Genomic DNA, 72,089 nt, shown 5'->3' with positions numbered 1-72,089 from the left:
ACCACAAGCCTACTGCAACTCTATCTCTATCGGTGGGAGGTAGATACTTTATACTTCCTGTGATCAAAGGCTCCAACGCCAAGCATACGAGAGGACCACAATCCCCTCTGGCTCATTCTGTTTGTTGTGGTGCGGTCTCGTCTCTGCTAACTGTAATATTGAGCTTCTTTGGCTTCTTGTTTCCAGAACGAGTCCAATAATTTATCGCATCCAAGAATTTAGCCAAATGAGAGCTCCATCCCTTAATAATATCTCTTAAATCAGCCAATGATATGTAATTTATCATGTTGTCATATACTATTGCCTTAAGGGATGGGAGCTGAAGCTCGACGACAAGCCAATGTTTACGTTCTAAAACAGGTATGCAATCATAAGTAATAATTCATTCATTTGCGCACTTATTTATGAATACCTTTAAACTCAATCTAAAATAAATACTAACCTTATCGACCTCCCACCATGCAGGATAAAGTTTAGCTTGTCCATTGCCCAACGCAAATGATTCATCTCGTTGATTCTTCAAGTGAACGGCGTTAAAAGACGTCGGCATAATTGTATATCGTGTATTTCTTTTATTTTTCTTAAGTTTCCTAATTATTAGAAGACGTGACACCCACGCATCGATATGTTGTTTTACAAAAAAAGACATATATTAGTGACTTACATAAATTTAAAAAAAATAATCAAATTGAAATATAAGAAAAATATAAGACTTACCCCTCCATCGAAATAGCCATTGTCTTTGACCCCTAATAATACGCCCCACCAAGACCGATCAAGCAACAAATAGATATCATCGTTGAGCTTGCATATGTCAGTGAAACACCCTTGGCTCCGCTCATGTAGATAAAAATCAACTGCGGTCTTAGCCCAAAGGGTGTTATCCAGAATTGTGTCCGGTAGTTGTCTCCTCTCCACTTCAGATACCGGAATGGTACTGGCCGGTAACTTATACGAGAGCCAACTCTCATCCATCATGTCCGTCACGTCAGAGGGTTTCTCAAGAATCTTACATATGACGCCATGTGAATCAGGCTCTTGAATGGTGGGAGGGACCTCTTCAACGATGACAGTGGCCTCTTGAACGGTGGGAGAGGACTCTCGAGGAATGATAGGGGCTCTTCAACGATAGGAGTGGACTCTTGAGGGATGACAGGCGAGTCGGGCTTCTTCTTGCGGTGTCTTCGCACTATTGGGGTGTACGAAGACTTAATAGTACGTGCACGCCGTCTGATGCATGAACTCCGTCGTGCAAGAAAAACCCGATGTAAAGCATCCACCTTATCAGGCCGCTAAATAATTAAATACAAAAATAAGTAAATAAACAGACATGATATTTAAACATCGAAAACAAAGACAAATATGTTTCAAACTTGCATTGTTTTCACCCAAGTCATTATTCTATCATAGTTCACAAAATGCATCAGATAACAAAGACAAATATATTTCAAACTTGCAACACTGTCAAGTTAGTATTTGTCTTTGTCTATTGGTTGAAGTAATGCAATTCATTCAAGTTTCAATTTGCAGAAGAAGAATAGTTTATGGAACTTAAAATCGCAACGTGAAAAATGACTATCGCAACGCGAAATGAATCGCAACGAGAGAATCGCAACGTGAAATGAAAATCGCAACGCGAAATGAAAATCGCAACGAGAGAATCACAACGAGAAATGAAAATCGCAACGCGATTATAGTTTCGCTTTGCGATTTTGTCGTTGCGATTTTCATTTCGCGTTGCGATTCTCTCGTTGTGATTTTCATTTCGCGTTGCGATTCATTTCGCGTTGCGATAGTCATTTTTCACGTTGCGATTTTAAGTTTCGTGTTGCGAAAGTAAACTATTTCTTCTTCTGCAAATTGAAACTTGAATGGATTGCATTACTTCAACCAAAAGATAAAACAAAGACAAATACTAACTTCAGAGTATTAAAGAATACACAGTTTAGCAGAATTGGCAGCAACCGAACAAATTTACTTTCAACCAAAAGACAAAACAAAGACAAATACTAACTTCACAGTGTTAAAGAATACACAGTTTAGCAGAATTGGCAGCAACCGAACAAATTTACTTTCAACCAAAAGACAAAAAAAAGACAAATACTAACTTCACAGTGTTAAAGAATACATAGTTTAGCAGAATTGGCAGCAACCGAACAAATTTACTTTCAACCAAAAGACAAAACAAAGACAAATACTAACTTCACAGTGTTAAAGAATACACAGTTTAGCAGAATTGGCAGCAACCGAATAAATTTACTTCAACCAAAAGACAAAACAAAAGACAAATACTAACTTCACAGTGTTAAAGAATAAACAGTTTAGCAGTATTGGCAGCAACCGAATAAATTTACTAAGCAATCTAATTGAAATGGTTAATCTAAGTGAAATTACGAGTAAATTTATCATCAAGTTAAATATGGAAAATCTTAAACTTACCTCGTTACGTAGAGTATGAACCTCATTCTGTAACGATACTACCATCTCACGTAGAGCGGCAACCTCACCACGTAAAGTAGACACCTCCACACGCCATGCACCATCGTTATCGCGTAGAGTACCGATCTCTCACGCAAGGCATTGACCTCATCACGTAACTCCCTTGACTCATCCCGTGGAGGTGGAGAACAGGAGATAGAAGTCGTGGCATCTTTGTCGGTCGCCTATCATGAGGTGATGGTGGAGAAGAGGCTCGATGATGTGATGGGATAGGTGATGGCTCTCGTTGTAGAGGTGTATAGTCGGGTAGATCAGGTGATGGCTCTGGGTGAGGTGATGGCTCTCGAAGTGGAGGAAGTGGAGGCTGCTCATCATTCGTTCCATCAAACAAACGCTGACTAGCTTGCCACCAATCAGTGGCAAGCTCAGCCTCCGTGGGTGTCAATCTCTGTAATGGAGTATTGGCCTCCTAAAAATATAAAAACTCAAACAAAGTTAAACGTCTACTATTAATAACTTGTTTATATATGATAGTATTTGTGTTAACTTACATTATTTATTTTCGCATATGGTATTAAGTCTTCCCAATCCAATATACGTTTCCTCTTCCAGGAAATAGCCCTAGGAATATAATTTGAAGTTTTTAATGCATATGTCCGCATGCTGGGGAAAGCCTCGAATATCCAAATCTACAAACAATATAATAACAAACATTAGTAATTGTTAAATAATTAATTATAATTTTGAAAACATTATATAGAAATTCTTACCTTAAAGGCCCAAACAAAGCCTGACAAAGTGTATTTCGACCCATCGCCACGCAAACTTTTGCGGTCATCAAAGGCAGATGACAACTTAGTCCAGGTAGCTTTCCATATATACGAACCCCACGGAAACAAATTCCATGCATTTAGGTCCTCTACCAATAATATTAGCTCCTGAGGAATAGGTTGTCTGGCCTCTCTACCTAAAAAGCCGGCATACAAAAGTACTAGAAGGCATACTCGGACAACATTGACGTCATTCATCCGAGTAAAACCATCTTTCTTATTAAACAATTTCTTCAGGTCGTCGACGTGTAAGTTCGGCTTCTCTATTGACTCATCAGGAAAAACCTGGGATAACCATGATGGGCGGGTGATATGACGAGTGTACCGGCCTACATCATCGTGTCCGAATCGTAGACCAGTGATTAAGCAGAACTCCTTCCGCCCAAAACAAGTATACGCCGATGGAAAATGAAACCATATCTCTTCCTCACCACGTTGTATACTGTCGGGTAGATCGCTAGTCATGGTCTGAAGCCACAAATGGGTCAAATTAACATCTCCACCCGGATGTTGTACTCTCAGCCATGGCCCGAAGCAGGTTTCCTCAAACAATTTTTTTTGTGCAAGTGAAAGCTTCGAAGCAATTGTAGTGGCTAGGCTAACTTTATTCCTTAATGTCAATGAAGCCGAAAAAAATTTCTACAAAAACAATAAACATACCAAGTTAGATATACCAAAAACTACACTGTGAAGATATACCAAAAACAATAAACATAAAGAGTAGTAGTTTATTCTTGAAACTAAAATTTGCAGCACTGTTTTGTCTTTTGGTTGAAATGAAAATCGCAACGAGAGAATGACTATCGCAATGCGGAAATAACTATCGCAACGAGAGAATCGCAACGCGAATTGAAAATCGCAACGCGAAATTAAAATTGCAACGACAGAATCGCAACGCGAAATGAAAATCGCAATGCGATTTTGGTTTCTCGTTGCGATTTTCATTTCGTGTTGCGATTCTCTCGTTGCGATTTTCATTTCTCTCGTTGCGATAGTCATTTTCGTATTGCGATTTTCATTTTCATGTTGCGATTTTAAGTTTAGAAACTATTCTTCTTCTGCAAATTGAAACTTTAATGGATTGCATTACTTCAACCAAAAGACAAAACAAAGACAAATACTAACTTCACAGGGTTAAAGACTAAACAGTTTAGCAGTATTGGCAGCAATCGAATGAATTTAATAAGAAATCTAAGTGAAATGGTTAATCTATTATTGAAATTACCAGTAAACTTATCATCAATTTCAATATGAAAAACCTAAAATAATGCAAAAATTTCAAAATAAAAATAATTAAAAAAACTAACCCTCGGAGGTTGATTTTCCATTTCTGAATGATTGTGAGGGATTTCTGACCGTGAATGGTTGTGAGGGATTTCGCCGGAGATGGGGATGGATTTCGCCGTAGAGAGTGAGAGATGGAGATGGGACTGAGTTATGATTTTAGGTTTTAGGTTATGAGTTGCGATTACGGGATATACTGTGGACGGTTCAGTGTTTCGATAATTAATATTCGTGTTTGGAATTTGAAAATAAAATATGCGTAGCGATTCTAATGGCGCTTTAAAAATCGTGTTGCGATTTACGGATACGCGTTGCGATTTTATGTATTGTCGTTGCGATTTACGGATACGCATTGCGATTTACGTATTCTCGTTGCGATTTACAGATACGCGTTTCGATTTACGTATTCTCGTTGCGATTTACGGATACGCGTTGCGATTTTACGTATTATCATTGCGATTTACGGATACGCGTTGCGATTTTACGGATACTCGTTGCGATAGTCAGAATCGCGTTGCGATTTATATGTTCGCGTTGCGATTTTCATATTCGCGTTGCGATTCTAGAAAATCGCAATGCAAATTTGTACTATCGCATTGCGATTCTTCATAATTGCGTTGCGATTCTGGGAACTGATTTGCGATTCTGGAGATCGCGTTGCGATTTTTATTTCGCATTGCGATTTTGTTGGTCATTTTGGCAAATAAAAAAAATGGTTAAAATCGTATATTATAAGGCATTTTTGGTCACTGAGGTTATTTTCTCTTCCTGATATTATCGATAACCGTTTGAAAATTAATTTTATTCGAGATACTATCTGGTAAGTCCTTATAGACCTAAGGTACCCCCTCAGTTGGGCTCCTACGCTTCGGCTAGGGTAAGTCCTTATGGCCTAAAGTACTCCCTTAGGTTGGCTTTTATACCTAATGAGTATAAGGTAAGTCCTTATGGATACAGTTATGGGGAATTATATATTAGCGTACAGTTGGAGGGTATTACTGTGATTTTAAAATCTATTTTATTGAAATAAACTACTACCGTTTTATACTTTATGTACACTTATTTATGGTTTTGTTAGAACACACTAGGCTCCTCAACTTAATCTCTTGAATATTTTTTTGAATGTTTCCTCTGAACTGCAAGTTTCTTGATTGTTACTTGAAGAATTAATTAATGAACCTTGTCTCATCACTAGAATCAGTATATACCTGGGTTAATAAGAAAACTTTATGCCTTACCATATATATACTTATCCTTTAGCATCATTTGCTAGTTTTGTATTATTGAGTTTTCGTAAAGCTCACTCTATTTTCATGTTAAAAAGAATCGATCATGTATAGTTATCGACATTAATAATGGGAGTTCCTTTGCGTCACTTGCAAAGTATAGTACAGATGTAGTTAAGGGGCATACATGTCTCATTTTTTATATCAGTTTGAACTCATTTTGATATTATGTGTCATTAAATTGTGATTTTATGTCGGGTCATCCGTATCAGTCTGAGGGTGTTACATTTAAACTATTTTTTTTACTTTCAACTTAACTGTCCTTTTATTATTTTTAAACAAGATGAATAAGGTTAAAATTGAAATTAGACCCTCTTAAAAGAGGGTAATGTTTATTTGTATAAATAATTAAGTGTTTAATAATTTTTTTTATGTTTTCTATTTAGAATTGATGTATCTATCATATAGTTTATTAAATGTAATAAAGAAAATAATTTACAACTAAATTTATTTATTTTTATTTGATCTTACAATTTATTTATTTTATCATTAGACGCCTGATTTTTAATTTAGTCACCCAACACTAAAATCTTATAAATGAAACTTGTCTAAACACAATATATATAATTTAAGATTTTTTTTTTGTAATTAAATCATTATTTAAAAAAAAAATGTATAGTATTTCAAATTTTATAAAATAAAAAAAATTGGACTTGATAGGAGATAACAAGACCCGATCTATCGGTTTCTTCTCTCGTGAAGTGTTCCGTCCAATTTATCGTCCTTCGTACTCCATCCCCTCAATCAATCGCATTAAATATCTATCATCTTGTGCTACTTCATGTAATGTCACACCATCTTTTGTTGCCTTTACAGTCTTTCCACGTGTCGCGTCGTGATTCGCACTTCCTCCATTCTCGTCTCATACAAAACCAACTCTTCTCGGCTTCCTCTGCATTCATTTTTCTTCTGTCAATGGCTGATTCTCTGTGTGTTCCTTTGGCTGCCAAGCCTCATTCCCTTTGGTTTTACGAAACTGCCCTACCCCTTCTCGTGTTTTTACTCCCAAGTCGTCCTCTTTGCCTTTGAATGGGAGTGAGAATAAGCTTAATGTGTTAGCTGTGAGTCAGAACTCGCGCGTTTCACTCTCCCACCGTGCCGGACCGGTTCGCGCTCTTGACTCCGACGTTCCGCACCCGCTTCACAAGGTATCTTGGAATTCAATTTTTTCGTTGAAATGTGACAATTGTTGACTGTTGTTCTCAGTTTATTAAAAAATACAACTCCGTTTCCAGCTTACCATACGCGATTTTCTTTTCTTTCTGAAAAGAATTTTTTTGATGTAGTTTTCTAAAAGAGTGAAAGTATAGGTATACATATACTTTTTCTACCTCGCTTGAATTATTATTTGTCGGTGTTTTAAATTTTAATCACTGTATTTTAAACAAATAAGAAATCAAACTGAAACCAGAGATTTTTTTAGAAACTACGCTAATGCAAAAGGTTATTTCATTTTCACGTAGCCCGAAAGTTCAAAACATCAAATTTTGAAGTTTCTTTTACGTTTCATTTTTCTCTGTTTCTTTTATTGAAAAAAAAACACAGTCAATCAAAGACTCTTGGATTTTTTTTTGGATTGTTGACAGTTTCCAGTATTCTGGGTTTGGAAAACCTGAGGGGAAAATTTAAGGAATTTGAGATGTAAAGATTAAGCTGAATTTGTTTAGTAGACAATTGGGTAAGTAGTTTTAAAGTGTATTACTATTATTTTTGGTGTTTGTTGTTGAATTGGGAAGGGAGCAGTGAATGTTAAGAGTAGGAAGAGCTACGATGAATGGGATTCATGGACAGCGGAGTTTGCGGGAGCAGCAAATTTCCCGTTTTTATTGCTCCAATTGCATCAGATCATCCTCAACGCTTGCAATCTTATGGCAGGGAATAAGACTGCCCTCCTGGCCGTACCATGTCTGGTAATGTATAATTATCCTTTGAATTCTACTGGTTTATTGCTGTGACCAAAAGGGTTAAAGAAGGTTTTAATAATTCCAGTTGGCTTATTGCCTTTTATGTTTTATCAATGCTAAAACTTCTGTGACTTTTTGCTTTGGAAAATACCTATAACTTCAATGCCTTTCATGCCAACAATGAAACAATGAATTTTGAAATCATTGGCTACTTAGAAGTGTCGACTTACGAAATACCTAAGAGTTGGCTAAAAACATGATATTCCTGCTATTGGTCTGCTGAAAAGCAGTACATGAACCTCTATTTGTTACAAGGTCATGCTTAATTATAGTGGTTTTGAGTCTTCTCATACAATACCTAAGAGTTGAGACTTGATAGTGTATTTGTTTTGGTGGATTCATCGCCAAAAGTGACATTACTTGAAGATCCTTTTAGCCTCTGCTGAGCTGCGATTAGGACCTCTAATTGTGTTGTAAATGCAAGGAATGTTCACCGGTTTACTTGGAAACCTTTCATTGCTTTCTTACTTTGCCAAGAAAAGGGAAACGGAGGTAGCTGTGGTGCAAACACTAGGAGTGATATCGATATTTGTGGTGATTACTCAGCTTGCCAAGGGAGCAGCTATGCCTTTACCTCAATACGTGGCCACGTCTGTTGTTGTGGTTGCTGGGCTCATTTTAAATTTTTTGAATTACTATGGTATGCTCAACAAAACCATCTGGATACTTTGGGAAGACTTTATGACTGTTGGTGGATTTTCAGTGCTTCCCCAGGTAAGCTCTCAGTCCCCTGTTGCCTGCATACTTAAAAATTCCGATGTATACAAACTCAAATGTGATAATTTCACTGATCAGCAAAATCTATCGATATATTTCTTTCGGCCATTCGGCAGTTTTTTTTAGTTCAAGAATATCTCCTTTTCTTTTAAACTTATTTGATTACAGATAATTTAGTCCACATTTGTTCCATACATACCCAATAGCATTTTGCGGGGGACAATAGCATTTGTAATGGCTGTAGCAGCTGTAACTCTGGTAACTTCTATAAAATCTACTATATATCTTGTTACATTGTCTGTTTCAAGCATTTTGACTGCACTTTTTCTCGTTCGATCTATTGGACTCCTAGTTCTTTTTCATTTATTTTAAGATCCTCTTGCATTGGAAGTTGCATTTTTCTTACAAATATTCATAGAGAACTGGCATCAGCACAATCGTATCCTTCTGAGATTGCATTTGCCGAATTTACAGGAACATATGGCAAACTTTCGGAAAATGGTGTCAAATTCGTAGGATCTATTTCTGGGTGGATGGCAACACTTCTTTTTATGTGGATGCCTGTTTCACAAATGGTAATCCTTGTTTGAACATCTGTATCTAAGACTCAGAAGATATCAAGAAAAAATAATCAACTCATCTACATATTGGAGTAAGATTTGTGCTTCCTTTTCAAAGGACAAATTTCCTGAATCCTGAGAATATAAAAGGTTTGTCAGCTTTTTCAATGGTGATGGCTATGCTTGGAAATGGACTTATGATTTATTTATTCGTGATTTTATGTGGTAATGCACTCTATCAATTCTATTTATAAAGTTATTTGCATAAATGATTGATGTAAAAGTAGAGAGTATTCTAAGTGACTTCAAACCAACATTTATTATTCTTCTTACTTTTATCCCTTTTTGGAGCAATTTTGTGCTCGTTTTTTGATTTGTTTGTTATTTACATACACAGTTTTTAGCAACATAGAGTCTCAATTATTCTGTCATTCCAGTTTCAACACCATCAGCCGGGAATTCTTCTTGGTAGCGACAGTCGGGTTAATAGCATAGATAGGTTGTCTCTCCACCCCATCTAACTCGTATTAAACTATTCCTATGCCCTGCATCTTCAAGCAAATGATAACTGAATGTGTTTCTCACCATGCAATCATTATCAAACTATTTCCACTCATCAACAGGAATGGCTTTCTGGAGAGATTCCGTTGTGCATTGATAAAACTCGCCAAGAAGATCTTTGAAAAAGTTGGTATTTGGATCATTAGTTGAAGCCAATATGACAATGTCATGAGTTCCGGTGACGACACGAAATACTCCTGGCCGAGATTCCAAGTATGCAGCCACAGTCTTCCAACTAAAGAGGTACCTACCGGATAATAGTATATGTTCCTTATCTTAATAACCATTGGTTTCATTTCCAAAGATGATAACTAGTATTTTAATAAATTAGAGAAAGGATAGATAAAACACAACAGTTCAAGCTTTGGGGAACTGTAGTCCAGTTTATAGAGAGGTTGATCATAAAATGATGGCATGGGTGTATTGTATAATGCTGAACTGTAATTGATAATCAAGCTCAATGGTAGCACTAAGGTCACCAACCCAACGTGTTCTACTATATGTTCTTGCTAGTTGAATCTTTTGTAGCTTTGGGGTGCTTAAAGCTCCTTGACAAAATTTTTCAATATGGCTCTAGGATCAAATATGGGGGCGATTTGACCTAAAAATACCCTAGGAACCTAATATACCCTAAATAACACCCTTTGACCAATATTTCTCTAACTAACACCCTTTCGTCTAATGTGACACAAAGGTGCTCCCCTGCTAACGCGCTTTAGAGGGGTTTGCTTTTGTGGACATAAGACGCGTTTCCAGGGAAGCCCTTTCCAGCTGATGTGGCGTCACGTGGAAAGAGCGTTTCAGGGAACGCGTCTTTAAAAGAGTATTTCAGGAAACACATCTTTGTTTTTTTAATAAAGATTTAATGTTTATGGTTTAAAGTTATTATAAATGAATTTATTAAACTAATATTACAATTAATTTAAGGATTAAATTGTAGCTAACAATTAAATTTAGAGACGTAATGTGAATGAAACATAAAAATTTAGCATGTTGACTAAATTAACGTAAAGTAAAATTGAAACATTCGAATTGAAATAAATTAAACTATGTTAGTGACAAAAATAGAAAAATTCTCCTAAATTCAAGGAGCCTAAAAATAATTTCTATTTAGTGAACCTAAATATACTAATAGTTAAAAATGCTAAATTATGAAAGCATGCCATTATAATTAAAACAATATCAAAAAGGGCATTACATGTGACTAAATGTAAATTTATGCTAAAGTTTTGAGGGTATGAGTAGTATGATTTTATCATTTTTCTAAAAGGAGATATATAGGGACCGAAATGTAAATAAGATATAAATATTTAATGGCTTAAGTGTGATTTACCTATAAATTCTTGCTATTTATACTATATTTTTGATTTTGGTAAAACTTAACCCTAAATAACATAATCTACCGTCGCCTCTTTTTGTTTTCTCCTCTTGCCTAAAGTCCATCTCTCTACGGTCGAGACTCTCAAGAAAACACAGACATCGACGCTGGCTACTACTTGACGGGGGCTATTCCCCTCCGATCATCATTAAAGATATTGTGAAACGCTTAAATTCTTAAAATGTGTATTAAAGGTGGAGTGATTTTAGGTTAAAATGTTATATGTTTCGTTAAGATGAAAGTGGTGAAGGATTTTCTAGGTCAAATATTCATTATGGTTGTGTAGGTTAAAGTGCTTTAGGGTAATGTTCGATTAAATTGAAAATGCTCGATTAAATTGAAAATGTTAATTACTTGAAGTAAGAGGTAAGTGGAAGATTAAGGTGAAAGTATACATACATTGCAAAATTATAGAAAATGTAATTACATTGAAATATTATAAACAAAAACATTCATTGAAATAGAAAATGCAATTATATAAGGTTTAACGGTTAAGTAAGATAATAGAGTTGAACATTTTTTTCTATTGTGTCGGATGTTTCTACAATGCCCACATCTTTTTTGTTCTGTTGACCTCTCCTGAATATCCATATCACAATGTATTCTAGTAGATTTTGGTCGACCTGAGTCGTTCAATAGCAATGGATCTAGTATAATTGTAAGCCAAGTTTGAATCTCATCTGAGTCTTTTTCGTTACCTATGTTCGGAAACTCAAATTTATATACCTTGAATATTGTGAAAGTTAGTATACGAGATCAATATAATTTTTGTAGTCCAAATGTAAATGTGAGCAAGATGATATGACATGAGAGCATGGATATTTGAGTGCTTGAAAGAAGCCACATTCACACACATCTCTTGCAGATTAACTCTGAAAGAGTTAATTTCAATCCTTTGAAGAAGATGTGTCATTTCGGTTACGAAATAATTCACGGGTGCGAAAAAAATTTGTAACCAACATCCATTTGAAGCAGTCATTTTTTCTGTAAATAGCTACTACTATTGGGTGATAAATATGGCTTGTCCACCGAGATTTGCAAATAGTTGACCCAAACAAAAATAAGTTGTTTTGACCAACGCTGTGACTAGTAAATGACGTGCTCCCTTTAAGGTTAAATTGATTGCTTCAGCCAAGTTGGTTGTCATATGACTATAGCGATACTCCAATCATAAGCATTTGTTTATATTTCTTTGTTGATGTCCATAATGTACTCAAACCCCTTCTTATTTTTGCCAAACAATTTTTGTACCATATACTGAAACCTTTGAGGTAATAGTTCGTAACCTAAGCCGTTAGAAATATTTAATAGTTAATATGAAGTGCAAATAAGTAATACGAAAATGATTGAAAAAATAGAAAAAAGTAACATCCATGCGCACGATTAACTGATGTTCATCATTCTTCTTGTATTTTTCATAATAGTTTGCAGTAATATGACGGGCACAATAACGATGTTGAACATGTGGAGATTTTCACATTGGACCCAAAGAGTCCATTGATGCTTTTATCCTGGCTACTCGGTATGAAATAATGCATACGCATTCCATTGACATGTAAACGTAAATTTTTAAGAAAAAAGTCGAAGACTCAGTGTCTTCCTTAAACGAGGGTAAACGCAACAGGAAGAATATTGCAGTTACCATCTTGGACCACAACCAATAATAAAATTTGTTTGTATTTCTCATACATGAAAGTACCATCAATTTGGACTACTGGTTTATAGTACTTCACTGTATTAATACACTGAGGGTAAGTCCAAAAGACACGGTAGAATTGGTAGTGATTGGAACCACTCGATCATTCACGTAATGATATTGAGTTTTGAACTCAACAATTGTCCCGGGATTAAGTCTTTGCATAACATGAAACCAACATGACAGCTCGTTGTATGAGGTGTACCCATATTGTGATTGTATAACAGAAATCAACACTGCAACAGCTACGAGAGCTTTGTATAACAGAAATCAATACTGCAACAATTGTAATGTCACTTTCTTGGTGAACTATAATTGGAAATTAACTTGAATTTCGAATATAATTTTAAATTTTAATTGGAATATTAAGTTAAATTTGAATTTGAATTTTAAAAATATTTAACAAACATTTAATGTTGAATTTGAATTTAAATTTTAAAAATATTGTTGTAACAACCATTAAATGTTTAAATAACATTGTAAAATTACATAAAATTGTGAAATATAATTATTTAAAAAACATTTAAATACAATTGGATCAAACGATGTCGTTTTCTCGAATGAGTTTCACATGGCGGTGATTATCTATTTCGCTGAGAATTTCTTCGTATAATTTGCTTTTCATTCTCTTCATCGTCACTATAATCATCATTTTCGACATTTTGTTCATTTGACATAGATGATGATGAAGGGCATATATAAAATAACGACATTGGAAGAGTGTTATTAACAATCCACCTCACGTAGAGAATTGAGAAAATTGTAAAAATATTGGCATCGATGTCTGAGATTTAGATGGAGTTTGAGGTTTGTGGAGAAGCACCACCAGTAAAATAAGATACATATGAATCATATGATGGATCATTAAACATATCAGTATATGAATCTCCATAGGGTGTCATAAAACCCTACGGGTTGGGCATGTAATCTTGCGGGTTGGGTATGTACCATTGTGGGTTAGGAATGTAACCTTACGGAGATGACATATGAGCTGGTGGGCTTGACATATACCCTTGCGGTGATGACATATGAACTAGTGGGTTGGGCACGTACTCCTGTGGCATTATCATCGGTGGATATGGATGTTGTGATGGACCTGGCGGTGCGACTGATACCTAACCAGTAGCGACTTCTCTACGTCATGAGTCGGGGGACGATGATATTGTGATGGTGGATGTCTATCTCGACAGATGAATGCTAACCTCTCGTGCTTCCGTCGAAAGTAGAAACGACTTTCAGTTTTCATTAACATACTCCATATAGTTATCCGTAACCATATGACCAGCTTTAGCATAAAACTGTCGAGGGGGCAAGTGTTCATATCGGTTGTCCCAAATCGCAATTCAATCTCTGTGTTTCACCACCCTGTTGACCTCTTTCTTTCTTCTATTGTCTATGTTATGCATGTTGTCTAAATTTATAGGTGCTTCAGGAATATATTGCATACAACAAAACTGACAGAGCACATGATCAACCTTATGTCACTCAACAATAGAATAACATATAAGAAGTACAACTGTCATCCAAACATCTAATGACCCACTCAGGTGGGGTGGGATACAAGCCTTTACTTTATCACTCGCATAAGGAATTCACTGAAACTGAAACATAAATATATAATTTTAATAAATATAATATTCTGATTATTTCAAGTATTTTAAATTAAATTATTTATATTTAAACAAATTTAAAATTATAATATAGACCCAGTTTTTTTATTAATAATTAAACGGATTTCCTATAGTACAATAGGGATATCTCTATATTTCTTTTCATCGACCAACTATGAAATATAATATAAACTAAATATCACTTATTTAATTAAAAATATTTAAATCAAAATTTAGTTCAGAAATTACCTCAAAAATAAGGGGAATATATATGACTCATTAACGATCAGGCAAAAGAAAGGCATACGAACCAAGCCCATGATTGGAGAAGCAGGAATCATCCACCGATAGCAGTTTTTTATAATTCGTTGTATGATACATTTCTCTAAAGAGAAATACCAAAACTATAACTCCCCAACTATATCTTCATCCTTCATCAAAATTAATAAGATGACGCAACCACATACAATGCACCTAGTTACGAGATTTGTCAGACATCAATATTCTTCCAATGATTCGTAGAATATAAGCCTGAGCACATGTTTTGCTTCATCCTCAGAAGCATTTTCATTCGAAACTTCAAAATTAACTTTTAGCCATAATAAAGTTATTCTACCTCCATTGAAATCTGGCGGAGCAGCTTCAAGATACTCCATGCATATTGAATGCCAATCACCGTCGGCCACACCACACATAATATTTTCGTCAACGAGAAGCCCTAAATGCGAAAATTAGGATAGGTTCGAACTTTTGTAATATACCCAAATCCGATAGAAGACAAATATGACAAAATATGTGTTGGTGTCGGTATCTTCGTGTTTTTAATAAATGTCTCCAAAATACAATCATTTTCCTAATTAATAAGCTTTACAAAAATTAAAATTAATATAAATTCATGATAAATTTAAATTAAAAATAATAATAAACATTAACATAAATTTTAAAAACAATATTACCATATCATTAAAATGTCTGGAGATAAGATTTGCATCTATTCGCAGTAACATTTCGCTTTCCATTATAACTATAGACAAACAAATATAATTAGTACAAATAATAATAATTAATAAATTTAAATAAATAATAATTATATAAATATTATTTTAATAAAAAATAAAATATCATTTTTAAAAATTATTTATAAAAATATAACAACTATTTAAAAAAATATATTAATTTAAAAATAAATTTATTTCCACTAATAAGAAACTTTAAATTCAAATAAAAGAAGAATTTGAGTTATATTATAAAGAAAGATGTTTTGGTGTGAAGAATGAGAGTTTTTTGACCTAAAAATCACCCTATGAACTTATTATACCCTAAATAACACCCTTTGACCAATATTTCCTAACTAACACCCTTTCGTTAAGGTGACACAAAGGCACGCCCCCGGTAACGCGTTTTAGCGGGGTTTCAACTGTCTGGATTGATACTTAGGTAATGCGCATTTCAGGAAACGTGCTTTAGCGGGGTTTCTGCTGACGGGATGCCACGAGGGTAAGACGCGTTTCAGGGGTGCGCTTTCACGGGGTTCGGTGATACGTAGGTAAAGCACGTTTCCAGGGGTGCGTCTTTCATTAAAATACATTTAATTCCCACTCGTTTTCCCCACCTAACACCCTCTCCTCCCTTATATAAACTCCTTCAACTCCCCTCACTCTTCACACCAAAACATCTATTCCTCTAATATAACTCAAATTCTTCCTTTATTTGAGTTTAAAATTTCTTATTAGTGATAATAATTTTTTTTTTAAAATTAATATATTTTTTAAATAATTTTTATAAATAATTTTTAAAAATAATATTTTATTTTTTTATTAAAATAATATTTATATAATTATTATTTGTGCCAATTATTTTTTTTGTCTACAGTTATAATGGAAAGCGAAACGCTACTGTGATTAAATGCAAATCATATCTCCAAACATTTTAGTGATATTGTAATATTTTTTAAATTTATTTTAATGTTTATTATTATTTTTAATTTAAATTAATCATGTATTTGTATTAATTTTAAAATTTTGAAATGCTTATTAATTAGGAGAATGATCGTATTTTGGAGACATTTATTAAAAACACGAAGATATCGACACCAACATGTATTTTGCCATATCTGTCTTTTGCCTAGTTCGTGTATATTGCAAAAGTTATTGGCAGTTGTAAATTCGAACCCATCCTAATTTCCGCATTAGTTGAGGTAGAGATCGGAGACACATTTCATCTTCCATGTGGAGAGTGTACAATTATTGGAGAATGTCTTAATGCATTTGAGGCTTTCCGTTGATGGAAATATTATGTGTGGTGTGGCCGATGGTGATTGACATTCAATATGAATGAAGTATCTTGGAGCAGCTCCGTAAGATTTCAATGGAGGTAGAATAGCTTTATCATGGTTAAAAGTCAATTTTGATGTTTTGAATGAAAATGCTTCTAAGGATGAAGCAAAAGCATGTGCTCGGGCTTATATATTACGAATCATTGGAGGAATATTAATGACCGATAAATCTCGCAACCTGGTGCATTGTATGCGGTTGCATCATCTTATTGATTTTGATGAAGCATGAATATATTGTTGAGGCGTTGCAATTTTGGCATTTCTCTTTAGAGAAATGCGTCGTGTAACGAATTATAAAAAAATGCTATCGGTGGATGTCTCCTGCTTTTCCAATCATGGGTGTAGTTCCGCATGCCTTTCTTATGCCCGATCGTTAATGAGTCATACATATTCCCTTTTTTATTGAGGTAATTTCTGAATTAAATTTTGATTTAAATATTTTTAATTAAATAAGGTGATATTTAGTTTATATTATATTTCATAGGTTGTCGATGAAAAGAAAGAATCATAGAGATATTCCTACTGAACTAGAGGAAATTTGTTTAATTATTGATAAAAAAGTTGAGTCTGAGACATGTTTTTAAATATGTTTAAATATGAATAATTTAATTTAAAATACTTGATATAATTATAATATTATATTTATTAGAATTATATATTTATGTTTCAGTGAATACCTTATGCGAGCGATAAAGTAAAGACTTGTATCTTACCCTACCTGAGTGAGTCATTAGATGTTTGGATGTCAGTTGTACCTCTTATATATTATGCTATTGTTGAGTGGCATCCGGTTGATCGTGCGATCCGTCAGTTTTGTTGTACGTAATATATTCCTTGAGCACCTATGAATTTAGACAACATGCATAACATAGACAGACGAGGAAAGAAATAGGTCAATTGGGTGGGGGAGCACAGAGATTGGATTGCGATTTGGGAAAATTGGTATGAACTCTTGCCCCCTCGACCGTTTTACGTTGAAACTGGTCATATGGTTACAGATAACTATATGGAGTGGTTTAGTGAAAACGGAAAGTCGTTTCTATTTTCGGCGGAAGCACGAGGGGTTAGCATTCATAGGCGCCGAGATAGACATCCACTCTCACAAGATCATCGTCCCCCGACTCATGGACGAAGAGAAGCCGCTACCGGTTCGACATCAGTCGCACCACCAGAACCGTCACAACATCCATATCCACTGATGATATCATAGGGATACATGCCCAGCCCACCAGTTCAGATACCATCTCCACAATGGTATATGCCAAGCCTATCAGTTCATATGTCATATCCACAGTGTTACAATCCTAGCCCATATGGGTATATACCCAGCTCGCAAGGTTACATGCCCAGCCCGCAGAGTTTTATGACAACCTATGAAGATGCATATACGATTTTGTTTAATAATCTAACATATGGTTCATATGCATCTTATTTGGCTGGTGGTACTTCTCTACAAACACTTAAACTCCATCTGGATCAAAAACATCGATGCTAATATTTTCATAGTTTTCTCAATTCTCTATGAGCGTTGGGATTGTTAGTAACACTCCTCCAGGATCGTTATTTTATACATGCCCTTCATCATCATCTATTTCAAATGAACAAAATGTCGATGATAATGAATGATAGTGAAGATGAGGAGAATGAAGAGCAAGTTATATAAAGAAATCTCAACGAAATAAATAACCACCACCATGTAGAACTCATTCGAGAAGACGACATCGTTGATCCAATTGTATTTAAATGTTATTTAAATAGTTGTATTTCACAATTTTATATAATTTTACAATGTTATTTAAATGTTTAATAGTTGTTACAACAATATTTTTAAAATTTAAATTTAAATTCAACATTAAATGTTTGTTAAATATTTTTAAAATGTAAATCCAAATTTAACTTAATATTTCAATTAAAATTTAAAATTGTATTCGAAATTCAAAGTTATATTCCAGTTATAGTTCACCAAGAAACAACATTACAATTGAAACTTAAATTACATTGTCTTGTAAAAATTATTTAAAAAATATTTTCACAATAATTAATGAGCATCATTATAAAACATATACATTACAAGCCACGTGTTATAATCCTATTAACATAGGCTCAAATGGAAAATAATTCGTAAAAACATTCGATGCTCATTCGATACAATTTCAATGTCAAAACATAAATGTTGACTTTATCACTTCAACATAACCGTTCTAACTCATTTTTATCCAATTTATCCAAACTTCACATAACACTTTGATTTAAGTTAGGAACTTAAAATTATCCATATAGCATGATTTTATCCTTAACTTGCTCAACTTCAAAAAATAATCCAATTTAACATTCTAACATTAAATTCAACACTCTATCATAAATTTCAAACATAAATTTCAAGAATAATAGGGCAATTATAATCTATTCTCTATAAAAAGGGGAAGACGCGCCCTGCGCTTTCATTACATTATTGAGTCCCTTTAAACATGATAGGTACTGACAAAAATAGTGCCCCGCGGGGGGACATTACACATAATAGGGTAATTATAACTTATTCTCTAACAAAAAAGGGAAGGTGCGCCCCTGAAATACGCTTTCACCACATTGTTGCGTCCCCTCAAACATGATAAGTACTGACATGAATAGTGGTCTATCAGGGGATATCACACATAATAGGGCAATTATAACCTATTCTCTGAAAAAAAGGGAAGGCGTGTTCCCTGTAACGCTTTCACTACACTGATGCCTCCCCTCAAACATGATAGGTACTGACATTAATAGTGTCCAGCCGGGGGACATCACACATAATAGGGCAATTATAATCTATTCTCTGACAAAAAAAGGGAAGGCGCACCCACTGAAACGTGCTTTCACCACATTGTTGCGTCCCCTCAAACATGATAGATATTGATATGAATAGTGCCCCATCGGAGGACATCACACATAATAGGGCAATTATAACCTATTCTCTGATAAAAAAAGGGAAGGCGCCCCCCTGAAACGCACTTTCATCACTTTTTTGTGTCCCCTCAAACATGATAGTACTGACATAAATAGTGTCCCGTCGGGGGATATCACACATGATAGGGAAATTATAACCTATTATCTAACAAAAAAAGGGATGGAGCATCCCCTGAAATGCGCTTTCACGTAAATAGTATCCCAGTTATAGGCATTATTATATGCAACGTATTGTAAACTTTCAAAACACACATCTGCTCCCAAGCTTTCAAAATCTCATACTCTAAATTTCTCAAAACTCTCAAACTTGTATTCTCTGAAAATGAGTCGTCTTTCTACTGTTGTTTTCTATGATGGAGAAATTCAGGAATCTGAAGAGGGGGTTGTTTTTGAATCAGATCATTATATCCCCTTAACCTTGAAGAGAAACATCATTCTTGAAGAGTTAATCACAAAAAAATCATTAAAGATTCGTGTAGTAGGCCGGAGGAGACTATATTCATTTCAGTATAGATTTCCTACTGAACTTTTTCCACTCATATATACATCATTTCATCTTTTATTGAAATGTATACCACTTTTATTGAGGTTTGTGCTTTTCGTGGTTTTTCATATTCATCTCACTTTGGCATTGCGTACCAAGCTGATCAAGTTGATAGCCCAACGCAACTGATATGTAATGATTTCACATCATTAATGGCAAATTCAACGCCAGATGCCATGCCATCAAGTTCAATAGGAAGGCATTCATCAGCTACTGCTTATGATCTCAGCCCATGTGGCTTCACCAATAATCCATGTGGCAACATCTCTTATGCTTCAAGGGGTAGACATTCATCTACCACTGTTTTCGACTTACACATGGAAATACCACCGAGACAACAGTTTGTTCAAAACCCACATGATACAATTGCTTCAAGTTCAAGGGAAGATACGCAAGTGGCAACTTATTTGACCTCAACATTGGATTATCGAGACAACAGCCAGGTGCAGATGGTATTGAAACGAGATTATTCGTTGAACCTGACTCACCACAGTTTAACATATACTCTGATGAGGATGAGGATGACGTTCTCATAAATACAACACCAGTTGAACTTTCTTCACATATGTATGAGATTGATTATAATGCAATGTACAAGCCTGAATTTCCGGATCTCCCTAATGATTGCAACTATGGACTTAGTCATCAGTCAATGAAGGTGATTTACATATTGGAATGGAGTTCGCATCGAAAGAGGAAGCAATGATGGTAATAAAGAGTTACAATATTCGTAACTCAGTTCACTCCCGAGTTGATCGATCTACCACAGAGAAATATGTATGTTACTGTGTTCAACGTGACAACGGATGTAAGTGGATGGTTCGTGTATCAAAGAGAGAGAGGAAGAATAACTTATGAGAACTAACCAGATACAACGGTTCTCATACGTGTTGTGCAAGAGGTATAAACCAGGATCATCCCATTCAGAACTCCAATATTATTTGCCAAGCTATAATGTTCATTGTGAAGAAAACCTCTCATATAGCTGTTGCAATGTTGATTTCTGCTATACAATAAAATATGGGTACATCGTCTCCTATAAAAAGCTTGGAAGGCAAAACAGAATACCATTGTCAAACTTAATGGCAAATGAGATTTCTCTTACAACGAGCTGCCTAGTTGGTTTCATGTTATGCAAAGACTTAATCCCAGGACAATTGTTGAGTCGAAACTCAACATCATTACGTGAATGTTCTAGTGGTTCGCGATAGCTGCAAATTCTACCGTGTCTTTTGGACTTACCCTCAGTGTATTAATGCAGTGAAGTACTGTAAACCAGTGTGCAAATTGATGGTAGTTTCTTGTATATGAAATACAAGAAAGTTTTATTATGGGCTGTGGTATAATATGGTAACTGTAATATTCTTCCTGTTGCGTTTGCCCTCCATCAAGGAGAAGACACTGAGTCTTCGGTTTTTTTTCTTAAAAAATTACGTTTACATGTTGTCACAAGGGAACACGTATGCGTTATTTCAGACCGAGGAGCCAGAATAAAAGCAGCAATAGACTCTTTGGGTCCAATGTAGAAACCTCCACATGTTAAGCATCGTTATTGTGTCTGTCATATTGATGCAAACTATTATGGAAAATACAAGAATAATGATGAACGTCAGTTAGTCGTGCGCATGGATATGTTACTTTTTTCCATTTTTTAATCATTTTCGTATTACTTATTTATACTTCATATTAACTATTACATATTCTTAATGGCTTAGATTACGAACTCTTACCTCAAAGGTTTGAGTCTATGCTACAAGAATTGTTTGGCAAAAATAAGAAGTGCGAGTACATTATGTACATCAGCAAAGAAATGTGGACAAATGTTTATGACGGGGGGTATCACTATGGTCATATGACAACCAACTTGGCTGAAGAAATCAATTCAACCTTAAAGGGGGCGCGTCATTTTCCAGTCACGGCGTTGGTCAAAACGACTTATTTTTGTTTGGGTCAACTATTTGCAAAGCTCGGTGGACAATCTCTTACTTTGATATAGAACGACCAAGACTAATAGTTGATATATAGAAAAAAGTGGTTGCTTCAAATGAGATGTTGGTTAAAAATTTTCTCGCACCCATGAATTATTTCGTGTAACCGAAATGCCACGTTCTCTTAAAGGGATTGAAGCTAACTCTTTCAGAGTTAATCTGCAAGAGAGGTGGTGTGATTGTGGTTTCTTTCAAGCACTCAAATATCCATGCTCTCATGTCATAACATATTGATCACATTCGCATTTGGACTATAAAAATTATGTTGATCTAGTATACCAACTTTCACAAGTATTCAAGGTATATGAATTTGAGTTTCCGCCTATAGGTAACGAAAGAAACCCATATGAGATTCAAACTTGACTTACAATTATACCATATCCGTTGCTATTGAGGACTCAAGTCGTCTAAAATCCACTAGAATACTTTGTGATATGGATATTCGGGAGAGGTCAACAGAACAAAAAAGATGTGGGCATTACAGAAACATCGGGCACAATAGAAAAAGAAAATGTCCAGCTCTGTTATCTTCACTTAACTGTTAACCCTTATGTAATTGAATTTTCTATTTCAATGAATGTTTTGTTTCCAATATTTAAATGTAATTGCATTTTCTATAATTTCCCAATGTATGTGTAATTTTTACCTAAAATTTCCACTTACCTCTTACTTCAAGTAATTAACATTTTCAATTTAATTGAACCTTACCCTAAAGTACTTTAACCTACACAACCTTAATGAATCTTTGACCTACAAAATCCTTCACCACTTTCACCTTAACGAAACATATAACACTTTAACCTAAATTCACTCCACCTTTAATACACATTTAAAGAATTTAAGCGTTTCACGATGCTCTTTAAAGATATTCGGAGGGGTGTGGCCCTTGTCAAGCGGTAGCCAACGTAGTTGTCTGTGTTTTCTTAAGAGTCTCGACCGTAGAGGTGGACTTTAGGCAAGAGGAGAAAACAAAGAGAGAGGCGGTGGTATATTATTTAGGGTTAGGGTTTACCAAAATAAAAAAAATATGGTATAAATAGCAAGAATTTATGGGTAAATCACACTTAAGCCATTGAATCTTTATATTTTATTTACATTTTAGTCCCTATATATATCCTTTTAGGAAAATAGTAAAATCATACTCATACCCTCAAAACTTTAGCATAAATTTACGTTTTAGTCACATGTGATGCCCTTTTTGATATTGTTTTAATTATAATGTCATGCTTTCATAATTTAACATTTTAACTATTAGTATATTTTAGGTTCACTAAAATGAAAATTATTTTTAGGTCCCTTGAATTTAGGAGCATTTTTCTGTTTTTGTCACTAACATAGTTTAATTTATTTCAATTTGAAGCTTCATTTTTACTTTACGTTAATCACCATGCTAAATTTTTATGTTTCATTCACATTATGTCCCTAAATTTAATTGTTAGCTACAATTTAATCCTTAAATTAATTGTAGTATTAGTTTAATAAATTCATTTATAATAACTCTAAACCATAAACATTAAATCTTTATTAAAAAAAAAGCAAAGGCGCGTTTCCTGAAACGCTCTTTCAAAGGTGCGTTCCCTGAAACGCTCTTTCAAAGACGCGTTCCCTGAAACGCTCTTTCCAGCGTGGCACCACATCAGTTGGAAGTCGCTTCCCCAGAAATGCGTCTTATGTCCACATAAGCAAACCCCGCTAAAGCGCGTTACGGGGCGCGCCTTTGTGCCACCTTAGACGAAAGAGTGTTAGTTAGGGAAATATTGGTAAAAGGGTGTTATTTAGGGTATATTAGGTTCATAGGGTGATTTTTAGGTGAAAAAGCCAAGTATGGGAGGGATTAAATTGTTTTGAATCAATATAAAAGTTCGCTTAATCATTTGATATTGAACATTTAGACATCTCTACATGTGTGGTACTCAATGACCTCAAAGAATAACAACAATTCTTTAATCACGGAGGTCTTTGGTTCGTGTAAAAATCTTATTTAAATAAATTTTAAATAAAAATTAAATATTATTGCACCGAACATTTGGAGGGATCACAGCTGCTCCCAACCCTCCGTCTCCAAGGACATTTACCTCAAAATAACTTTCTCCAATGATGGAAACTTGAAATTGCAATTACCGGAACAGAAGCTTTTGAGAATTTGCAAAAAGTGAAGCTCCAAACATTTTTTAATTATTCTTTGAAAACATTTTTTGAGAATTTGAACTCTTTGAAAACAGTCTCATTATGTTTTGCGTCTTCCTCCGAGCTTGTGATTACTTATCATGTTACAATTAATTATTATGACAACTTTTTTTTTAAAAAATATATAAATTAAAATAACTAATTATTCTCTAAATAAAACGATCTTATATATATATATATATTTATAAATTTATTTTCACATGTTTCTTATATTCAATCTTATTGAAATGTCGACGTTTCGACACAGTGGTCAAGCACAGTCAAATGGAGACGGTGAATGAAGAAGAGAAAGACAAGCAATTAAAGTTTACTTGGTTTCGTTTGGGAATGTTATCCAAAAAGAGCTTTTCCATCGAGTTTTTTTAACGCAAAACCACCGTTTTTCCAGCTTCTTGGTTTGAGTCAATAATTACATTTCAAATGTGAACTTTTCGCTGAAAAATGAGTTGTTTGAGAAAGCTTTTGCGTTTCGAACAAACTTCCATAAAAATTCCCGAACGACATTAGGATATATTTTTAATAAATGTAAAAACGGACAAAAAAACCTGCTAATAAACTAACTGAACTGCAACTAACTAATAACAAAATAACAAATATTAAGCATTTCTATTAACAATCTAACATTCATCTTACTTCTTCAACCTTCTGAATTTTCTTCAAGTTGAACTTGTAATTAGAGAGTTGATCAAACAAAAGATGATATAAAATTAGTGAGATGGAATTCAATTGTCTCTTTTTCTGAATGGGGCGTTTGGTTTGTGGAAAATATCATTACTAAGGGGAATAATTTTTTCGGAATTGTATTTTTACATTTGGTTAACATAAAATATTATTACCAGAGAATAATATTTTTCCAATAGTAGCTTTTTGGTTAAAATGGTGGGAATATCAAATTTTTAGGTATTACACAATTCCCACCACTTTGGACAATAATATCGTCGAAACAATGAATTTTATTTACAATAATTATTTTCAATTCTTATTTTCGTTTTTACTCAAAGTTATAAACATAATAACTATTAAATCTATTTTGATATAACAAATTAAGGACAAAATGTTTTTGGACTTGATTAAATTTATTCAAGTTAAAGTCCATTAAATATAATTTGACCTCAAAACAATTTTTCTAGACAAGTAGTATCAATACTGTTCTTATAGTATCAGTACTGCATGAACAATGCCGATATTATTCTTGCAGTATCGATGTTAAAGATAAGAGAAGTATCGATACACCCATGATAGTAATGATACTAATTGTTGTTTTCCAAAGTGTTCAAATTCAAACAAGCAAAATTGGTACCAATACTACTTCACACAGTAGTATTGATACCATGAAATCATAGTATTGATACTATTAAGCCCAACAGTCTTTAACGACTAATTTATTTAAATATTACAAAGGAAATACGTATACTCCTAGCCCAAGTATCGATACTCCTTGTTTTGGGCTGTTTTGTTTTCTGGAAAATTAATCCCCAACGGCTCCAAAACATCATCAATGGCATAAACGACTACAAACTGATTCTAACATATAAAAACAATTCTAGGACACTTGAAGGTTACAACACCGATACACGCAATCAAGATCAAGAGAAACTTTTCATTTTTATTCTTTCTTTTCTCGTGTAGATAAAGTGCATTTTGTGAGCTTAATTGTGTAAATATCGCAATTGTCCTTAGGGTGATCCCAAGTTCGTGTTTTGACTTGGAATCGTGTGATGGAGTCGCCACCAATCGTTTTGAATTAGGTGGATCGGCACCTCAAACTTAACATTTACCCGGTCTGTGTCTTACCAGTGATTTATTGGATTTAGGGGTCGTTTATGATCGAGGAATGATGAGCACCTTCGAATCTCCTTTCGGTACCATTCGATTACCCGTTTGTCTTAATCGCAAAAATTAAGATTTTAAATTTGACCCGAATTGTTTACCTTTGGCGAACTATGAATTTTAATTGGATCCCTTAAAAAAGATAAAATTAATGTTAAGGAAAAAATTATAATAAAATTAATAACAAAATAAATAAATGAAAAGTAAATAAAATGTCGCAAAACAAGGGAAATGAATTAGGTTACCAATTTATAAAAAATAAAAAAGGATTAAATTGAAAATAAATTGAAATTCGAAGTCTCAAATATAAATGGTGACCAGATTGATTTACACTTCAAAACTCCATGAATTAGGGGCGTGATTTTAAAATGTTGTAATTGCACAATACTCCCTCGTGTTTGTGTGTGTATATATATATATATATAATATCCCCAAAACTTTTATTTTTGATGCTCGGATGCTTGATTTTCTGATGCCTTTTCACTTCTTCGTGGGGGCTTTTATAGCCATGGGGATGTGGTTTATTCCTTCGAATCCGGTAGTTGTGAATTCCTAAACGGCCGGGATTCACCATTGATTTAAGGGATTATTCCCTTTTTTCTTCTGGTGTTTTCCTTCGATGTGTTACATGTTAAAGGGAATCTTTCCTTTTGTTCTTAGTTCACCCCCCCCCCATTTTATTCTATTGCATGTTGGCTCTATTGAATAATGCGTTTTTGAAAGGAATCTTGTGTCTAGCACGCCTTGAACCGCACGTATGTATCACTCGACTTTGAACTAAAAAATCGTTCGCTCTTTTAGATGATAAAAAGTATCAGATTTTGTCTTAAATTGTAAGACAAAAATGTTAATCCCTAAAATAAAACATAATAATAAAAACAAGCCAATAATGTTATTGAATCGAATGGAACAAAATAAATATAAAATTAAAAATTAAAGAATGAAATTGTGTACTCGCCAGTAGTCAATGAATCAGATGGACAGAGACACCGAGTTCTATTTACATAGCTTTCTTAAGATAGATTCGTTTGCTCATATAATGCTGGAGAAATGTTGATCAACTATCTCCCAAGATACAACAACCATATGAGAAAAACAGTAGCACGACTGCAGGACTCAACAAATTGTAACTGAGCCTTTTTCTATCACCGAAAATTGATTGAAAGAAGACAAAACCTTTTGTGTGTCTTAACCACATAAGTTTACATGGTTTAAATAAGAGATTCACAATGAAGAATTATTAGAAAGTTCAAATAATGAAGCAGTAAATATTCAAGAATTAAAGAGCCATTAATTCATATTTTTTAAGGAACATTAATGCATATATTCTCGTCTTGTAAATTAAAGTAAAAAATTTCCTATAATAATGTTTGAATTAAAGAGCCATTAAATTCAATTTAATTTTCCTCTTTTTAATTCAATTTTTTAAAAGATGTGATCTTATTCGAGGAAGTTTTGTATTAGGTTAAAATATCTATAAGCTCTCGGAGGACCTCCCTTGTCAGGATATTTTATGTCACCCACATCATGCGGGTACACCTCCAACTCCATCAGATTTAGATTACGCCAATTTACACTCACGTTGCACCTTGATATGATCTCGGTTGTATGATTACCGAGTCATATATGTTGTTTTCAAATCATGATTCTAGTAAGCGACAGAACTTGTAACTTGAGTAATCTGAAAACAACTCTTAAAGAGATGATAAGTAGATAAAAAAGAGATATTCGATGATGGATATGAATAAGAATAGAAAGGGAAGTGTTAAGGATTGATGATGTGAAGGTTAAGATGTTGTTACGATGAAGTATGGAAAGTGATGGTGTTGTGGAAATGGAAATAGGATGGAGAAAAATGGTAGGTGTGGAAAATGATAACTTAAAGGATGGATTGCGACTTGTTAGCTATATATAGTTAAGAACCAACAATATAATAGGATGGAGTCGAAGTGGAAGAGGGTGGAACATGACCCACTACCTATAGGTGAGCGAGGAACCAACGTTATAACAAAATGGAATGGTTGAAGACTACAAGCCAATTCTTGAAGCCAATAGAGTTCTTCAAAAGAACTAGAATGAAAGCAATCTTTCAAAGTGTTCTTTTTATAACAAAAAGTTCTAAGTACAAATGCTATGGAGGTGCCTATTTATAGTGTTGATAGGCACCATATGAAAGGTTTTTACAATTGAATCAAAACCATCACCTTAATGCACTTGAATTTACTTAAATGACTTGTTTCTCTTCTTATCCATTGGTAGCTAAATATTCTATATGGAAATGGATGAATTTGGACATAATTTGAGATGTATATAGCCTTATTTTCGTCCAAAAGGAGGGATAACTCTTAATATTCCATGGCTTGCTTCATATGGTTGAAAAGAGTGAATGAATGTGTACTTGAATGCATGTACACACCCTTGCCCTCCATGTTAGCCTTGTCTCTGCTTATTCGTTGCTGATTTGTACACTTGAATGGTGAACTAAACCAGCCTTCATTTCTTCACAGTAGCCTTCAAAAGATGATAATAAGATAAAAAGGCCTTGAATGCAAGGTTTGAATGGTTATTATTGCATGTCTTCTTGGTAAAACGTGAAAAGCCTTCAAATGATGATAAATAAGCCTTGAATAGGTGAATTATGAAGGCTTGAATGCACTGTCACTCCAACAATATGAACAACCCTTGGTTTGAATGATTAAATCAACCTTGAATTTGATGATTAAATAAGCATTGAATGCTTTGAATTAGGTGAATAAAGAAGGCCTTAAATGGATTGCCCCTTGACTGAAGATGAATTGACTTTTCCTTGGCTCAAACTCATCCAAATCATCCATGCATGAAATTCACGTAATGAAAATTCCAGCCTGCACTGTCTTCGGTAATTCGATCATATCTCAAGTTCCCGATATCAGATTGAGATGATTCAAAAGGTGTTGGAATGCTAAGAGATAGAAGAATAATTTCCAATTGGTTTCTGGACCCAAACGCATCTATAGAATATCAAGAATTAGAAGACATTTTGACTAATATTCTTGCATCTGTTGAGACTGTTCAACTTCCCTCTTGCACTAGACACAAAAGTAGGAAATGCTTAAGTTTGAATAAAATAAAAATAAATATGTCTTGAAAAAAGATAAAGAGCTAGTTTAATTAATGAACCAGTTTAAATGAATGAACTAGTTTAATTAGTGAATTAGCTTTATTGAATGAAATAGTATACTTAATTGAAGTAGCTTCATAAAAACCTACATGCTTAAATGAAATACTTGCTTAAATTAATTAGAATGCTTATTTATTTATGCAACTTAATGTCATGTAAATTTATTAAAACTCATTCAAATTCATGCACAAGTAAAAGATAAAATCCTCCCTTAAAAATGGTTGTATATTTGTCACGACCCAACCTTGAGTATGATGGTGAAGGTTCTTCTTTTGGATTGAAAAAGGCTTTCAGAAATCTGAACTTGGCTTTAAATTCCTATATTAAGCTCAAATAAACTTCTTGAAGCTTCTCGAATGTAAACAACTTGCTTCGATCAAACGATCGCAAGGAGATTGCAAAAAAGATGTAAGACGCATAGTCGGGATCACATCATTCCCTCACTCTTTAAGTTGATTCGTCCTTGAATAAAAAATATCAATAAAATAAAGAATTCATTGGCAAAAAAGAAAAAATCTTTACCATAGGTAGATCAATTCAATTTTGTTCCTCGCCCTTGAGAAAGATTCATCTCCGAATTGCAAACATCATTGTAGAAATTGTCTTCATTATTAAGCAAAAAAGTCTTTTCCGTAGATGGAGAAGTCCTTTTGAATTCCTTGTAGTGGCTTGCCACCTTCTAAAGTCTCATGTGTGATGCAATTTTGGATTGATTAAAATATCAAAAGTCTTATTCAGTGGATATTGTATCTTGTTTGTCTCTTTATCTTCTATGACCTCCTTTATCGAATTGTTCTTGGTGTTAACTCTTTGCATTTGATTCATCCCACTGAAGAACGAATCAATATTAGAAGTAGAGAAATTGATAACAATGAAATGGAAATATAAAAGCATGGAGGATGCTTGATGATCTTGATTGGTAGTTGATGCTTGATGCCTTTGATGATGAAAACTTCATTGGATCTTCTCTTGAAATATAATCTAGGCATAGTTGATGTTTGATTATCTCTATGATTGGTGACGAGTTTGGAATACCCTTTGAAGTGTTCTCATGATTCTGCAATGATAAACCAAGACTATGAGGAAAAGAAATGTTAGTGTAAGATGAAATTTCCTTCTCCTCTTCTTCTCAACATTCTTTCTCTTCACTTTCAAGTTTTTCAACCACACTCTTAATCTTTTTAAATCCAATTTCTTTTTCTTCACTCTCAATGTCTTTTTCAACTCTCATTTCTTTTTCTTTTTTGCAAACACTTTATTTTTCTAGTTGTTCTTGCAATTGTGTTTATTTGACAAAATTATCAAAACACACTTGAAGTTGAGCTAGACTTTCTGGATTGAAAGAGAAATTTACGCGAATGATAAGTTTCATTCAATTTTTGAATTTATAATTTCAAATTCTTTGAGAAATGTTTTTGAATTTAATTTTAGTGTGTGATACGACTCCATTAATTTCTGTGTAGGGATTAAAAAAAATTGGATTCCAAAATCTTTGCAAGATCTTTGTGGTTGCGTACTTTGTGGGGCACACCTTAAATCTTGATGGTTTAAGCTTTGATTAACTACAGTGAAGTTCATGATCAATAATTCAAGTTTTGGTTGACAACGATGAAGTCAATTAGGTAGGTGAAATCTGAATATTTCCCTTTAACTTGAAACGATTCGAAATTCTTTCTTCTACCTTTCTTTAATCTAAAACGGTTCAGATATCATGATAAAATGAGATAGAAAATAATTTTGTTTCGGGATTTATCCTGCCATCTTAACTGGTTTGCTAAAATCTCAAAGTGGACAAATCTATATAACATAACTTGTCGTGAAAGTAACTGTAGTTACTGATTTTGTTTTAGAATATTTGATTATGTTCGATAACAAAATCGAAAATAAACAATAATTAAATTTTCTGTTTATTGGAATATTTGATTTCTTATTTGAAAGCAATTGGAATTTTAATTCTTTCTTTAACATAATTATTTGATTTCTATAGAAATATTTGGAAAGTAACAATCGTGTTATTGATTTGTCTAAGAATTTTAGTTCATGACTAAATTCTGTTGATGGAATAAATCAAAATTTAATTTTGGTTTATTTTTGGAATTATTATTAATTCTAGTTTCGTGTGATAAATGAAATCGTGATTGTCGGTGATCGCGAGTCACGAGAGAACTTTGAAAAATTATATGAATAGAATTTCAAGATTCAGAACATAATATGTTATTTTACTTGGTCATGGTGAATTTGACCAAATGTGAGATGATCCTTCTATTATTAGAGATGTAACACCCAATTTAGGGGCTAAATTTTAGAAATTATAAAGTATTGGATTTAAAGTGGTATTTTTCCTCATTTTCCTTTTACCGATCAACTACTTTGAGCACCGATCTATTCATCGTCCGGCCACCATTTGACGAACCAAAACCACCATCATGTTCGTTGTCAACCGATGAACAAAACCCCTCAAACCTTTCACCGTGAATCGACATCATTCGTCGTAAATTTCATTCGGAAGTATCGTCGGTTTTAACTCAATATCCGTTGGTTTTCCGTTGATTCACGTCGATCCGGCCAACCGTTTTCGACACCTCCCGCACCATCGTGTTCCTGCATCATTCTGAGTCCACCGGTGTCCTCCGTGTCTCCGTCGTCGGTGGCTCGTGAGGGGTGAGGAAGTTAAAGTTTTCGACGTTTCGAAATCGAGCTCTCTATCGTTCAAAATTGTGAACCGAGATTGGTAATTGTCTCAAAATGCCATAAAATATTTTTTAGAAATTTTTTGGGAATTTTTCGGACACCGTAGCACTGTTCACGCACCGCCCCTAGGAGTGGGGGAGGTTCGAAAATAGTTGGGGCAGTTAACCCGGTTTGACCTGACTGTTGACTCGTTGACCCGACCCGTTGACCGTTGACCATTGACTTTGACCAAAAAGTCAAACTTTTCGAAAAGTCTTATTTTATGTTTTTGGATGTCTTGAATCCGAAGTCTGTTTCGTCAAATTCGAACCCGGTAAGCTGTTTTTGACTGATTAATTACCTGATTCGATCTGTTTTTCGCAATTAAGCTCCGTTTTTAATGAAATTTCTGTTGATATGTATCAAAGGAATTATTGGAAGTTGATTTTAAGATCAGTATGGCATAGAAATCGAGGTAATACATTACTACCTCTTTATGCTTTATGGAACATGTTGATAATGGATAAATGCATGAATGTATATGATTGGTCTATTATGACTGTTTGATTATGGATGGATTCGAACCGAATATGGTTTAAGTGATAAATTAGTTAAGATTATATTGAATTACAAGTCCTGTGATTAAGTGATAAAGGAATCAGTTCTGAATATGTAAATTATAATTTATCTCATTAAATGTACATAGATGATAAACTATGAGAATACTTCAATTAGGTAAAATTACAAAAATACCCTTATGTTGTAATAAGGACAAGAATTGACTCTGGAAGTTGGATAAGAATTTTTAAAGACATATTGATATGATGAAACTACTAATGTGGATATAAAAATATTGGTTTTGCTTAGGAAATCTGGATAACCGATTTCTAAATCCAAGATGGCTTGTACAAGATACTAGAAGTTTTGTTAAGAAATAATTTAAAGTTTAGAGATTATCCGAGAAAGCGATTAACCCTAGAATCTCTAAATTATAGTTATCCTAGTTAAGAGTTTTAATACCGAAATTATATGGTTAAGAAATTATGAAATTACCCTTGAGAGGTAAGAGTAGCCGAATTGACCCTGAATGGAAAAGTACTCAAGAAGTCATGCCTAAATCGATGAATTTCTAGTTTCATCATTAAGATCACACGTTTATACAGAAAATTCTTGATAATCCGTAAATCTCTGAGTTATGAGTAAATACCTGAAGAATAGTTTATCGATGGTGCTCTTTTGACAGAATTATTCGAAAGGACTGTAGTAAATGATAAATTTGAATTTAATAATAAGATCAAACGGATAGAACTAGATCTGTAAAATGACCAAAATACCCCTGTAATGGAAATGACTCAAGAATATCACCAAGCCAGGATTGACTAGATGTCCTCAAGTGTTGAAATAAATGGAAAAACATTAAGCACCAAAATGACCAAAATGCCCTTATGCCCTAGACTAAGTAAATGTCTTGGATTAATTAAGGAATCCAAATAAACTTGGGTGTTGTACTACCCTTAAAAGATATGGAACTCACCTTAAGTGAGTTGACCAACGCTAATGCTATGTCAGTACCTAAATAACATAGATACCACTTGAATCCTGGTTCGTCTCCTCAAGTTTGGATCGATGATAATTCTGAAAGTACTCAGCTCAACTCAACTCTAGATCGCAGTCAGTACTAAGAAGTGGATATACGTTAGACAAATCAACTTTGAATACCAAATTGAACTGAACAGAAGTGTAATATGCATCGAAATTCAAAAACGTCTGAATTACTCTGGAAAACTCTGAAGTAACCGGGATAGACTTGACTACTAAGTGATCTAAGTAAGCTCAATGACTGAGGATTAAATAAGTGATTTGGACGAGTCTGAGAATGCTAATGAACTTACATGATGTACTGTCCTTCTGGGTTATGGACTACAAATCAAGCACGTCAGTATTTCATGATATTGTGGAAGCGTGAAAATGAAATAAAGACATTGGAAGATCTATTCAGCGATGATTCCGAAGATGATCTATGGGCAAGAATTTGTGGTATTAAAGAATAAATACCCTGGAAGAACAATGAATTGACCAGTCGACAAGCATTAGTTATGGGAACTATTCATCTAAGAGTTGTTCGATAATCCGATCAATCGTCATAGATTGTAAAGTCTCGAATCTTCGTTTTTCCTTATCAGCTCAAATCACTCTGGTCATGTATGAAAACACAAGTAATTCAGATGTAAAGAATTTTGAATACTCTTCTGATTACGTTGAGCTTCTAAAAAATGTCCTAATAAGATGATCCTGATAAATCATATTCTGAATAACTGATGATTCTGTCAGTTAATGAACTCTTCCAATAGTGATTTTAACTTCCGACATTCTATTGGTAAATTGAAGATCCGTGATTCTCCGCCCGATAAGATTATCCAACATCTCTGAATAATATCTGGAAACTCTAGTGTGTTCCCTACGCACATGAATATTTTATTTGATTTACGATTTGAATTCTGTTCTGAAATCTGTTCTGATTCGTGACATGGATTCTGTTTTAAAATATGATCTGAATTATGTTTTATTTTCTGATATCTCTGTTTATTGACGAAAAATGTTTTACTTGGGGGTATTGTTGGAGGAAGTATATATGCAGGTTTCTCGGCCTTGTGCTCAGGGCCTTACTGTTGTGCAGGTGGTATATGGTTCTGGGGAACCTACACATTATGATTTATTGGGATGGAGGGATACTATCGTCTCTGAATTTTAAAAATATGTTTTAAAAAGATATGTATATTTTCACTGGTTTTGCGGGAACACACTAGATAACCTATTCTGATATCCTGAACTAAGTCATCCGAAATATTTCTTTGAACTGAAAGCTCACAGTCTGTTAATACCAAAAATATCAATAGGATTTTCGCTCAACATAAAGATTTGTAGATGTTTGAACTGATAAGGAAATATATGTTTATCTGTATCTACACGTTCTTCAGCATCATCTGGTAGCTTTGTATTATCGAGCTTTCGAAAGCTCACTTTGTTACTCACTTTTTCAGGTTAAAAGAATCGTATCGTTGCATCTATCTACATTAGTAAAGAAGTTCTTCCGGCGTTGCTTGCAGAGTATAGTACATGTGATTAGGGGCATGTAATTGTATTTTGTTATATATATAAGTCTAAAACTCTATTTTAGTTCTGAATACTGATAAATTTTATTTAGTATGCATGAATCATTTTATGAGTTTATATGTTTTGACAAAAGTTTTAAATTTTTCGAGATTTTTACAGCGGGTTACTCAGGTGGCCCTAATGTGACACCACAGATCGGATCAGGTTACCAACATCGATCTGAGGGTGTTACATTTAGTGGTATCAGAGCCTAGGTTTGAGTCAAAATTTGTCCAAATAGACCGGTCGGTTGAATGTCAAAAGATATCTGATCGGTACATTCCCCTAGACTACAATCATACTTCTCTGAGCCGGAACTCCAAGGTTGAGTCCCTATATGTAATGAGCAAACTAAAGTTTCTATCCGTTAAGGCTCTATCTTTGCAAAAAGGAATACCAGTAACATCTGTCTAAACTCTGTAAAGTACCTTGCGAGCCATGTGAGAGTTACTCATCTGAGAAATTCTGATCCAACTCTAGAAATGAAAATTTGGAAAAAATGTATACTCAACTGGTTAAGGATTAATAGAGTATCGATACTTCTGTAAAAGCTATGGAAAGATATGAAAGAACTTATGGAAGTTTCATTTATGCAATTCTGTGACATGAATGAATTTCAAGGACGAAATTCTTTTAAGGAGGGGAGAATTGTAACACCATAATTTAGGGGCTAAATGTTAGAAATTATAAAGTATTGGATTTAAAGTGGTATTTTGGAAGAAATTGGGGGTTAAAGTGTAAAATCACAAATTTAGAATACCATTTTATAAAGTGCAAGAAATTCAGTGACTAAACGAATAATTTACCCATTTTTCTTTTGGAGAGAATTATAAACCTCTCCCCCCTATGTTTCTGTAGATTTTTTCCTCATTTTCCTCTTACCGGTCAACTACTTTGAGCTCCGATCTATTCACCGTTCGGCCACCATTTGACAAACCGAAACCACCATCATGTTCATTGTCAACCGATGAACAAAACCCCTCAAACCTTTCGTCGTGAATCAACGTCATTCATTGTAAATTTTAATCAAAGTATCGTCGGTTTTAACTCAATATCCATTGGTTTTCCGTCGATTCACATCGATTCGGCCAACTGTTTTCGACACCTCCCGCACCATCGTGTTCCTTGCATCATTTTGAGTCCACAGGTGTCCTCCGTGTCTCCGTCATCGCCGGCGCGTGAGGGAGGGTGAGGAAATCAAAGTTTACGACGTTTTGAAATTGAGCACTCCGCCATTTAAAATTGTGAACCGAGCTTGGTAAGTGTCTCAAAATGCCATAAAATATTTTTTAGAAATTTTTCGGGAATGTTTTGAATACCGTAACACTGTTCATTCGCCCCACGCGCCGTCCCTATGAGTGAGGGAGGTTCGAAAATAGTTGGGGCAGTTGACCCAGTTTTACCCGACCCGTTTGACCCGGTTTGACCTGTAACATCCTCAATACCGGGTTAGTGACTAAATTAGAAAGTTTCAGATTTTGGTGATTAAAATAGAATGAATGAATAGTATAAAGATTTATATGTAAATGATTGTGTAGGATTGAATTGAAAGGAAGAAGGAAAGGAAAGGGTAAAAGAGTCATTTGCAAGGAAAATTAATTAAAGAAGGGATAAGGATATATATGAGTACAAGTGGGTTGAAAAGGAGAGAACAACAAAGGCTTCTAGAGTTCTTTTCTTCTTCTTCTTTCTTCCTTGTGCGTGTGAACCAAAGCCAAGGTAAGATTTCTGATTATTGAGTTTCTTGTTAAATTTAAGATTGGTTTTTGATTATTAGATGATAACTAAGCTTAAGTAAAGCTTAAGTTATCTTAACATCAAAGGATGATGGAGTTAGGAGAGATTTAAGATGTGAAGTTCTTAAATGAAATCTTGGAATAGAGTTTATAACTAGAATTGAAAGTTAAATTTGACTTGTCATCAATCTAGTTAAGACATACGAAGTATTAAAAGTGGAATTCAAACATGTTGAAAAATTGATGTAATTATTGAATTACATATGAAGGATAGGATTTGGAGGTTTAAGATGAAATAAATAAGTATAGATTGATTTAAGTATGTGTACTAGAGTTAAGAATGAAAAAGGGGATTAAACATGAAGGATTTAATCCAAAATGAATGGATTTTCAGGTTCAAAAAGAGGATTCTGGGCAGAGTGCATCGATGCACATTCATAATGCATCGATGCATCAAGGTTAGAACCCAGAAATTGTTTAAATGTGTATCAATGCATTAGTAATGCATCGATGCAGTCTTTTAAAATAAAAACATCGAATGCAATTGGTGCATCGATGCATAAGGAGTGCATCGATGCATCCCAACAATAATACTACACCGAATACCTTTTATGCACCGATGCATCAGTAGTGCATCGATGCATACCTTCATTAAAAGATGAAATTGACTTTTCTCTTAGTCTAAAGAGTGAACCATTAGAGTATATTAGTTATAATACTGATATAAATCCATGTGTGATTATGTAGATACTAAAAGTAAGCTTATTCCAGAACGATCAAAGGATTAGAATCGAATCAAAGCAAAGCTAAGGTGAGTGCATACTATATGTATATTATAATGGAATAAGACTTGTGATAAGTCTAATCCCTATGTTGATTTTTATAATACAGTAGTTGTGAACATGCATACATGATAATTATTGTGATACATGCATAAGACATATATATGTTCATGTGATATGATATGTGATATGACATGTGATATGAGAACATGATATGAAGTGATATGAGATACATGATCACAAGAGAAATGATATGAGTACATGAACATATGAAATATAAGAATAATGCCCAAGAGTCGAGGGTATAATAGTCCTTCAGGATGTAGTCCTTCGGGATGTAGTGGTCCTACGGGACAAAGATAATAGTCCTACGGGACGAATATTGAACTAAGGTTCGGTGCCCAATGAGGGAATTGATACGAGCTATGGTGACAATATTAGTGCACAACCTCAATGTACTCACATACCTCTATTCTCAATAATATACATGGGCAACAACAACAGCAATTGAAATACCGATTTACAGTGAAAGTGATACAAGAAGGTAAGTTTCGTATGTGCATTATATGATTATATATGTTATCGTGTGATAGATACATGCATATTGAAATGTCATGATCCAATGGTAAGTATGAACATTCATAATTTTATTGTTGCATATTCATTTATTGCCTCACTAAGTCTATGACTTAGCGTGTAAGTGATTTACACGTAGGTACCAAGAATCAGGAAAAGTGGAAATAGAAGTAGCACGGACAGCAATACTACTAAGAGATCAGATCAGAAGTAAATTGACAAAGTATGTACTTGGTTATGTATAGAGTGTTGGCATGTAATAAGTGTTAATTACGAATACTTTGATCGATTTTGTATTTTATGGTCTTATGTAAATTAATGTATTTCGTTTTAATGAAAGTTTTAAAAATTCTCGGGATTTTCTATAAGAGTCAAAGTTTGAAAAGTCAATGTGACACCACATACTTGTATTCGGGTCGGATATGAGTTAAGGGTGTTACATTTAATGGTATCAGAGCTACGATTTAGTCGATTCTCGGCATAAACCGAAGTCTAGAGTGTCTTATAAGGTATACATGCCAACAAAATAGTGGAAACTATATTGTTGTATTTTTATAGATGTCCGGACAAGGTAGATCTAGAAATGAAGCGGGAGACGATAGACCTGCTGAAAGCAGTAATTCACATGTCCTGGCCAGGCAGAGTGAAGAACAGACATCCTCTGGAATGCCTGTCAATGATCAAGATATATTCTTTAGAACGTTGACGCGGTATTGACGCGTTTCCAACCTCATGTTACTTCAACTCCAAAAATGAATGTTGCGAAAGAGTTGAAGGGATTAAGAGCTCTAGAGTTTAAAGGGGAAGCCAATGAAGGTCCTGTTATTCGGACCTTTGGCTTAATGACATGAAAGTCATGCTTATGGGACTTCATTGTTCCGATGCTGAGAAGCTGGATGGAGTAATTTCCTTGTTGAGAGGACAAGCAAGAATCTGGTGGATCAATGTTACATTGAGGATATCTAATGCCCAAGTATCTTGGTCATTATTTTTAGAAGAATTCAAGCATAAGTACATTGGAGATCAATTTGTTCGTCAAATGAAGCAAAAGTTCATGAATTTGAAGCAACGGAATCACACTGTATATGAGTACGATTGTGAATTCAATAAGTTGAGCCGCTTTGATTCCGAGCTAGTTCCTACTGAAAAGGATGCTTGTGAGTGGTTCGTAGAGGGTTTACGTCCTTGGTTAAAGGAAATGTTGATTGTCTTGAATTTATCATCATTTAAAGAAGTAGTTAACCGTGCCAAGGCTCTCGAAAGAGCTCAGAACGAGAGGTTCGAAAATTCAAGAGCTCAGTCAGTCAAAAGAACGGGTGTTTATTCGAGTTCTGCACCATCAAAAAGGGGAAGAGATGCTGGTTTTCGACCCCAGGTTAGATCAGAATCAGTGGCATCCTCTGCTAGAGGATCAAACCAAATGAGAGGTAGACAAACTCAGTCAGTGTGATCTGGAGCTGGGAGAACTAATCAGAGTCAAGCCAAACAATGCTCGTATTGTGGAAAGAATCATTTAGGGGTATGCTGGATGATTTTTGGAGTATGCTTTAGATATGGAGATGCCAGACATTTCGTTCGAGATTGTCCAATGTCAACCAGTGAATCTGTACAGCCAGAGAGGTCTATTTCTGTAGCCCAGAGGGGAAGAGGTAGAGGCAGAGGAAGAAGTCAGTTAGAGTCCTCTGCTCAACAGGAGATACACTCCACTGCTCGAGTGTACAACCTCAAGACCAATGAGGATTGTGATGACCCAGATATTATAACAGGTACCTTTTTATTGTTTGACAAAGGTGTTATTGTATTGATTGATCCGGGGTCTACATATTCATATATTACTAGTACGTTAGTAAGAGAATTGAACATTCCTTTAGAAACTACTAGCAATGAAGTAATAGTGACGAATCCATTAGGGCACAATACTCGGGTAAATATGGTGAGCCGAGGGTGTCCCATACGGATTCAGGGAATTGAATTCCCTGCTAATCTCATGGAATTACCTTTTGATAAATTCGAAGTGATACTGGGGATGGATTGGTTATATCATTATTACGCTGATGTCGATTGTAGATTGAAAAGAGTGACGTTGAGAAGTTCCGAAGGAATAGAAGTTATTGTATTTAGTGAAAGATAGAATCCATTAACAAATGTGATTTCAGTGATACTGCAAAGAAGTTACTACTACAGGGATGTCAAGGGTTTATTGCTAATGTACTGGATGTTAAACCAAGGAGAAAGGGATTGAAGAGATTCCTATAGTCAGAGAGTTTCTCGATGTATTTCCTGTAGAGTTGCCAGGTTTACCTCCTGACAGAGAGGTAGAATTCCAGATTGAGATAATACCATGAACAGCGCCCATTGCAATGGCACCATACAGAATGGCTCCAAAATAATTACAAGAATTAAAGATTCAATTAAAGGAGTTATTGGACAAAGGGTTTATTAGACCAAGTATATCACCTTGGGGAGCTCCAGTTCTATTTGTTAAGAAGAAAGATGGATCAATGCGTCTTTGTATCAATTACAGACAACTCAATAAAGTGACCATCAAGAAAAAGTATCCACTTCCCCGAATCGACGATTTATTTGATCAATTAAAGGAAGCTTCAGTGTTCTCAAAAATTGATCTACATTCGGGTTATCATCAATTAAAGATTCAATAAAAAGACATTTCAAAAATGGCGTTTAGAACAAGATATGGTCACTATGAATTTATCGTGATGCCGTTTGGAGTTACGAATGCACCAGGCTGCTTTTATGGATTTAATGAACAGAATTTTTTCAACCGTATTTGGATCAGTTTGCTGTGGTGTTTATTGATGATATTTTAATATATTCAAAGTCAGAAGAAGAGCATAGTTCACACTTACAGATTGTTTTACAGATTTTACGAGACAAGAAGCTTTATGCTAAATTTTCTAAATGTGAATTCTGGTTGAATGAAGTGGCATTCCTTGGACATGTAATTTCTGCAGAAGGAGTTCGAGTGGATCCCCAAAAGATTAAAGCTATTCTGGAGTGGGAAGTTCCAAAGAATGTATCAGAAGTTAGAAGTTTTCTGGGGTTAGATGGTTATTATCAAAGGTTTGTTAAAAACTTTTCGATTATAGCATTACCTCTGACTAAACTGTTGAAAAATGAAGTAAAATTTGTTTGGACTCAAGAATGTCAAGAGAGTTTTGAAAAGTTAAAAAAGATTCTTACAGAAGCTCCAGTGTTAGTTCTACCCGAGTTTGGAAAGAACTTTATAGTGTATAGTGATGCGTCTCATAGTGGTTTGGGATGCGTATTAATGCAAGAAGACAAAGTGGTGGCCTATGCTTCGAGACAACTAAAACGGCACGAGAAAAATTATCCAACACACGACCTAGAGATGGCGGCAGTAGTGTTTGCTTTAAAGATCTGGCGTCACTACTTGTATGGTGAAAAGTGCTAATTGTATACGTATCATAAGAGCTTAAAGTACTTGATGACTCAGAAAGAGTTGAATTTAAGACAAAGAAGATGGGTGGAATTTCTCAAGGATTATGATGTGGTGATTGATTTCCATCCTGGAAAGGCAAATGTGGTAGCTGATGCCTTGAGTCGAAAGACGTTTGTAGCTTTGCGAACTCTTGATGCTAGATTATCGTTAAGAGAAGATGGTGCAATTTGTGCAGAACTGACGGTTAAGCCAGTATGGCTAAATCGAATTAAAGAATTGCAAGTTAAAGATGAAAAGTGTTTAAAGAGGATACAACAGATAAAGAATGGAGAGGGTACGTATTATGAGATTAAGTCTGATGAGAACTTGTATTATCAAGAAAGATTAGTAATTCCAGATGATGATGAATTAAAGAATGATTTGTTAACGAAAGCTCATTGTAGTCCATTAAAAATGCATCCGGGAGGGAACAAAATGTATATGGATCTCAAGAGTCGATATTGGTGGCCGGGAATGAAGAAAGACATTACGAAATTTGTATCAAAGTGTTTGACTTGTCAACAAGTCAAAGCAGAGCATCAAGTTCCGTCAGGATTGTTACAACCAATTTCAATTCCTCAATGGAAATGGGAAAACATAACGATGGATTTTGTGACGGGTTTGCCTTTAACTCCGAACAAAAAGGATTCAATCTGGGTAATCGTGGATAGATTGACTAAGTCAGCCCATTTTATTCAAGTACAAACTGATTTCTCCATGGATAGGTATGCTGAGTTATATATTAGAGAGATTATACGTTTGCATGGTGTACCTATTTCCATAGTTTCTGATCGGGATCCTAGATTTACATCACGGTTTTGGAAGTCATTACATAGAGCATTGGGAACTCGGTTAAACTTCAGTACAGCGTTTCATCCTTAAACCGATGGTCAATCCGAGAAAACTATTCAAATTCTGGAGGATATGCTAAGAGCTTGTGTCATTGAATTCGAAGGATCGTGGGAAAGGTATTTACCACTTGCTGAATTTGCATGCAACAATACTTATCAGTCAAGCATCAAAATGGCTCCCTATGAAGCTCTTTACGGAAGAAGATGTCGTACGCCCTTGAACTGGTATGAACTTAAGGATCGAGAAGTTATTGGTCCTGAGTTGATTCAGAATACGGAAGAGAAAGTTCAAGTAATTCAGAATAATCTGAAAGCTGCAGCTTATAGACAGAAATCGTATGCTGATTTAAAAAGGAAAGAAATTGAATTTCAAGTCGGAGATAAAGTGTTCTTGAAAGTGTCTCCGTGGAAGAAAGTATTGAGGTTTGGACGTAAAGGAAAGTTGAGTCCTCGGTTCATTGGACCTTATGAGATTACTAAGAGGGTAGGATCAGTAGCATATCAGTTAGTTTTGCCACCTTAAATGGAAAAGATACACAATGTTTTTCATGTCTCAATGCTTAGGAAATATAGATCTGATCCATCTCACATTGTGACTACTGAAGAAATTGAGATTCGACCAGATTTAACTTATGAGGAGGAACCTGTTCAAATATTAGCTCACAAAGTCAAGCAATTAAAGAACAAGACTATTCCATTGGTTAAAGTCTTGTGGAGGAATCACAAAGTAGAGGAAGCAACATGGGAACGTGAAGAGGACATGAGGATTATGTACCCCTACCTCTTTGTATAATGAAAATTTGAGGATGAATTTTCTTAAGGGGGGAGAGTTGTAACATCCTCAATACCGGGTTAGTGACTAAATTGGAAAGTTTTAGATTTTGGTGACTAAAATAGAATGAATGAATAGTATAAAGATTTATATGTAAATGATTGTGTAGGATTGAATTGAAAGGAAGAAGAAAAGGAAAGGGCAAAAGAGTCATTTGCAAGGAAAATTAATTAAAGAAGGGATAAGGATATATATGAGTACAAGTGGGTTGAAAAGGAGAGAAGAACAAAGGCTTCCAGAGTTCTCTTATTCTTCTTCTTTCTTCCTTGTGCGTGTGAACCAAAGCCAAGGTAAGATTTTTGATTATTGAGTTTCTTGTTAAATTTAAGATTGGTTTTTGATTATTAGATGATAACTAAGCTTAAGTAAAGCTTAAGTTATCTTAACATCAAAGGATGATGGAGTTAGGAGAGATTTAAGATGTGAAGTTCTTAAATGAAATCTTGGAATAGAGTTTATAACTAGAATTGAAAGTTAAATTTGACTTGTCATCAATCTAGTTAAGACATACGAAGTATTAAAAGTGGAATTCAAACACGTTGAAAAATTGATGTAATTATTGAATTACATATGAAGGATAGGATTTGGAGGTTTAAGATGAAATAAATAAGTATAGATTGGTTTAAGTATGTGTACTAGAGTTAAGAATGAAAAAAGGGATTAAACATGAAGGATTTAATCCAAAATGAATGGATTTTCAGGTTCAAAAAGAGGATTCTCGGCAGAGTGCATCGATGCACATTCATAATGATCGATGCATCAAGGTTAAAACCCAGAAATTGTTTGAATGTGTATCGATGCATTAGTAATGCATCGATGCACTCTTTTAAAATAAAAACATCGAATGCAATTGGTGTATCGATGCATAAGGAGTGCATCGATGCATCCCATCAATAATACTACATCGAATACCTTTTATGCACCGATGCATCAGTAGTGCATCGATGCATACCTTCATTAAAAGATGAAATTGACTTTTCTCTTAGTCTAAAGAGTGAACCATTAGAGTATATTAGTTATAATACTGATATAAATCCAAGTGTGATTATGTAGATACTAAAAGTAAGCTTATTCCAGAATGATCAAAGGATTAGAATCGAATCAAAGCAAAGCTAAGGTGAGTGCATACTATATGTATATTATAATGGAATAAGACTTGTGATAAGTCTAATCCCTATGTTGATTTTTATAATACAGTAGTTGTGAACATGCATACATGATAATTATTGTGATACATGCATAAGAAATATATATGTTTATGTGATATGATATGTGATATGACATGTGATATGAGAACATGATATGAAGTGATATGAGATACATGATCACAAGAGAAATGATATGAGTACATGAACATATGAAATATAAGAATAATGCCCATAGTATACGATATGAGAACTATAGGTGTAATTGGCATGCCAAGAGTCGAAGGTATAATAGTCCTTCGGGATAAAGTTCTTCGGGATGTAGTGGTCTTACGGGACATAGATAATAGTCCTACGGGATGAATACTGAACTAAGGTTCGGTGCCCCATGAGGGAATTGATACGAGCTGTGGTGACAGAATTAGTGCACAACCTCAATGTACTCACATACCTCTATTCTCAATAATATACATGGGCAACAACAACAGCAATTGAAATATCGATTTACAGTGAAAGTGATACAAGAAGGTAAGTTTTGTATGTGCATTATATGATTATATATGTTATCGTGTGATAGATACATGCATATTGAAATGTCATGATCCAATGGTAAGTATGAACATTCATAAGTTTATTGTTGTATATTCATTTATTGCCTCACTAAGTCTATGACTTAGTGTGTAAGTGATTTACACGTAGGTACCAAGAATCAGGAAAAGTGGAAATAGAAGTAGCACGAACATCAATACTACTAAGAGATCAGATCAAAAGTAATTGACAAAGTATGTACTTGGTTATGTATAGAGTGTTGGCATGTAATAAGTGTTAATTACGAATACTCTGATCGATTTTGTATTTTATGGTCTTATATAAATTAATGTATTTCGTTTTAATGAAAGTTTTAAAAATTCCCGGGATTTTCTATAATAGTCAAAGTTTGAAAAGTCAATGTGACACCTCAAACTTGTATTCGGGTCGGATATGAGTTAAGTGTGTTACATGACCCGACAGTTAACCCGTTGACCGTTGACTTTGACCAAAAAGTCAAATTTTTCGAAAACTCATATCTTATGTTTTTTCGACGTCCAGAATCTAAATCTAAATATGAAGTCTGTTTCGTCAAATTCGAACCCGATAAGCTGTTTTTGATTGATTAATCACCTGATTCGATCTGTTTTTTGCAATTAAGCTCTTTTTTAATGAAATTTTTGTTGATATATATCAAAGGAATTATTGGAAGTTGATTTCAAGATCAAGGGCGTTCTAATGGAATTTATATGGTCAATCAGTATGACATAGAAATCGAGATAATACATTACTACCTCTTTATACTTTATGGAACATGTTGATAATGACAAATGCATGAATGTATATAATTGGTCTATTATGCCTGTTTGATTATGGATGGATTCGAATCGAATACGATTTAAGTCATAAATTAGTTAAGATTCTATTGAATTACAAGTCCTGTGATTAAGTGATAAAGGAATCAATTCTGAATATGTAAATTATAATTTATCTCATTAAATGTACTTAGATGATAAATTATGAGAATACTTCGATTAGGTAAAATTACAAAAATACCCTTATGTTGTAATAAGGACAATAATTGACTCTGAAAGTTGGATAAGAATTTTTAAAGACATATTGATATGATGAAACTACTGATGTGTATAGAAAATATTGGTTTTACTTAGGAAATCTGGATAACCAATTTCTAAATCCAAGATGGCTTGTACAAGATACTAGAAGTTTTGTTAAGGAATAATTTAAAGTTTAGAGATTATCCGGGAAAGCGATTAACCCTAGAATCTCTAAATTATAGTTATCCTGGTTAGAGTTTTAATACCGAAATTATATGGTTAAGAAATTATGAAATTACCCTTGAGAGGGAAGAGTAGCCGAATTGACCCTGAATGAAAAAGTACTCAAAAAGTCATGGCTAAATCGATGAATTTCTAGTTTCATTGTTAAGATCACACGTTTATACAAAAAATTCCTGATAATCCGTAAATCTCCGAGTTATGAGTAAATATATGAAGAATAATTTATCAATGGTGCTCTTTTGACAGAATTGTTCGAAAGGATTGTAGTAAATGATAAATTTGAATTTAATAATAAGATTGAACAGATGGAAATGATTGAAATACCCTAGATCTGTAAAATGACCAAAATACCCCTGTAATGGAAATGACTCAAGAATATCACCAAGCCAGGAATGAATAGATGTCCTCAAGTGTTGAAATAAATGGAAAAACATTGAGTACCAAAATGACCAAAATGCCCTTATGGCCTAGACTAAGTAAATGTCTTGGATTAATTAAGTAATTCAAATAAACTAGGAATTCAAATAAACTTGGGTGTTCTACTACCCTTAAAAGATATGAAACTCACCTTAAGTGAGTTGACCAACACTAATGATATGTCAGTACCTGAATAACATAGATAACACTCGAATCCTAGTTTATCTCCTCAAGTTTGGATCGATGTTGATTCGGAAAGTACTCAGCTCAGTTCAACTCTAGATCGCTTTCAGTACTAAGAAGTGGATATTCGTTAGAAAAATCAACTACGAATACTAAATTGAACTGAATGGAAGTATAATATGTACGAAATTCAGAAACATCCGAATTACTCTGGAAAACTCTGAAGTAACCGGGATAGACTTGACTACTAAGTGATCTAAGTAAGCTCAATAATCGAGGATTAAATAAGTGATTTGGATGAGTCTGAGAATGCTAATGAACTTACATGATGTATTATCCTTCTGGGTCATGGACTACAAATCAAGCACGTTAACATTTAATGAAATTGTGAGAGCGTGGAAATGAAATAAAGACATTGGAAGATCTATTCAGCGATGATTTCGAAGATGATCTATGGACAATAATTTGTGGTATTAAAGAGTAAATACCCTGGAAGAACAATTAATTGACCAGTTGACAAGCATTAGTTATGGGAACTATTCATCTAAGAGTTATTCGATAATCCGATCAATCGTCATAGATTGTAAAGGTCCTGAATCTTCGTTCTTCCTTATCAGCTAAAATCACTCTGGTCATGTACGAAAACACAAGTAATTCAGATGTAAAGAATTTTGAATACTCTTTTGATTATGTAGAGCGTCTGAAAAATGTTTGAATAAGATGATCTTGATAAATCATATTCTGAATAACTGATGATTCTGTCAGTTAATGAACTCTTCCAATAGTGATTCTAACTTCTGACATTCTATCGGTAAACTGAAGATCCATATTTCTCCGCCCGATAAGATTATCAAAAATCTCTGAATAATATTTGGAAACTGTAGTGTGTTCTCTACTCACATGAATATTTTATCTTATTTCCGATTTGAATTATGTTCTGACATCTGATCTGAAATCTGTTCTGATTCTTGACCTGGATTCTGTTCTGATATATGATTTGAATTATGTTTTGTATTCTAATATCTTCATTTATTGACGGAAAATATTTTATTTAGGGGTGTTGTTGGAGGAAGTATATATGCAGGTTCCTCGGCTTTGTGCTCAGGGCCTTACTGTTGTGCAGGGGGTGTATGGTTCTGAGGAACCTATAGATTATGATGTGTTGGGATGGAGGGATTACTATGGTTTCTAAATTTTAAAAATATGTTTTCAAAAGATCTGTATCTTTTCACTGGTTTTGCAGGAACACACTAGATAACCTATTCTGATCTCCTGAACTCAATCATCCGAAATAGTTCTTTGAACTGAAAGCTCACTGTCTATTAATACCTGAAATATCAGTCAGATTTCCGCTCAACATAAATATCTGTAGATGTCTGAACCGATAAGGATATATATGTTTATTTGTATCTGCACGCTCTTCAGCATCATCTGGTAGTTCTTTATTACTGAGCTTTCCAAAGCTCACTCTGTTACTCACCTTTTCAGGTTAAAAGAATCGTACAGTTGCATCTATCGACATTAGTAAAGTAGTTTTTCCAGCGTTGGTTGCAGAGTATGGTACATGTGATTAGGGGGCATGTAATTGTATTTTATTTTATATATATGTTAATTTTATGAGTTTACATGTTTTGACAAAAGTTTTAAATTTTCTGAGATTTTTACAGCGGATCGCTCAGGTGGCCTTAATGTGACACCACAGATCGGATCGAGTTACCCGCATCGGTCTGAGGGGGTTACAAGAGAGGATGGGGTAAATGTTGTTACCTGATCTTGGATGTATAATAACTTCTTGTGTTGGAAATATATCTTGAATGTCTTATCAGATACACAATATAAGGTGTACAATTGAACCATAGATACAAAATAGAAGATGCTGATATTAATGAATTATTAGTGACCAAGTTCTTAAACTTTGTAATAATGGAATAAACGAGGAAGAATAAATATTTTATTACCTTCATTTATGAAAATAAAAGTATTGCTATGTGTATTTGCTAAAAGAGCAAAACAAAGTTATAGAAAAAAAATATTTTATATAATAAAAACCAACTTAATAAATAGATTAAGATGGTAAAAAGTGTGCAGACATCATGATATTACTCATGAAGTGACACCACTACATTCTCCTAAAATAACTGAAGTAGCAAAGTGGAAGAATTGAACAATGAAACCAATGCTAAGAAGTTTTGAGTTGTCACAGAACATGTAGGGGAGAGAGAAGTTGTTCTGTCAACTAATTACCTTTTAATTAAGGTCCCCTATAAAGGAAAAAGGACAAGACACAACATGAGTTATTAAAAGGTTGAAAATCTGTTTCAAACAAACACTTGGAAATGTCATGGTTGTCTTGAGAAGGTAATTGTTATATTATCAAAACAAATGAAAAAAATCCTAAATAATGGATTGTATTTTCTTTGACTATTTTATTCTTATAAGGATAGATTGATGCTAGTTCGAATTTGATATTCAATATATCAACGACACAAATGAATTTGATATTCTTAGAAGGAAAAGTTGTGTCATGAAAATCCCTAAGAAAAGGTTAGAGCCAAATTCATAGTGAAATATGAGTTTGAAGCTCTAGATAAGTCTGGAGAATAAGCTGAATAGCTTTGCAATTTCTTAGAGGATATTCTTAAATGCTTAAATGTGTGCCCACAATATGCTTTTACTGTGACTAGAAAGTATAATGGTAAGTCGAGACATATGCATCGTCGACATAATACCATTGACAACTGATCTCAAATTGAGTTATCTCTATTGGTTTTGTAAGATCAAATGATAACATTACGGATACGCTAACCAAATGGTTAAATCAAGATCAAGTTGAGAAAACATCTAAAGGAATATGACTACAACCTATGAAATTTAAAGGTGTTATGTGAAAGAAAATCCTACCTTGTTGACTGGAGATCCCAAGATCTAAGTTCAAAGGGAAAACCTAATTGCATATGATGTAAACAATGATCAAAGTGGTATAGGCTAAGCAAAAGCTTTTAATGAAAATTGTGTGCTGCTGTGAGCCAAGCAATATAAGCCACCTATGTGAGAGTGAAGTGGGGCCACTTCAAGAAGACTATCATGCATATTTATTTCAAACTCTTGTAGAACCATGGGATGCCCATGACTTTAATAACATACCAATGAGAACTAAATTATTGTCAGAGGGGAAGTTGTGTGAAGTATGCCATCGTTTGCTCAAATGGCGGAACAATTCAAGGATATCACATCTATTGTTTAACCAATAAAGTAAATATATTGTCACAAGGGAAGGTTCAAAGGAGGACACCTATTTATTCTATGCAACTATCAATCGTAGAGGCTATCACCACATCGTTCTAAAAATGTTTTTGATTAAATCATCAATTTCATTAATGTGGGGGATTGCTGGAAAAAAGGGTCAATCTAATTGATGTATTTAATATTTATATTAAATATATATTTCTTTTGACTATTGCAAATTAAATATATTATTTAATTTGAAAATTTGTAGGATAATTACTCTTTGAATATGCCAATTTAAAAGGTATTTGTTATCTTTTTAACTTTGAATATTAAAGATAATTATATACTTTTTTATATTTCAAATTTAAATAATATCTATTTAAGTTTGAATGGTAAAAGGAGTTTTATCTTTTGAATATTTAAATTTAAAAGATATTATTATCTGTTTAAAGTTTAATATTAAAAGATATTTGGTTGGATTAAATCTCTCTTGAAAAATCTCCTATAAATAGTGAGCAAATCTGTTAGGTTTTTCACATCTAGAAACATATGAGAATTCAAGAACTTTTCTTCTCTTGAAAAATTATTTTCTCTCCTTATAAATATTCTCCTTCACTAGTTTCCATTGATAGTCGAATGTAAGGATCTTTCGTGATCTCTGCATATGTGCTACTGTAGCTGATTATAAGTTGTTTTATCCTAGAAGATAGGCGACCAACGAACTCGAGCACCAAAGGAGTGGCCGAAAATCTATTTTTGGGAAACTTTGTAGCGACAAGCCTCAACTAATTCCGATCTTAACTTATCAAAATAAAAAAGTATTTTTCTTTGTATTTAATTTTGATTTACTTTATGAAGTTTAACTTTTTTTTATTTGATTTTCTCAGATTTTATTTCGTCTCATATTGTTTATCCAGTCAAGAATCTTAAGAAAGTAAACGGTTCTATCCCTTTAATTTTATAATGATATTTATTCATTATTATTTTTCTATATCATTCTCGGATTAATGCACATCTTTTTCTATCAATCTTAAGACATATTTTATTTTATTATTTTTTCGAGATGATATAGAATTCGTGAGTTTAACTCTTGTTTTGTACATAGGAAGAACCAAAATTTCGGGAAAAAATATTTGGCAAAAATCAAGAGGAATTTACGCGAAAGATAAGTTTCCTTCAATTTTTGAATTTATGAATTTCAAATTCTTTGAGAAATATTTTCGAATTTAATTTTAGTGTGAGATATGACTCCAATAATAGCATAAACAAGGAAGAATAAATGTTTTATTACCTCCACTGATGAAAGTAAAAGTATTGTTATGTGTATTTGCTAAAAGAGCAAAACAAAGTTATAGAAAAAATATTTTCTATAAACATGAAGCTAAAAAACCAACTTAATAAATAAATTAAGATGGTAATAAGTGTACACACAACATAATATTATTTATGAAGTGACATCATTATATTTTCCTAAAATAACTAAAGTAGCAAAGCGGATGAATTGAACAATGAAAGCAATGCTAAGAAGTTTTGAGTTATCACAGAACATGTGGGGGAGAGAGAATTAGTTATGTGAACTAATTACCTTTTTAATTAAGGTCCCAAGAAAGAAAAAAGGATAAGACACCACATGAGTTTCAGACAAACACTTAGAAATATGGGGGTTATATTGACAAGGTAATTGTTATATTATCAAAAATAGATGAAAAATAAATTCTAAACAATGGATTGTACTTTCTTTGACTATCCTATTCTTAGAAGGATAGACTGATCCTAGTTGGAATTTGATATTCGTGTTATCAACGGCATAAGTGAATTTGTTTCACACTGGAAGGAAAAGTTTGTTTCATGAAAATCCCTAAGAAAACGGTTATAACCAGATTCATAGTGAAATATGAGTTTGAAGCTCTAGATAAGTCTAGGGAATAATGCAATTTCTTGGAGGATATTCTTAAATACTTAAACGTGTGCCTACATTATTCTTTTACTGTGACTAGAAAGTATAATGGTAAGTCGAGACATATGCATCGTCAACATAATACCATTGACAACTGATCTCAAATTGAGTTATCTCTATCAAATTATAAAATTACGAATACGCTAACCAAAGGGTTAAATCGAGATAAGTTGAGAAAATATCTAAAGGAATGTGGCTAAAGACCATGCAATTTAAAGGCATTATGTGAAGGAAAACCCTACCTTGTTGACTGGAGATCCCAAGATCTAAGTTCAAAGGGAAAACCTAATTGCATAACCCGTGTACGGTCATTGTGGGGGTTTCTTATCCCAAGTCCATTACTATGATGTAAACAATGATAAAAGTGGTATAAGCTAAGCAAAAGCTTTTAATGACAATTGTGTGCTGCAGTAAGCCAAGCAATATAAGTCACTTATGTGAGAGTGAAGTGGGGTTGCTTCAAGGAGACTATCGGACATAGTTATTTCAAACTCTTGCAAAACCAGGCGATGTCCATGGCTTTAAGGACATACCCATGAGAACTAAATTCTTGTCAGAGGGGTAGTTGTGTGAAGTATGTCATCGTTTGCACAAATGGCAGAACAATTAAAGGATATCACATCTACTGTTTAACCAATAAAGTAAATATACTGTCACAAGGGAAGGTTCAAAGTAGGACACCTACATATTCTATGCAACTATCAATCATAGAGGCTATCACCACATCGTGCCAAAAATGTTTTTGATTAAATCATTAATTTCATTCATGTGGGGGATTGTTGGAAAAAGGGCGAATCTAATTGATGGATTTAATATTTATATTAAATTCATATTCCTTTTGACTATTGTAAATTAAAATATATTATTTAGTTTGTATATTAGTAGGATAATTACTCTGAATATGCCAATTTAAAAGGTATTTGTTATCTTTTTTAACTTTGAATATTAAAGATAATTATATATTTTTGTATATTTCAAATTAAAATAATATCTATTTAAGTTTGATTTGTAAAAAGAGTTTTATCTTTTAAATATTTCAAATTAAAAGATATTATTATCTATTTAAAGTTGAATATTAAAATATATATGGTTGGATTAAATCACTCTTGAAAAATCTCCTATAAATAGTGAGTAAATCTCTTAGGTTTTTCACATCTAAAAACTTCTGAGAATTCAAGAACTTTTCTTCTCTTGAAAACAATATTTTCTCTCCTTAGAAAATATTCTCTTCCACTGGTTTTCCGGTGATAGTCAAAGGCAAAGATCGTTTGTGATCTCTGCAGATGTGTTACTGTAGCTGATCATAAGTTGTTGTACCCTAGGAGACAGACGACCAACAAACTTGAGCACCAAAGGAGTGGTTGAAAATCTGTCTTAAGGAAACTGTGTAGCGACATACCTCAACTGATTCCGCTCTCAACTGATCAAAATAAAAAGAGTATTTTTCTTTCTATTTAATTTTGATTCGCTTTATGAAGTTTAATTTCTTTATTTGATTTTCTCAAGTTTGATTTCGTCTCAGATTGTTACTCCGGCAAAAAATCTTAAGACAATAAACTCGTTCTATCCCTTTAATTTTATAATGATATTTATTTCTTACTATTTTTCTCTATCATTCTCGGATTAGAAAAAAACATACTTAACAATTGTATGATAGCATGTTCATGAAATTACGAAGTATGTTGGTTGTACGACTTATTTTTTTATTTGTAACCAAAAAATTAAGTTTTCATTAAATGAAAAGGCAATGTACAACAAAGGCAATACAATCTCAACATGGAAACTCAAAGGGTGTGAAAAATAAAATAAAATAAAAATCTTCCTTTAAATGCATTCTCCATCATTCAAAAAACCTAGCTACTATCAATAATATCCATATTTTGTTCAAACCTAGATGTAATATAGATGTAGGCATAGATATTGAGAGAACCAATATGACAAAATACTCTAAGAACGGTTCTAGATGCATTAAAAAACTGTCGCAAAAAGGGATTCAACCATATGAGATGTCGATCTTTCCTCATGAGAAGGAACATCACGATGAAAGCAACACAAGACTCCAAATTATAATAACAATAGACTAAATCATGTTATAAAAGCATACATACAATCGTGCAGTAAAAACATACAGACAATCATGCCATATAGGAAAATAAAAATAAATAATTTAAGAATATGCGAAAATAAAAAAGGGAAGGGTGATTATTTAGATCTAAATCAAAAGAAAATTAAGAAAAAAAATAAGAGGAGAGATAACGATACTAGACTGCGCCTACGATGACACTTCAAAAGAAAAATTAAAAAATCACTCTAGAAAGAAAAATATGAATAATTTATTTAGTGATGTCAATTTGCACAACCTACTCTCTTACGTGAACAAGGTAGAAGAATGGAGCTGAATTCTCGTTTAAAACCGCCCACAGTTGAAATTCTGAATAGACATGCAATTGGAGTTTGTTCATGCGTTCCTAGGAGGGAATCAAGTCGCTAATGGTATGGCCAAATTAGCTTGGAGCCTCCCCTTTGGTCGTCAAACTTTCTGGCTCCCTCCAACAGAGCTTCAGCCATTGTGTCAAACTAGTCTGCGTTTGGAGTTGTACCGGTCTCTAATGGAGTAGCTAACTGGTATGCGTTTTCATTCTTTCGTATTCAAAAAAAAAAAAAAACGTTATAGTGAGAAGATACACCGATCTCTTAAAATTGATTTTAAGAAAGTTTCATCCATTTTGTGCAAGTGAGAAATGTTGGAATTTGTATTTGGGTCCGCCCATAATGAGTGATACCTGATCCAAATCAATAACCGCTTAATAAAATTATAACCAATAGGAATTATATAAGTAGTAATATCGATTTATAAAAAGGTATTAATATAGGTGGTCACATTGGTTTTAGTGTTGATTTCTAACTGTAGGTATTAGTATTAGTCTTTTTATAGTTATTTTCGTTTATATTTTCTCAAGATTAGATTAGACTTCACCAACTGATCAATATTACACTATTTTGTTATTAAGTTGATATTTCCTGTTTTGGATTATTAAATTAAATTTGGATACGCGATTTGTGTTCGTAGATAGTTTTCTTAAGTCACTCAACTCTGATTTTACGATTTTTTGGTGTTCTTTCAATATCTTAATCTCTTTTTTGTGGTTCATTTTTTTGATGCAATCAAATATGTTTGTATCTATCTTTTGTTTGAGATTATTTGGTTAAAATTTTTAATCTTTTCATTGTATAGTCATCATGTTATCTTAATTGACTAGTTTTTGTGTTAATGATTATAAAACAATATCTTTATTATGTGTTTAGTTTACGTTGTGATTGTAAATTTTTATTGTAATTTTGATTTTTAATTTTGAATAAAAATAGTAGGTTCTATATATAAAAAAACTATTAATGAGACCGTTTGTGACGCATCTTAACTATGGAGTTAAGATTTTATTCAAGTATGATCGTGTCTTTAAATTTTCATAATTATAAAAAAGATAGGATTTGCACGAATCAATTTACCTCGGTGATTAAGGGAATCGCTATTATTTCTAGAAGTCATGAGTTCGAGCACCAGCGATTGCAGCAGAGCGATTGAGCTCTCATTGTCAAATGGCTTAGAGTATTTAGAATAAATACTACTTTGTAATCACCTTAGTTTAATAAAAAAATAATAATAAAAAGATAGGATTTGATAGATTACTTTGAAAATTAAGGAGTTAAATTAGAAATTTCAAAAAATTTAAGTATATATGTAACTTTCAAAAGTTGAGGGTCAATTCTAAAAATTATAGAAAAAATTGAAGATTAACTCTATCATTTACGTATTAAGCAATTCTAGACACAGGGGAAAAAAAAAACAAAAACCCTATTTGGAATCCTAAATTTTTTTTATTCAAAACTTTTGAGGATACCTATCCCCATCGGTGTCGTCAGCCACCTAGCATCCACCCCGGTGCGCCTCAGCTGCACCCCAGCGTGCCTTGCTCTACCTCTGGTGCACCTCAGCCGCACACCATCGTGCGCTGTTCCGCCATTGCACCCCAGCCACACCCTAGCGTGCCCCAACCGCACCCCAGCGTGCACAACCCAAACTCAAAGATCTCTCTATACATATTTATTATGTCCTTCTTCTATATAAAATCATGAATGAAAACATTCTGTAATCAATTAAAATATCTTATATTCTCCATTATCATGGACGACTCAGAAGTGCATGGCTAGTATCTCTTCTTTGGCATTTATATAAACAAATTAACCCAAAGCTTTTTTCCATTGATTTTGAAAATGATTTCTGTTAATTTTCAGGAATAACAAGAACGACAAGGGATCTTCCTCCAAGTCATTACTTAATCAAAATAGAGGCATTCTCTTTATTGATTGAAGCCAAGGTGGAGAAGTACAAATCTAGTGCATTCCATGCAGGGGGACACCAATGGTGAGTGCTGAGACTAGTAAGCTTTGATAAGGTATTACTTTCTTCTTCCTTTCTCATGATATTGAATTTATTAGGAGATTGGTACTTTATCCGACTGGAAATAAAGAGAGCAACGGAAATGGTTACATCTCCCTATACTTGGAAATTGAAAACACTGGGAATTTGTCTCTTGATTGGGAAGTAAATGTCGAATTTAAGTTATTCGTGTTCGATCAGATTCGGGACCTGTACATGGCCGTCAAAGGTTGAGTTCTACACCCTTTTTAGATGAGTAATTGCAGAAATGTCTTTATATACATGAATAATTGCAAGTGCTTGGTTTGTGTATAGATATTGAGGTGCCTGTTAGGCGTTTTTATGAGTTGAAGACTAAGTGGGGCTTTTCACAGTTCCTTTCACAAGAGGCTTTTAACAATGTTGCTAATGGTTATTTGGTGGACGATTGTTGCATTTTGGGGGCAGAGGTTTTCGTTATTCAACGTCCTCTCAAATTGGAGAAATCAGTGCTTCAGAAGCCTGCTGGTGGAACAATTACTTGGATGATTGAGAACTTTTCAAATTTTGACAAGGAATTTTACGATTCTCCTGTTGTTACAATAGAGGACATAAAATGGTATTATTCTTTTAAACTTTATGTTAATAGTCTTAGGGTGATTAAAGGCCGTATCTATTCATAATTTTTCTTAAGTATAGACAATGCACACAAATCTACAGACACATATGCTTGAACCCAAGAACAACAGTCCTTTTAATCATTGAACCCACAGAGTGGGTTCAAACCTTCTTTCTTTTTCGTCATAATTGTATTATCATTTTAGGTCATACAACAAATTTTTTTTGTTCCATTGCAAAACAGGTCAGGAAACTATATGATAAGTGGTATTTTCGTATTGATTACAGGAACTTAACGGTTTATCCTAAAGGAAATTACAGGTCTAAGGATACACATTTATCTGTTTATCTTAAGCTATCCGAGCCCAAAACACTTCAACCCATGCGTGAAGTTTTCGTGAAACAGAAGCTACGTCTTAGGAACCAAATCAGATCTAATCACTTGGAAATGATAGGTAAACACCATATCTGATTTTTTTTATATATATTTTGTGATATGACATGTTAATAGGGTTATGATCCATTTAGACAATGTAATATTAAGATCGTTGCATCAGTGAAAATAGACAATTATGATTAATTTTTTGTTTTTCCCCAGTAAACATCTTTTCATTTTCCACCACTAATATCATGTCTATTTTTACTCATCAAACGGTCCTAAATCTATGTAAAACTAAAAAAATTACACTGTATAACTGGATCTTATCGGATGATATTATATTTTAAGTTTTATACTTATATTCTTTGATGATCTTAATCTTTTCATATTTATATTTCAATAAATATATAATAAAATAGTATTTATTTAACAATGTTATATATTTTTATTTTGCATAGTTCATTTTGTTTAAAACTATTTCTATATGCTTTAATATTTTTTAAAAGTTTATTACAGGTGAAAATTCGTTTACTACTTCCAAAACAAGTTGGGGTTATCCTAAGTTTGTGTCATTAGAGGATCTGCAAGACTCCTCTAAGGGGTATATGGTGAGAGATAGTTTGATAGTTGAAGCCGAATTTATTCTGATATCTAAAGTCGAGTGATTTTCATATCAACCCCATCGACAAACATCTGAGTTTGATTTACATGTATGTTTCTTCTTGGTAATCATTGTTACAAATCAGAAGTTATTGTCACCATATTGCAATTTCTAATAACGTTTTAATTACATGTTCATTTCCTCGACGACTTTAACGACAAATTTAGAAGTGTCAAGAAAGAATCAACGATCATTGTTCTTGACGGCCTTTGCTTTATAGAGAAAACGAGTTCGTAAATTTTCTTTTGTCAGCATGATAATCAATTATGAGATAGTAACCTTCAGGAGCTCGATCCGGTGTCTTTGAAAAAGATTCAACACTTTCTGAGTCAAAATATATTTGAGACTTTTTTGATCGGTACACAAATGACACCTTTCATCATATATCTAATGTATTCAGATTTTCAGGGAAAGCATGACTCTTGGAAGCTCAAGATCGCGAGTCAGATATTTACTTTTGTGTGGTTTGAGTTATCAGATGTGTATGCTAGAACTTTTCCTTCTTCCATCAAAACCAAGCTCGATGTTGACTCAATTAATCAAGATCCAAATCAAATTCAAACTTTTGGAAGGAGAACTCCATCAAATCGATAGGAAATCCAATCGTTTGAATCATCGACATACATCTCTTGTACACTTGATTAATTGTCACCCTATCTTCCAAAGGATTTGTAGGAAGATTTTTTGTTTTGTTTGGTTTTAGTTTTAGGTCACTTAAACAAGTTGTGAACAAAGAAATGAACGTGTGGATCCAAGATCCACTAATAATGCAAATATAAGCTTATTAAATAATTCAATAGTACCTACAATCAGGGACAGGCGCAAGATTTTATGTCAGGGGGCGAACTTTAACTTATAAAATTCTAGGGAGTAAAAACATATTTTCAATCGAAAATACATGGACAAAATCTAAAATATAAGGTAATTTTAAATTTTAAAGGGGGCGACTGTTCCCTTAGGTCCATCCTTGCCTACGATCACATCTTGAGTGTCTTGTTTCTCTATGGTGCGAACATTATATATCTAAACTGGAACATTCAACCTCTCAGAGTTAGAGGAACAACCAAAACCTTTTGGGACTGAGCAGGGGTAACATAGATGTTCCTAGGACAATCCAGGATGAATGGTCATTGTCTACACAAAAGAAACAAAATTGTAATGTCCTCTACCCCATCTAGATAGAAACCGGATCAAGAGTGTAATCGAAACTTAAATATTACAAATCATACATGACATCATATTACAATCACAATTTCAAAATATCATGATTTCCATTCATTAGTCAAATCACAATTTGAATTCCTTACTTAGGGGTTGGATTAATGTTTACTGAAAGTCTGGGATCCTATTCGTAAATAATCTAAAATTAACCAAATTACTATTTCAAACTTAACTAAGTTAACTTACAGGATATTTAACAAAAATAACGAATCAATCTATTGAGCTTATCAATCATTAACACCTTATAACTTGAATCCATGCTTATGATCTAATTTACAAACTTAAAAATTCAAGGACCTATCTATAAATATTGGAACTATGGGAATTTTTAAATTAAACAAACATTATCGCAAAATCATTACATAATCATATTATTATTATTATTTATTATTATTATTATTATTATTATTATTATTATTATTATTATTATCATCATCATCATCATCATCAGATTTAATCATTTCATGACACTATCTTGTCTAAAGGTGAAATTGAAACTTTTTAAAAACATAGGGATCTAAGTGTAAATATTCACATATTAATAAACTTAATAATTTTAACTTATCAAACATTTCTTAAGATTATAATTATTCCAAAGCGGACTTAAAACAAGCAATTTACTACTTGCTTGGCACATGACATCCAAATTAATACATTAAGGACTTAATCGTGAATTAACTAAATTTGAAATCTATAAAAAATTCCATAATTCAAACAAAGTTCAAACGTGACCTTCTTAACATATTTAGTCTTATTAATCATTTATTAACGTTAAACTTTTATTTGGGACTAATTTGTAATATTTTAAAAGTTTAAGGAATAAATTTGTAATTATTCAAAAATTAAGGATTTATCTTACGATCGTATTAAACTTCTTATTATATTTACTAAACAGCTAATTTTTATATTAAATATACAATTTCTATCATATAATACATTAAAGTTCATTTTTATTACTCAATAATCATAAATAGGGATCAATTAACAAAGTACCATCATTCTAGGGGATAAAGAGAGAATTTTACCTTTCAAACATGGAATTTCAAAAGTAGAGCCGAAAGTTTCGTAGTTCACCTGAAAGTTTCGAAACTTACATAAAAGTTCTTAAAACTCCAAAAGTTTATGGAATGGAAGTATCGAAATTTTTCCAAAAGTATGAAAACTTTCCCTCAAAATTTCTGAACTTTTCCAAAAGTTTAGAAATTTCATGCCTGAAAAATCAATATGTACATTTTTTACATGCCAATCAACCTCATTTAATTTCTTAATCAACAAAAAAAAATCTTACCTATCAATCAAAACATATCCTAACAACTATAAACTCAATCAACATGCACTTAATAACCAATAAACACTCAAGGAGTATGGTTTCATACAAATTCAACCTATTTGCAAGTTATGCTTAAAATCTTATTATGCATTTCTCAAATTCAAGGATCAATTAACATGGCAACACTTCACACATAGCTTATATGACCTTGTACTTTAAGGAACCATTGAAAATCATCTAATTCATGTATACGACATGCATTCAATCTTTCTATGCCACTTAACCTGCCAAAATGTCACGAATCATGCAATCATAAAATCAATATATCTACCTTATGGTTTCAAAGCCTGATACTTGTTTGTGTGATCTTACCTTTCATCATCACAGCACTTGAGGGCCAACATCACCAAAACACACTTTCACAAGCAATACAACATGAAAAACTTTAAATCTTAAACTAGTTAACATATGAATTTAGCTAATATTAGTTACACAACCAAAAGACACATCACCCTGTAGGAGCTTAGTTACAATGAACTTACATTAATTGCATTCAAAAGTGACTTGTAACGTCCTAAATACAATTCCAATAGCTATTGAACTTATTTTTCTGAAATAGTGAAACCAATGGTGCATAAGCTTATATAGCTTAGTGAAGTAATTAACATAATGCAACGCAATTAAACATAACATGATAAGTTGTCCTTAACATACTTGAATGATAAATAAAACATAATGAACATATCATAACATGTAACTTTCATGGTAAGAACTTATATTACAAATTCATAATTTAACATATAACTTCACTGTGAAGAATTTGTATCGCATAAAATCATTATTTATCATATATGTCTTTCATGGAAATAAATTATATCATATACTTAGCTTATTTTTAAATTTAGGATATCAAATAACCATAATCAAATCATATTTATTTATAAAGTTAGCCTTTTGGCTTTCATAACTAGAATATATAAAGTCATTGTTTAGCCCATTGGATTATAAATAGCTATGAATACGTGAATTCTCAACTAAACCATCGTCAAATAATTAAGAATGATCTCCCTCTAATATCACTGATGACTAATAGCTTCCCTCCAACATCGTCAAATAAAGATCATAATCCAAGCCCTAAAATGGGCTTTAAATGGACTCTATGTAATACCCTGAAATTTGGGTTAAGAGTTTTGTATTGATTAATATTTTAAAAAAATATATAAACATACATATATAATTAAAAAAATATATATTTGTATGGTGAAGAACATTAAAAATTATATATAAGGGTGTTGGGAATGATGATTTTAATATGGCAGCAACCCTTTCAGTTTCCATTCATGCGTTAAAGACTTTTAGGCTTATTTTGTTAGGAATTAATTAGGGTAGTATTATATAAATTAAGAGAAGTTATTAGCTAACGAAAAAAGGTATGAGAATGGTGGGATAACCTGCCATGTTGGTTACTTTTCACATTTTAAAACAAAGAAAAAAGATAAGATTGGAACCATAAGAAGAGTGCCACAGCTAGGTGATTGGTGCATCTAACCGGCTGTCATCATCTTCATTTTTGTTACGGTGGATTTTACGACACTGGTTTTTGGTAAGAACCCTCTAAGCTTAAGTTATACTTTTAAGAACCAATCTTAAGTTATACTTTTATGTTTTGTAAGATGAGATTTTAAGTGAGCGGTTGAAGGGGAGGTTGTAACAACTACTGAAATTTCGTTTAATACCGTCTCTCTCGTCGGTGTTTGGCTCACTTGGTTGTCCATTAAAAGAAATAGAGAGCCTTGTCCTAGAGTTGGAACTAGATTGTGGAACGCTTTAGAGAAAATAATAATAATTAAAATATATATTTACGATAAAAAATAGAAATTATAGTTTTCGAATATTACATATGTTGGTGGTAAAATATGTAAGAGAATGACGTTTGAGTTAGTTTCATATTTGATGAACAATTATGCAGAATATATATATATATATATATATATATATGTTAATGGGGATGCACGTTTGGTAGGAAAATAATAAAATAAAAATAAAAGGAAATCAAGTAACTTGTGTTACTGCCATTTGAATTATAAATTCAAATTGCTTTTATTTTGGGCTAACACGTATAGTACAGAATGAATATATAGGTTATGCATCCAAACGTAAGACGATTAAATAATATTTGTCAGTTAGGATTCATTAAATCACGAATCATTACGATGCAGAGAGTGAATCCGAAATACCTAGATGTCAAACGAATCATGTTGGACCCAATATCTCGTTGGGACGTGGAAAGAGTGTTGCTCCTTAATTAAGCTGATTTCAAAGTTCGGAATTTAAGTGAAAATGTTATGTGAAATCTAGATAAAAAGGGATTTGAATGGTCAATTTTAAATTGTTATGGTTAACAATTATATTGTGACATGGAATTAGTATAGAATGAGCATCGAAAGAATTTTTAGAAAATTATTTTTAGAAAATTATTTTCTATTGTGTGTCTATGTTAGTAAGATTCTAACATGTTGTTTGAATTTAAATATGTTCGTAATGATGCTCATTTAGATTGTGTGCTTGAAATCAAGATCAAACAATATTAAAGCTAAGGAAAATCTTAACGATGGAATGTGAAATCCTAAAGGATGTTTGCAAGCGAAGGAGACCAAGTGAGTGCAAATTTAATTTGTACTTATGTTATCGAACAAACATTGATATGCGATGAGCTAGTGATGGAGTTACTATGGTAGGAAGTGACTCATAATTGTTATGTGTTTTATGGTGTGTGCATATATGTGCACTTGGTGTGCTAATAGAATTAGCGAACAAGTTAAAAATGCAAATTGATGAAATCAACTTAGAATTTATGTTATAGACAATAAGTTTAGAAAATCACTATAAATTATACAGAAATTATTAGAGGATGATTTGTAAAGCTTTGGATTCATATATCGGTCTAGTTATTTTTAGAACAAACAGAAAATGGTTTCAAGGTGTATAAAAAAATATATGAATTTTTAATCGAGGATGGGTCAGAAAACAAGGTAGCAAATTCTACTAAAAACAAATTCTGTCAATATAAATTTTGAAAATTCACCATATATTGTACAAATTGAACTAGAAGGAGTGCCTTATATAGTTAGATTTCTATTCGAGTATAGTTTCCAGTGGTATAAATGAAATAGTATTTTAGTGAGTAGATTAATACAAAATAATATTTCTGTGAATGTAGTGCAAACTGCCAGAAAATGAAATGGTGATAAAAATTGGGATCGAACCAAATTGAAGGCATATAATTAAGTTAAAGCCTAGTGAGGCTTATATTTTTACTTGCATATAAGTTAAAATTAATTGCAATGCATGCATAATACTATACATGGATGTTCCATACTTCATTGTGTAGGACTTACGATAAGTCTAGCTTGTTTATATCGACACGATGTTTATGTCATTACTCATATATTTGACATATTCTAAATATGTCAAAGGTTGGATATAAAATGCATTGATCATTGGTTATTATATATAATATGTATCATGCATACATATGATGTCATATCGGGTATGAACTGCCCCATGTGAAATTATATTAATATACTTTTCCATGCATGGATTAAATAAATATAGACTATATGCCCAAGCATCGAGGGTCGGTGGTATTAATGGCATGCCATAGAGTCTAGAAGCTGCATAATTAGGTAGTACTAGAGTGTCTAGCAAAGGCACATAGTACAAGCCTCAGAGTGTCTAGCGAAGGCACATGATTTAAAAACACAAGTGTATATCCAAGATACTTAGTGTATATGGTGGACACGACCTTATGTGGAAGCACTACGGTACATATATTTGACTCCTGTACCGGATCTTCATAAATTTATATTTTGGACTATGATTTATTAGTTAATAAATGATAAACGAGTGAATAAGCTTATGAGCTTTTGTAATACATGACAAGTATATGGGTAAGAAATTTATATGTTATTCATACCATGCCCATATTTGTATCGTGATTGGAAATATATGTAAAGTGATCATAATGCATTGAATATTATTATTGTTTACATTTATGTGTTGCATTTCCTTGAATATATTTCTATTGATTGCCTCACTAAGTGTATACTTATCGTGTGATGATTTTCACGCGTAGGTAGAAGGAAAAAAGGTGTAAGGAGTTGAGCTTGACATCAATCATCAATGAATATTTTTAGGTAACAGTAATGACATCCTATGTTGTTCTAAAGTTTCAAGATGACATGTATACGAGAATGAAATGTCTGTAAATTTTTATTATAGTTAGTAATAAATATATTTATAGTGAAAATAAATATTACTATATTAAATTATATATTAATTATTAATTAAATTGAATTTTTAAAGCAGGCAGTTTTATTTATTATATGAACAAAGCAGAACTGCTTGTCACTACATAAGATTGGATTTGAATTAAAAGTTGAAATATTATATTTTGAATTCTTTTGATTATTTATTTCATAATAAATTTACAATATGAAATTTGTGAAAAAAACAAGATATTACCTATTTTGGGTTGAGAAATGTTTTTAATAATTCATGTGACATCTTTGACTCATATTCGGGTATTTATAAGGATAAAGGGTGTTATAGTACTTCCTTTTAGAACCCATTGAACTGAAATGTGTGGTTTACTCTTCCTGGTTTCACTAACCTTCTTGAAGCTCATGCTTTTAACTACTAGAGAATTTTACATATTCATTGTACCGCTTATCGGATGTCTCACGCAACAATCCTCAGTTTCAACTATCTGTATACATACTAAATTTAAGTTAATTCAGTGTATTACACTTAACATGGTTACACCTGACGTAACCTACTCTTACAAGTGTTTCTAGGTATGCTTGGCCATTTACGTCCCTCATAGACTAAGTCTTACTATTATGGATCGTCCTTAGCTTTTACAAAACTTAAACGGGTCAAATCTAACCATCTAAAGTGAATAGTATCGATACTCTACTTGCAGTAATGATACCCTACTTGCAGTAACGATACCCTAAGGTAAAATATTGATACCCTTATGAGTATCGATACCAAAACTGCACTCTGTTGCTGAAAGTATCAAAAATCTTAAAAAATATCGATACTCTTGGGTAAAGTAAATATAATCTTGGGAAAGTATCGATACTCTTGGCCTAAAATCCCTATTTTTTTCCACAATTCAACCAATATCGAAACTATTCATCCCATTATCGATACTCGAAACATGAAATGGGTATTTTAGGCTCGAGAATCACCCTAAAAGCTATAATTTGATTCTAAATCATGTACTAATGTTGTGGGTAGTTATTTATGGTCTTAAGTTGTCATAAAACACATACTAAACAACATATTCGTGATTTTTGGCATGAATAAAAAAATAAAACCCTAAATGCTCAATTACACAAATCTTAGCAATTTCTTGTGAGTTATGAAAGGTTAATACTCCAAAGAATTAGAAATACACTACCTTGATGATTGAATCCCAAAATAAACCTCCTTGCATAGTCACACTACCTTTCTTGGTGATTTGGATGAAACCCATACATTTTTCTTTAGCTAGAAAGAACCCAAGATTTTGATTTAGTAAAACAATGTAGCTAGAGGATTTCGAATGAAAATGAAAATGAAATTGACCCAAGATCTTACCTTTGATATGGAACTTGAAGAGGGAAAGAAGAAAGAAGAGAAATAAAGAGGATGGAGAGGAAATGGGAGAACCAACGTCCAAGCTTGAAATAAAACCCCAATTTTAGCTTCAATTTCCAACAATGGTCTAATTACTCTTTTGGTCTTTTGTATTTTTTTCTCTTATTTAACAATCCCGTTTTTATGACTAATAGGGCCCCAAAACCAACCCAATTAAGGCCAACAACTTAATTTACAAAATTCACAAGGTTCACTTACCTCTTGGGTAAACATGAAACTACTACCCCAAAATTTGGGGTGTTACATGAGATCATTCCTCAGCTTGGCTTTCATGTTGGTCGGATTGAAACACATCAAGAATTTTTATGCTAACTAATTCCATGATGCTATAGCACTAGGCGACAACAAGTTAAACCATGCTCTAGCTTTACCACAGAATGAGTAGGAAAACAACGTCAACTTCAAGGTTTCTTTAGGTACTCTTTGTTGTGTAAATGAATCACACACCTCTATGAATGCTATAAGGAGTGTTCTAGGGTCTTCAATTACGGACCCACTGTATTTCCCCATAGACTGCAACATTTGAAACATCACAAGCTTTTACTCAGAGTTGGCAGCATGAATTGCTGGTCGCACAATGCCAAGATGTAAATCATCGAGTGTTGGCACTATGTGCTCCCTAATAGGTCAGTTTCAGTTATCCATCTTGTAATACCATTCCCATAATATGTTTGATTTCATGATCAAAAGGCTCTAAATCTTGATTGTTTCTACGAGTCATACACCATCAACACTATATTGGAAAAAATGTACCTACAAAAAAATAAAAAAAGTTAAATAACAAAGAAACAACTCTAAAGAAAAACGATTGCTCCTTAGCAACGTCGCCAAATACTTGATACTATGATAATGCTACAAGAAAGTGCAAGCATACATTATCGTGTTCAAGTAATAAAGTGGAAGCTATAAAAGCTTCAGATATCTAACCCATGGAGAGCGTATGTAAAAAAAAGAGTTGTTGTTGGCAAAAAGAGGAGAGAAGTAATGTGTATTTTAAGAAAGTAACACAAAGATAGCAAAATAATAAAATCAGAATGTTAAAAGCAAGGGAATGTTATAATGAGCAATTGAGCAATCAAACCAATGGACCAAAGAGTGTTGTTGTTATCTGGTAACTTGTAGTATGATTATGCTGTGGTAATATGTTAACGAGTCAGGTAAAAATTATCACCTTGATCCCCTTTCAAAAATAAAACACTAAACTTATTCGAATTAGCTTTCATTAAAACCATCGATCAAACAGTTAACAAAGCAAGACAATCGACATCATACATCTCCATATTCTTAAGTTTACTTTCATAAAAATCGATGCTGAAACTAAAGTAGCATGTAATATATACGATTTCTATTTCTAAAAATAATTAAGATTGATATACATAAGGACAAATCCATCTCTAACAACATACATTAAGAAAAACTTAGATCATGAAAACATTATTTGAAGTAAAAATCATAAGGCAATCATTTCATTGAACACCTTATGCTCAAATCCAAATATCAACATAAATATAAATAATTCAAACTTAGAAAAGTGTCCCACTGTAACACCTACGACCCATATACTTATGCCAATACAGGTTATAGATGTCATATGAATTACTAAAAACATTTCCCAACTCAAAAGTGATTTAAAATTTATTTTGTCCAAATTGTAATTAATAATATAAAATATTAAACCACATAAAACTATCACATGATTTTTAAAACATATATTAATATCAGATACGTCCATTTATAAAAGTAATATTGGTTAATACTATCCATAATGAAATAGAGTAAAATAGTTTAGTTTAGCCATTACAAACCAGTTCCAAAATAGTTCAACAAAACAACTAGAACATTCATAAGTACATGCCACTAACTAAGTCAAAATTACATAAAGGGATGTCTTACTGATATTGTAATATACTCCCCGATGCTTGAGGTTGCTTATTTTTCCTTACTCCTACTCCTGATCTTTACCTATGAATGAAAATCATCACACACTAAGTATATACTTAGTGAGGCAATTAAAATAATAAAATGTGCAATACAACTCATGCATGAAATTAAATGTTTTTTCAATGCAATGAGATCACCTTACCTGCATGTCTAATATTTTACCATAATCACATGATAATAATATTATTATAATCATTTTTACCAATAACCATAGCCCAAATGTAAACCTATGAAAACCTTGGGTATTCAAGTCAAATATATACACCGTAGTACTAAACTTGCACTAAGCATACGCTCTAGTTCTAATTTGGACATGACATATAATGTCGTACCTACCAACTACACTAGGTTTACACTCTAGTGCTAATCTGGATATGACACATAAGGTCATGCCCACCACCTGCACTTAATGTCCTTACACACTAGTGCTAATATAAACCTTCAGGTGTTATACTCTATGGCATGCCAACTATACCTTGTCCTTCAACGACTTACTTGGGCATATAGTATAATTTATTTCATCCATGGCATCGTATATCCATATAATTAACATTAGGACAGTTCATACCCGAAATAACATTCATGGCAAAATATCATATTTATAAGTGATCAATGATTTATAATTTAACACTTTGACATATCAAGTTCATGTCAATATTATGATAAATGATATAATATCATGTTGATATAAGCAGTTTAGACTCATCGTAAGTCTTCCTGATGACACTTTATATATTTCAAAAGATTTGCCTCACTATGCTCCAAACTTAATCCTTTTTATACTCGATTTGCTTCGATCACAAGGTCAATCACGATCTGTACAAAATCACAAATTGATATCGATACATATGTTAGTATTTCATTAACATAAATACATTTCAAAAACAAAATCCATAATTATACTTGAAACTTATTCACCACCAAAATACTTCGACACTTATTAATTCTTTTAATACTGGCACCAACTTTTCCAAATTATATAAAATGGTCATTAACCATTTTACCACTTAAACTTTCAATAAAAAAAGTTCCAACATTGAAATTATTACCAACCAAGTAATTTACTAAGGCACAATTACAATTAAACACCCAAACTATTCAAATATTGCATATAATTCACTAAACTTTCCAAAGTTCCATAATGATAAAATTTCACATCCTAACACTCATTTCAATTCCCAAACAGAAATTTCCAGCGTAGTACATCAACTATTAAACAATTACAAAATAACCCACTATTTTTCCAAAATTATTGATTTGGTCCCCAACTTTTCAAAAATTATCAAATTGTCCCCAAATTTTTTAAGGCTTGTAGAATAATTCCTACATCATTTCCAGCCCTTACATAATTTTTCCATAATTTTTCTCATCCATTTAAGCCATGGTCGAATGCTACAAAGTTCCAAAACTAAGGTTTTCATGATTTTTGGGTAACCTCTGGTAAACTCTTGGGATTTATGGTAAGCTAGAAAGGAATTAAAATTGACCCAGATAAAGTCAAGGCTATTCAAGATTTACCGCCCCCACAAACACAAAAGGAAGTTCGAGGATTTTTAGGAAGGATTAATTATATAGCTTGATTCATTTCACAGCTAACTGAGAAATGTGATCCCATTTTTCACCTCCTTAGAAAGAATGATTCTGGAACATGGAATGAAGAATGTCAAGAAGCCTTTGAAACAGTTAAGAGATAGCTATCGAGTACTCCAATATTGGTACCACCTATCCCAGATAAACCTTTAATTCTTTATTTGTCGGTTTGGGATAACTCAATGGGATATGTATTAGGACAACATGATCAAACTGAGAAGAAGGAAAGAGCTATTTTTATCTTAGTAAGAAGTTCACTGAATGTGAAACCAAATATTCTTTAATTGAGAAATTGTGTTGTGCATTAGTATGGACTACTCGAAGGCTTAGACATTATATGTTGTATCACACTACATGGCTCATATCCACATTTGATCCTTTGAAATATCTAATGAATGTTCCTGCATTATCTGGAAGATTAGCTCGTTGGTAAATATTGTTGTTAAAATTTGGCATTCAATATGTTAGTCGAAAAACAGTAAAAGGAACTGCGATAGCTAAATTTATTGCAAGTAGAGCTTCTCAAGAATACGAACCAATAGATTTTGATTTTCCTTATGAAGATTTGATGACAATAGGAGAAGCAAGTGTGTCCAACAATAAACATTGGAAGTTGACTTTTGATGGTGCTTTAAATGCTTTGGGACATGGAATTAGAGCAATACTAGTTTCGCCAGATGGAGAGCATTATCCGCTTACCAGCCGACTTAATTTTGACTGCACAAACAATATGGCTGAATATGAGGCATGTATTTTGGTTCTTAAAGATGCCATTGAACGTAAAGTAAAAATGCTCGAGGTTTATAGGGATTAAACTCTAGTAATTTACCAAATCACAAGAGAATGAGAAACAAAAAATCACAAGCTTGTAAAATATCAAAAATTGGTTCTGAAACTCATCAAAGAATTTGAAGAAGTGACTTTTGATTACATCCCCGTAGAAGAAAATCAAATGGCAGATGCTTTGGCAACTTTGGCAGACGCATTTAAAGTAAATGGACATGCAAGCATGATGCATATAGAAATGTAGGCTTATAAATACCCAACTTATTGTCTTAGCATTGAAGAATAAAAAGAAGAAGAAGAGAAACATTGGTATTATGATATTTTGCAATATATCAGATATCAAAGTTATCATGAACAAGCAACTGAAAATTATAAGAGAACTATCCGAAGAATGTCATTCGGGTATGTACTCGATGAAGAAGTCTTGTACAAAAAGAGCCTAGACCAAGTCTTGTTGAGATGTGTGGATACTAAAGAGGCTAAATCAATTCTCGAAGAAGTACATGAAGGGATATGTGGTACACATGCTAATGGGCATACAATGGTTAGACAAATTATGAGATTTGGATACTACTAGTCAACTATGGAAACAGATTGTATTAATTATGCCCGAAAGTGTCACAAGTGTCAAATCTATGGAGACATTAAGCATACTCCTCCTCATCCATTATATGTAATGACAGCTCCTTGGCCATTCTCTATGTGGGGCATAGATATTATCGGACAAATTTTTCCCAAAGCTTCAAATGGTCATCCCTTCATTTTGGTAGCAATAGACTATTTTACCAAATGGGTAGAAGCAGCTTCTTATGATAACATTACTCAGGCCACAGTCTTTAAATTCTTGAAAAAAGAGATCATTTGTCGACATGGCCTGCCAGAAAGAGTTATTACAAACAATGTTTTGAATTTGAACAAAAAAAATGAATGAAAGTAGTTTGTGAACAATTCCAGATAAAGCATAATAATTTCACCACTTATCGCCCAAAGATAAATAGAGCAGTTGAGGCAGCTAACAAGAATATCAAGAAGCTTATAGAGAAGATGACTGAAACTTATAAGGATTGGCATGAGAAACTACCATTTTCTCTGTTAGCCTATCGAACTTCAGCACGAACATCAACTGGGGCAACTCTATTTTCATTAGCTTATGGGATGGAAACAGTCTTACCAATTGAGGTACAAATTTCTTCATTACGGGTTCTATCAGAACTAAAGCTAGATGAGGTAGACTGGGTACAAACCAGATATAACCAATTAAATTTGATTGAAGAAAAAAGAATGAAAGAAATTTATCATGGTCGGATGTACCAAAAAAGGATGATACGAGAACATGATAAGAAAGTTCGCCTCTGATAATGTTATGAAGGAG

The 72,089-nt window shown here is 33.2% G+C and overlaps 1 protein-coding gene and 1 pseudogene across 1 annotated transcript; both read left to right on the top strand.

The window, feature by feature from the left end:
* Window positions 1-6,754: 6,754 nt before the first annotated feature.
* On the top strand, window positions 6,755-7,794 carry LOC120176939 (annotated as a pseudogene).
* A 12,670-nt stretch (window positions 7,795-20,464) lies between these two features.
* Window positions 20,465-58,207, top strand: LOC120176938 (probable inactive serine/threonine-protein kinase fnkC). Its single transcript, XM_039183217.1, has 7 exons — window positions 20,465-20,599; window positions 20,641-20,827; window positions 56,422-56,551; window positions 56,626-56,795; window positions 56,882-57,164; window positions 57,452-57,618; window positions 58,059-58,207. Exons 1-7 carry the CDS (start codon window positions 20,465-20,467, stop codon window positions 58,205-58,207), a joined length of 1,221 nt encoding a protein of 406 aa, XP_039039148.1.
* Window positions 58,208-72,089: the final 13,882 nt, after the last annotated feature.

This window comes from Hibiscus syriacus, unplaced genomic scaffold (assembly GCF_006381635.1).
Source record: "Hibiscus syriacus cultivar Baekdansim isolate YM2019G1 unplaced genomic scaffold, ASM638163v2 tig00112261_pilon, whole genome shotgun sequence".
NCBI classification, from domain to species: Eukaryota; Viridiplantae; Streptophyta; class Magnoliopsida; order Malvales; family Malvaceae; genus Hibiscus; species Hibiscus syriacus.
Note: the sequence above shows the minus strand (reverse complement) of the source record. Positions and strands in the feature narration are given on the sequence as shown.

Bases quoted from the DNA above. Each gene is read 5' to 3' on its own strand.
- LOC120176938 (XM_039183217.1), top strand. From the start codon at position 20,465: ATGGAAATACCACCGAGACAACAGTTTGTTCAAAACCCACATGATACA. The intron at 20,600-20,640 runs GTATTGAAACGA...GACTCACCACAG, and splicing joins ACAACAGCCAGGTGCAGATG to TTTAACATATACTCTGATGA. The intron at 20,828-56,421 runs GTTCGCATCGAA...GTTAATTTTCAG, and splicing joins GATTTACATATTGGAATGGA to GAATAACAAGAACGACAAGG.